The 68,311-nt window shown below is 47.3% G+C and overlaps 6 protein-coding genes across 11 annotated transcripts in view; all 6 read left to right on the plus strand.

Annotated features, from left to right (window-relative positions):
* Positions 1-228: 228 nt before the first annotated feature.
* On the plus strand, positions 229-7,228 carry LOC112903732 (cinnamoyl-CoA reductase 1-like). Of its 2 annotated transcripts, XM_025972956.1 has the most exons (6): positions 229-533; positions 5,862-5,967; positions 6,065-6,219; positions 6,314-6,496; positions 6,589-6,941; positions 7,054-7,228. In XM_025972956.1, exons 1-6 carry the CDS (start codon positions 420-422, stop codon positions 7,226-7,228), a joined length of 1,086 nt encoding a protein of 361 aa, XP_025828741.1. In that variant the 5' UTR covers positions 229-419. The 2 variants fall into 2 exon arrangements, with proteins under 2 accessions (XP_025828741.1, XP_025828737.1); XM_025972952.1 differs by lacking the exons at positions 5,862-5,967; positions 6,065-6,219; positions 6,314-6,496; positions 6,589-6,941; positions 7,054-7,228 and having other exon boundaries at positions 278-2,708.
* Positions 7,229-9,445: 2,217 nt separating this feature from the next.
* Positions 9,446-10,826, plus strand: LOC112872776 (cinnamoyl-CoA reductase 1-like). Its single transcript, XM_025935831.1, has 5 exons — positions 9,446-9,590; positions 9,679-9,833; positions 9,925-10,107; positions 10,194-10,546; positions 10,652-10,826. Exons 1-5 carry the CDS (start codon positions 9,446-9,448, stop codon positions 10,824-10,826), a joined length of 1,011 nt encoding a protein of 336 aa, XP_025791616.1.
* Positions 10,827-16,107: 5,281 nt separating this feature from the next.
* LOC112903037 (translation initiation factor eIF-2B subunit epsilon) lies at positions 16,108-24,039 on the plus strand. Of its 4 annotated transcripts, XR_003230717.1 has the most exons (16): positions 16,198-16,353; positions 16,451-16,690; positions 17,325-17,639; positions 17,773-17,880; positions 17,976-18,168; positions 18,847-19,109; positions 19,225-19,354; positions 19,468-19,538; positions 19,683-19,919; positions 20,000-20,076; positions 20,621-20,712; positions 21,551-21,633; positions 22,294-22,365; positions 22,510-22,635; positions 23,127-23,224; positions 23,721-24,039. XR_003230717.1 is itself a non-coding variant. In XM_025972246.1 (15 exons), the coding sequence occupies exons 1-15, from the start codon at positions 16,198-16,200 to the stop codon at positions 23,169-23,171; spliced, it is 2,208 nt and encodes a 735-aa protein (XP_025828031.1). In that variant the 5' UTR covers positions 16,108-16,197; the 3' UTR covers positions 23,172-23,366. The 4 variants fall into 4 exon arrangements, 3 of the variants coding, with proteins under 3 accessions (XP_025828031.1, XP_025828040.1, XP_025828047.1); XM_025972246.1 differs by lacking the exon at positions 23,721-24,039 and having other exon boundaries at positions 16,108-16,353; positions 23,127-23,366; XM_025972255.1 differs by lacking the exons at positions 16,198-16,353; positions 23,721-24,039 and having other exon boundaries at positions 16,564-16,690; positions 17,289-17,639; positions 23,127-23,366.
* Positions 24,040-24,735: 696 nt separating this feature from the next.
* On the plus strand, positions 24,736-27,246 carry LOC112903567 (putative F-box protein PP2-B12). The gene is made up of 3 exons (XM_025972823.1): positions 24,736-25,092; positions 25,259-25,380; positions 26,181-27,246. The coding sequence occupies exons 1-3, from the start codon at positions 24,814-24,816 to the stop codon at positions 26,707-26,709; spliced, it is 930 nt and encodes a 309-aa protein (XP_025828608.1). The 5' UTR covers positions 24,736-24,813; the 3' UTR covers positions 26,710-27,246.
* Positions 27,247-28,164: 918 nt separating this feature from the next.
* Positions 28,165-30,976, plus strand: LOC112901372 (putative F-box protein PP2-B12). 2 transcript variants are annotated; one of them, XM_025970275.1, is made up of 5 exons: positions 28,165-28,566; positions 28,678-28,800; positions 29,336-30,130; positions 30,212-30,333; positions 30,431-30,617. In XM_025970275.1, exons 1-5 carry the CDS (start codon positions 28,285-28,287, stop codon positions 30,477-30,479), a joined length of 1,371 nt encoding a protein of 456 aa, XP_025826060.1. In that variant the 5' UTR covers positions 28,165-28,284; the 3' UTR covers positions 30,480-30,617. The 2 variants fall into 2 exon arrangements, with proteins under 2 accessions (XP_025826060.1, XP_025826055.1); XM_025970270.1 differs by having other exon boundaries at positions 28,178-28,566; positions 30,417-30,976.
* A 35,496-nt stretch (positions 30,977-66,472) lies between these two features.
* Positions 66,473-68,311, plus strand: part of LOC112875766 (F-box protein PP2-B11-like) — a 1,857-nt gene continuing 18 nt past the window's right edge. Inside the window, exons 1-3 of the mRNA XM_025939773.1 lie at positions 66,473-66,866; positions 66,970-67,088; positions 67,706-68,311. The exon at positions 67,706-68,311 is cut by the window's right edge and continues 18 nt beyond it. Coding sequence (XP_025795558.1) covers positions 66,588-66,866; positions 66,970-67,088; positions 67,706-68,159 — 852 coding nt within the window. The 5' untranslated portion in view covers positions 66,473-66,587 and the 3' untranslated portion in view covers positions 68,160-68,311. The remainder of the gene's footprint in view (positions 66,867-66,969; positions 67,089-67,705) is intronic.

The following is a 68,311-nucleotide window of genomic DNA, read 5'->3' on the forward strand; positions in this document are numbered from 1 at the left end:
AGTCCCAGCCAGGTTGTTGGGGTAAAGATCCTCCCACAAAAAGGAGGGCAGGTTAATAGAGAGAAAATGGAAAAGCGAAAAGAAAAGCCTGGCCCACCTCACCAACACACACAATTGACACGGACACCTCAATCCCAACTGTCCCCACACGCCTCCCGACGCAAGCAAGGAAGGGGTGGCGCAGCCGAGCCCGGCCCGCCAAAATCCCGGCGCCCCACGCCACCCCCACCCAGTCAAGAAACCCCTCGTCCGAAACCGCCACCCTTCCAGAATCCCAGCGACGGCCGCTAATCACATCGCCCCCACCCTAACCCGCCGCTAATCACATTCCCCACCTACCTTATAACACCCTCCTTCTCCCCCACCCCGCGCCCCCTTCCAATCTGAAATTCTCCACCCAACCCTAGCCGCCCGCCGCCATGGCCGAATCCGGCGACTCGTCCCCGCACTCCGCCGCGGCCACGGACGACACGCACCACGACGGCTCGGAGTCCGCGGCGGCGGCGGCGGCGACGGCGGCGGCGGCAGGGCACGCGCCGCCTCTGCCGCCGGCGAAGGTGCGGCTGATGGTGAGCTACGGGGGGCGCATCCAGCCGCGACCCCACGACAACCAGCTCGCGTACGTCAACGGCGAGACCAAGATCCTGTCGCTCGAGAGGCCGCTCCGCTTCACCGACTTCGCCGCGCGCCTCGCCGCGCTCGCCGGAAACCTGGGGGACATCTGCGTCAAGTACCAGCTGCCCGGGGAGGACCTGGACGCGCTCGTCTCCGTCACCAACGACGAGGATCTGGAGCACCTCGTCCTCGAGTACGACCGCCTCCACCTGCTCCGCCCCGCGCCGGGCTCCGGCGGCGGCTCCAACCGCGGATCCACGCTCCGGCTGAGGGTCTTCCTCTTCCCCGTCCAGTCGCCCCCGCCGCCGCCGCAGCCGGCTGGCCTCCTCGAGCCCAAGCCGGAGCGCCACTGGTTCGTCGAGGCGCTCAACAACATCCCGCAGCCGAAGCAGGAGACGTCGCCGTCGCCGTCGCCCGTTCCCGCGCAGCAGTCGCCGCCGCAGCAGAAGCAGGAATCGGTGTTCGCGCAGCAGTCGTCGCCGCCGCAGGCGAAGCAGGAGACGGTGTTCGTTCAGCAGCCTCCACCGCAGACGGTGGTGCACATGCCGCCGCCTCAGCCGCACATGGTGATTGCGGCGACGAGCCCCGACTACCTGTTCGGCCTCGACAACGGCTTCGTGCCTCCCCCGGCGGTGAAGGTGAAGGACCCGGCCGGCGAGCCTCCGACGATGAGGGAGAACGTCCCCGTCGAGTTACCCGCCAAAAACGACGACCGCCATCCCAACCCCGCGGGTGAGCATGTCGCGGTCTCCCCTGTCGTCTCACCTGCCGAGTTCCAGCGCCAGATCCAGGAGCTCGAGAAGCTGCAGGTCGCCGAAAACGGCACCCACCAACCACCTCCAGCGCCAGCGCCCGCACCTGCTCCGGCCGCCGCCCCCACTCCCGCTCCCGCTCCAGCCCCGGTGCCCGCACCCGCCGCCCTTCCGAGGAACGGGAGCGACGACTCCCTGACCCGTGCGTACCCTCCCGCGACAGCCACCCCACCCGCCAACGCGGAGTACTACCTTCCCAAGTTCCCGGAGAAGCCCCCAGTTCCACAGCCGTCATCCGCTCCTCCTGCGACGGCGTACCTGCAGGTGCCGGGCAGGTATACATCCGTTGCCCCTGGCTCCGGCTCGGAGCATGCCCCCGTGTTCTTCATCCCGGCGCCCCATGGCTACTTCGCCGCCACCGCCTCCCCAGGTGCGACCTCCTTCCCCGCCGTGTACGCCGTTGCGCCACCCAATGCCAACGCCAACGCGAACGGCTCCGCCCCTTCGCCCGCGGTGTCGAATGCGACGGCCTACGCTCCAGCCCCGCAGGTCGCGTACGACAGCAACGGCCGCGCCATCTACTACACCAGCATGCTCCCCCAGTATCCTTCTGCTGTCAATGGCATGTCGGCGGCCGGTGCAGTACTGGGCACAGAGCCCGCGAAGCCGGTGGCTGTGAAGCCGACCGTCTCCTGATCACCACAGCTTACCTCACCTTATCTATCGCCCATGGATCAAAGGAGTTTTCCAATTTTTCTTTCATCCTCCGCCCGTCAATATCCGTTAATACCGTGTCAGTTGGATTCGTTATTGTCTCTAGTATTCACCTATATTTTTTCCTCTCCTTTTTAATTGTCTAGAGTTTTGGTTTGGCATTCTGGGTCCATGATATGATGCAAAAATTATTAGTAGTTCTTTGGTGTGCTTAGATGTATATACAGAGTCTGTGGACATAATGGATAAGTATTATATTAGCTTATTGGAGAGTTGTCCAGTCGAGTTGTTTAACAATCTTGAGGTGTCAACTGCTATTTGTTAATTCTTTGGGGGTTGCTGTATCGATTAATGCCAGAAGTTGAATGCGGGCTAATTGGCCATGTGACCTCTCGGTATTCCTGCACTCTCTGTGATGAGCGTGTATCTTGTTTCTTCGTCAATGGCTGCTCCCTCATGGGCAGCTACAGTGATTTCCTGCGCTGATCACGGGAGATCAGCTCGGTGCATTTATGTATGTGTGTACTGTGGCAAATGTTGGTTGTGTTGCTGCTGTAAAAGTTCAGTCATTGTAGTGATACGGTTGTTGTGCGTATGTTGAATGCATGAAACCAAATCTTTCGTCCAGATGAGCAGTTACGAGTTCTGTTTTAACTTGCATCCCAGATGTTGTCATTGTGCTGCATTTTTATCATTGTTCTCTTTAGTTAATTTGGATGAAATGGTGATGCAGCAGCTTCTGGTCTGACATGTCAGTGAGCGCTTGTCGCTGAATAATCGTCCTCACATTTTGATTATGTCCTATCTTTGTTAATAAGTTAACTAGTCTCTCCATCAAATTAGTTGAGCCAGATCTGGTGCTGGACTGGGATAAATGAGCTGCATGAAGCTCCATAAATGTGTATAAATTCCGTCCTCAGAAATGACGCTCTGTTGCAACTTCTCCCCTTGAAAGGCGACAGTGTGCATCGCCTGGTTCCCGCCCATTGTCACCTCCACCGCATTCCCCGCCCCATGCCTGCTTCTGCTTTGACACAAGCGTGCTGTGCTTCCTTCCTCGGAGACGCGCGAGCGTGCTGCTGCCTGCATCCCATCGTTGAGCTTGGATGCCGATTCCCAGCATCGGCGAGAGGATCTTTCATTCTTTCGATGTCCATCTATGTATCATGCCTATGCCCCTTTTCGGCAAAGATGTTTAGCTTCTGCAGCGACATGGCTTTTGACCAAAGCCATCGTCGCGCCCTTTCCCTGTGCGGATTATCGCCGCCTTTTACCACCTGATGACGCCCTGGGGTTGGGCCATGATATCTTCCTCTTGGTCTGGGATCGGCACTCGATAGAGCCCCAGCAGGAACCGCGCCAGAACTTGGATCAGAATCCTAGCCATGTGCAGGCCTGGCTTGGCAGCAGCTGAACTGGAACTGGAACTGGAAGACGAGCGCTGTTCCTCTTCAGCTGCTGTTGAGTTGAGTCACCTGAGGTCTGGAGCTGTCGCGTCCAGCAGCATTCAGCAGGCATGGCGCTGCTTGAACCCGGGAAGGCAGCGACGGGCACATGGAAAGGCATGGCTCTCTATCCCTCTTCACGCCGATCGGCCTGTTGGGGGCGCAGCGAGAGCTCGCTCGGTAGCTTAGCTTTGAATGCGGACTCGTTTAGTTGGCAGGTTACCGGGGCATTAATCCTGTTTGGTGATGTTGCTCATGTGCCTGATGTGAGATACTGAGATGGCAGATGGCGTCGTGCGTTGGGGATGGTGGTGGATGCAACTGCCGAGAAGCATGGGGGTGCCATTAAAGGGCTCCTTGATCTGAAGCCCTCCCTGGCTGTGCGTATCTTCTGCAGCTCGGTGACGCCGACGCTCGCTCGCTTCGTCAGAAAGCGACGGTGCTGTGTTTCTGCAGGGCTGGTGGATGGGAGATCGCCGATCGATCCCCGTTGATTGCTCGGAGATCGTTGTGTGCTCAGGTTGTTGTCTGCAGCAGGCTGCGTGAGGTGTCGAGAGGGAGAACGCCGTGCGCGAGGATACCGTCGACGAGGCGGGGCCAGGACAGGGGAAGAGGAAGAAGGAAAGGCAAGCGGGTTGCTTTCGAGCTGTGCCCGTCGTTCCCCTCCGCATGATTGTTGTCCCGCGAGCTGTCACGGGATCATGATACCTGGCGCCCGGCGGTGCATGCACTGGTGTCTGAAAGTGCAAGCATGTCTAGCCTGGAGTGGATGATTCCAACGATCTTTTAATGCGAAAGCATCACTGTTCTTTTGAACTGTTAGGGTTGATCGAAGAGGTCCCTGAAAGTTCATGAAAGTAATTAGTGCTCTACATGCAGGTGGAGGGTACGGGCAGAGCAATGCTTTCAGAAAAAAGCAGCAGCACAAACCAGTTGGCAGTGGATGTCCTTCACTGCATTATAGCGCCTGGCTCTCTCTGTTGCACGCCAATGCAAACAGGGGCTGTCACGGTAGAATAAGTACGCCTGTGCTGAGAGCCTTGAAGAAGAACGATGGATTCGAATCATTTGCTCATGTGAAGATTGCCGGTGTTCAGCGTTCTCTGAAGAGGGCTTTTGCCATCCTCACCAGTGCTTGTAGGTCACAGATGGGCCTATTTCTTTCCTGGGTGGAGCTGCTGAAGTCAGAACTGGGCCTCCAAATGCCGCCGTCGTAGCCCTCCCTCTTCTCTTGTATTTGCTGTCGTGTGTCGAGCCCAGAGAGAGAAGCCATGAGGGCCCACCGTGCGTGCCGGGCCTTGGAGAAATTGTAAAGACATTGGGCCGGCAAGAGAAACTGGTCCACCGTGTGCGTGCGTGCAGCTTTACCCACTCCACTCCACTGCCGACTTGGCGCGCCCACAAGAAACTGCGCGGGCCGGTTGCGCAGCCCACCGGTGGCGGTGGGTGGCCCTCCTGTCTTCGCCAGAGGAGAAGCACGAGTTGCTTCTCGCCTCATCCTCCGCCACTCTCCAGCCGCCGTCAGGCTGGCCGGCGCCCACTGACCGCAGCAAGACAAGAAAGACGTCAAAGGGTCCACGGCTCTCGAATTTCTCAAACATGGGGCACAATACCTTACCGTACAATACAACCCTGGCAACGGCAACGACTTTCCGGCTGTTCCAGGAAAAGCAGTCCCGCCGTCAACGCCCAGCCATTCCTGGCCCCCCTTCTCGTCAGCTCTGGCCAGGTCTTGCCATTTTGGGAATACAGAATATCCCTGATTACCTGTGCCGGTTTACTGGTTCCGGCCGGCGGCAGGGGGTCGGGTCGGCCTCGCCGTATGTGGAGTGAGAAGATTCTCAAGGTTTTGGACTCGAAGGTGCCAAAGTTGCCTTGGCGATTCCCTCTCCCAAGGACGGAATCTTGGCATCTGCGCGCGCTCTCCACGCGGCCGCGCCGCCCCTGAATTCGCCCAAACCCACCGGCGGCGCGGCCTGGCCTCGTGCTACCGCTACCCCCCGCTGCTGAATGAACAGAGAGTGAGTGCACCGGAAACCTCTGGTCTGGTCGGCGCCATGCCAATGCCATGGTTCGCGCGAAGGAACTCGCAGTTGCGCCTCCCCCAACCAAGACCTCTCCTCCTCTCTCTCTCTGCCAGCACTGCCTGGTGGCTGGTGGTATAAATACGGGCAGCTACCATACAGGCCAAGGTCACACAAGAAAACAAGATCGAACGAAGAGCAACAGAGAGACCGAGGCTGGTCCATCCCAACCAAACTCCACATTCTACTAGCAATTCAGAGGGTGGCAGATCACCATGTCGTCCTATTCCAAGGCCAACAATGGTGGTGAGGGGCAGCTGGTCTGCGTGACCGGCGCAGGCGGCTTCATCGGGTCGTGGGTGGTGAAGGAGCTCCTCCTGCGCGGCTACCGTGTCAGGGGAACTGCAAGGGACCCTGGTGAGTACTCCTACTGAGTAGACTCTCTTTCTACTGTCACGGATTCAGAATAATGTTGCTAAATTGTTCTCCTTGGTCTGGATGCTTGCGGGCCCAGCTGACAGCAAGAATGCGCACTTGCTTGCGCTGGAGGGGGCCAAGGAGAGGCTCACCCTCTGCCGCGCCGACGTCCTGGGCTACGAGTCCCTCCGCGCCGCGTTCACCGGCTGCCATGGCGTCTTCCACGTCGCCTCCCCGGTGTCCAACGACCCTGTGAGTCCGGCTCCTAGCCTACGACACATTTTCACGCGCAACCCGGATGAAGAAGCCATTTGTGCTCATGGTGCTCTGTGCGATCATGTTGCAGGAGCTCGTGCCGGTGGCCGTGGAGGGCACCAGGAACGTGATCAACGCCGCGGCGGACGAGGGCGCGCGCCGGGTGGTCTTCACCTCCTCGTACGGCGCCGTGCACATGGATCCCAACCGGAGCCCTGACGCCGTCCTCGACGAGACCTGCTGGAGCGACTACGAATTCTGCAAGCAGACAGATGTAAGCTGCCATTGCCAACCTCTCTTCCTCTGATTTCTGTCGTCGAGGCGAATCCATATTCATCCGTGCCTGCATCGAAATACGACGCGCAGAATCTGTACTGCTGCGCCAAGATGATGGCGGAGATCACGGCGACGGAGGAGGCGGCGGCGCGCGGGCTGCAGCTATCGGTGGTGGTTCCCTGCATGACCATGGGCCCGATGCTGCAGCAGACGCTCAACTTCAGCAGCAACCACGTGGCGCGGTACCTCATGGGCACCAAGAGGTCCTACCCCAACGCCGTCGCCGCGTACGTCGACGTCCGCGACGTCGCGCGCGCGCACGTTCTGGCGTACGAGCGCCCCGGCGCGCGCGGCCGCTACCTCTGCATCGGCACCGTGCTCCACCGCACCCAGCTCATCGCCATGCTCAGGGAGCTCTTCCCGCAGTACCCCGTCACGGCCAAGTGAGTTCATTCGCGCCATGGCGAACACCTCCCTGTTTACGTCGTCTCTCCGTTGTGTTGTAACTTGTGTTCACGTGTTGCTGACTCCGGGAACCTCGCGCGTGTTTTCTAGGTGTGAGGACGACGGCAAGCCAATGGCGAAGCCGTACAAGTTCTCCAACCAGAGGCTCAGGGACCTGGGCTTGGAATTCACTCCGCTGAAGAAAAGCTTGTATGAAGCAGTGGTGTGCATGCAGCAGAAGGGGCACCTGCCAGTCATCAGAGAGCAGCAGCGTGCATACTTGTAAAATCCAGGCCGGCGCAGATTTCCCAGATGAAATAAACATAAGGACGTTGCAAATTTAGTATATATTTTTCAGTTATTCAGATGTATTACGTTCTTGAAAAAAAATTCTACAAGTGTGTATAAGCATTCTTGTTTTTTTTTTCTTTTGAAACAGGAGGGTTATTCCCCTACTGGAAGCATTCTTGTTTGATATCATACTAGTACATGTAAAACTGTTAATGTGATGGGTATAAGGTGCTTAATTATGGATCAATGGAGAGAAATTAAAGGAACTGAAAAAGATACTGGATCTGTTGGCAGTTGAATTCAGGATGTCTCCCGTTACTCAAAGCTTAAATCTACCATGCATATGAAGACAACCGGAAGAGCAAAGCTATATAAACGCCCTTCGTTCTTGGGGATATTATAGAAATTAAAATCCCATGTGCATTATATAGTATAAAAAAGATTATGAAATCCTCTCATTAACTAATGGAAAAGGAGAAGCTTCTTAGGTAGATGAAATTTTCAGCCGTATCATAAAAAAAAAAGATTCTTGCTTTTTGCATGCTTTCTCTGTGCTCGTGCACCCCCAACAAAATACAATAAATCCCACATCAAATGCTGTAAAAAAAACTTTACTGAAAAATAGAAATCAGCCAAGAAATAACAAGAGAACTGGTGTAGGTGTTAAGAGTCTACATTTTTACTCATGTCGTGCTTACATGACCAAATTACACTCCAAGTATTGCAAAAGTACTATTAAAAAAAGTTGGGGCACGGGAAACTACTCTACATCACAACATGATACCATTAGTCGCAAACATAACCTGCAAATTTGTTTAGCAAATATTGAAGAAATATGCATCTATATAGCAAACACAACCATGTGTTAATAGATGTTGTATGTATCATACTCTTGGAAATTTTATGATATCTCAAACACCTAAAGGTATGCATTAAAATTTTAAGGTTCGAGGTGTGTCATGGCTATGTGTTCAGCAACTACGATAGTAAAAATAAGTTTAATGACAACTATAGTGAAATAACAACATTTATTCTTTAAAAAAAACATTTATTGTATTAATTTAGGAGAATAAGACAATAGACATTATACAGAGACCACAGTAATAAGAAAACATGAGAATGAGACATGAAGCATGGTCACGAGAGGATCAAGTACAGCACAATAATTTAGGATTAAGAATTCAGGGAATAGCTTCAACCTTGGCCAACTTAGCCCAGCCCAGCGTGTGTGAAGCCCGGCCCAAAAAGGTCCGCCCAAAGAGTTAATGATGCAACTAAGTTGCAGATTAGCCGAATAATTATAAGCTCAACCCATGTAACTAATCAACATATTTGCTATCAAAGCATTCCACATGAGGAGGATTATATTATATAAAATTGCTTGAAGACAATACATCGTCGTCGCCGTTAGGCCTCCTCCCATGGTACGATCTAGTACATACCTCTAAGTATTCCAGAAGATAACCTTTCTAATTATCTGACTTTTGGAACATAGCTCATAATATAAATAACCCCACACGCTATCCCCACATAATCTTGAAGTATATGTACGAGGTATCTCTTGAGCTCTTCTCTCTTCTATTAAAATATGAGAAAATATTATATGAACTAGCTCCTATGCAACCATTGGAGGAGGTCTTAGATGATCGCTAACCGCTGATCAAAGAGGTAAGTGTCATAAATGAAAAAAAAACTAAAGCTTGAATTGTATTTGATTCGGTTCAATGTTTCGGCATTTCTATTATGACCTTTTTTTTGTCAGTCTCGAGGACGTCTGGCGCCAAGCTCCACCAACCACCATTCCGTGGCCTCATGGCCGCCATATTCTGTAATTGTCTGAAGGTTTTGGACTCCAAGACGTGCCGAAATTGCCTTTCGTGTTTCCGTCTCGAGGGAACGGAAGATCAGCGCGCTCTTGCGCGGCTGTTACGCCCCCAATTTTGCCGAAACCCACCGGCGGCGCCCCACCCCCCCCCCCCCCCACCCCCCCGCCGCTGAATTTAGCACACTGTCGGCGGCGCCGTGCTACGCCTCGCGGCGGCACGTAGCTCTAGCGATCCATTCCCCTGCCCGTATAAATACGGGGCACCATCCATACAGGCCGAGATCACACGAGCTCGATCAGAGACTCGAAGCAACAGAGTGACAGATACTGATCCGATTCCAGACACTCATTCCACTAGCAAGCTTAGAATCGTTCGCCGACAGAGCCATGTCGTCGTCGTCCTATTCCAAGGCCAGCAATGGTGGTGAGCAGATGGTCTGCGTCACCGGAGCAGGCGGCTTCATCGGGTCGTGGGTGGTGAAGGAGCTCCTGCTGCGAGGGTACCGTGTCAGGGGAACTGCAAGGGACCCTGGTGAGTGAAGTCTCTTTCTAGCTAGTTCTACCATCACAAATTCAGAATAACGCTGCTCATTTCTGTCCCTGAACGTTTGCATCTACAGCTGACAGCAAGAACGCGCACTTGCTTTCTCTGGAGGGGGCCAGGGAGAGGCTCACCCTCTGCCGCGCCGACGTCCTGGACTACGAGTCCCTCCGCGCCGCGTTCACCGGCTGCCATGGCGTCCTCCACGTCGCCTCCCCGGTGTCCAACGACCCTGTTAGTTTTCACTTCTCACAAACCCTCTAGTACTCATGGACATCGATCGTTCACGCCCGTGTATGCTTACGTGCGGTCTGATGACTTGCAGGAGCTCGTGCCGGTGGCCGTGGAGGGCACCAGGAACGTGATCAACGCCGCCGCGGACGAGGGCGTTCGCCGGGTGGTCTTCACCTCCTCGTACGGCGCCGTGCACATGGACCCCAACCGGAGCCCCGACGCCGTCCTCGATGAGACCTGCTGGAGCGACTACGAATTCTGCGAACGGACAAACGTACCTCTCTCTTCCTCTGATTTGTCTCATCCATTGTTTCAGTCGCAGATCTTATTCATCCGTGCTTGCGTCGAAATCGGATGCAGAACCTCTACTGCTGCGCCAAGATGATGGCGGAGATCACGGCGACGGAGGCGGCGGCAGCGCGCGGGCTGCCGCTGGCGGTGGTGGTGCCGTGCGTCACGACGGGCCCGTTGCTGCAGCAGACGCTCAACTTCAGTAGCAACCACGTGGCGCGCTACCTCATGGGCACCAAGAGGTCCTACCCCAACGCCGTCGCCGCCTACGTCGACGTCCGCGACGTCGCGCGCGCGCACGTCCTGGCCTACGAGCGCCCCGGCGCCAGCGGCCGCTACCTCTGCATCGGCACCGTGCTCCACCGCGCCCAGCTCGTGGCCATGCTCAGGGAGCTCTTCCCGCAGTACCCCGTCACGGCCAAGTAAGCTTCGATTCTGTGATGTCGCCAAGCAATCGATCCGTGCTAGCTGTGTGGATGCGTTGCTGACTCGTGAAGATCTCGTGCGTCTCTTGGTGTATAATATAGGTGTGAGGACGACGGCAAGCCGATGGCGAAGCCGTACAAGTTCTCCAACCAGAGGGCCAGGGAGTTGGGCTTGGAGTTCACGCCGCTGAAGAAGAGCTTGTACGAGGCAGTGGTGTGCATGCAGCAGAATGGGCACCTGCCAGTCATCAGCCAGCAGCAGCGCTCGTACTTGTAAACCAAGGCACGCGCTGGATTTGCCACCAATAAAATAAAACAGCGCGAACAGAAACTAAAGGGAAGCAAAGAGAGGTCATATGAGGACTTTGGAGATGTAGTATATTATATATATGTCTTTTTCCCCATTTCTACTAGTGTATTTACCTTATGAAAAAAGTTTTACGAGTGCATTATTAAGCATCTCTTTTCATATCATATTACATGTAAAGCTGTTAATGTGATGAATAATAAGCCTTTTCTTAAGCTAAGCCTGCAGCATATTTAGGGGATGTTTGGTTCTCCTAGGATTTATTTTAAGCCCCGTCACATCGGATGCTTAGATGCTAATTAGGAGTATCAATCATAGACTAATGACAAAACAAATTCCAAAACTCTAGTCTTATTTGCGAGACGAATCTATTAATCCTAATTAATCCGTGATTAGCCCACATGATGCTACAATAAACAAGTGCTAATTATGGATTAATTAGACTTAATATATTCGTCTCGTGAATAAGCCTAGGATTATGCAGTTAGTTTTATAATTAGCTTTATTTAATCTTTCTAGTTGGCATCGTAACATTTGATATGATATGGTTTAAAAATAAACCTAGCAACCGAACACCCACCTTAGACATCTCATTTTGGCGCACGCACCCAACACTAATCTCATTTGCACGAGACATCAGTGCATGCCAAACTTTAAAATAGGCTTGTGTGGATCTGTCCCTAGCAGTTGTAACATCGGGAAGATGAGACACGGCCAAGTGCGCCCAACCTCACTGCTCTGTGGTCTGGGCTCGTGCTCGGCTGCTCCCGTTCGGTGTACCTAGGGATGCAAGCGGGGCGGGTTGCGGCTGCCCGCCCCGCGTCCACGCGAGTGCCGTCGCGGGCATAAGCGGCTGCCCGCATAGCGTCACTTGCGTTTTGCGGACTTTGCGGCCGCCCGCATGTGTCCGCCGCCAGCCCCACAGCGTGCGGCAGCCGTCGTGCGTGGAGACCGCGAAGGAAGGTCGAGAACGTCATCTTCAGCCTCATATCCGCGCAACTGCAAGCTCCAGCACTGCACCGTGTGGCGACATCCTGGTTGCACGCAGCAATCGGCACGCCGCCGCACCTGCTCGTCGATGATACAGGCGCCTGCTAGGATCTGCATGCCAATACCACACTCATGTGGTCACGCCGCGCTGCTGCTGTCGCCGCCGCCTGGACGCTGATTGGACACCGGACTTAGCGCAGGGGCGGGCACGAGGGCAGAGGAGCTCGCACCTCGCGGTGTCTTGCCAGCGAGGACGAGATTGCTCTTGGTATCCGGATCGAAGAGGTTGATGCGAAGGGACGAGACGTGGGTTTGCGGCGTCGCTGGGCACCTCGAGCCGAGCCGCGTGGTCCGCTTCAGCGACGCGGGTTCGCGGCACGGGATATACGGTTTTGCGGTCCGGCGGGTTCGCGGCAAAGCCCACTCCGCTTGCATCCTACGATCCTACAGGTACCTTCTGGGTGGTGGCGGCCGACGCGCCCGCTCCCCGCTGCAATGCCCTCCCAGCGTGCCCGCGCCTCGCGGCTCCTCCGTTCGCATAACGCTGCAGCCTCCGGCGTACGGCTGCGCCCTCCGGTCCGCCGCCCTAGCACGCGCATCGCCCTCCACCGTGCTTCCTGATCACGGCCGGCGGCCGGGACCTGTCACAGCGCGGCTCCTCCGCAGTTCGCAGCCTCCGGTGGCCGGCGGGCAGCTCTCCACCCGCAGTACAGCTCGTGAAGCGAAGCGAGGCGGTGAGAGGGAGGGAGAGTTTTTTTAAAAAAGGTAAAAAAATAAAATTTAAAAAAGAGAGTTGAATGGAATAAATTCGAGAAATGGGTACCTCCCGCCCGTTGATCGGGCGGGAGGCTCCAAAAATATTTGCAGGCCCCTCCCGAGGGTCTCTTTGCGAATAACAAAAGTTTAATTCGTGAAGAGGTCAGTGAGACATCCCGCCCGACCAACGGGCGGGAGGTGCCCGCCTACTTAATTTTTGTTATTCTTTGTTGAAATTTATGTTTTACAAGCTATTTAAAATTCAGATTTTTTTGAAATACAAGATTTATTCGCCATATTCTTTTGTATACATAAAAAAAATTTAGTTTAATTTTACGAAGAAGATTACGGTATATAAAACTCGTATGAAGATGGTTAAGCGACAACGTTTTGCAACGTAGAATACAAATATTAAGATAATACGATACATCAAGTTATTAAAAATAAAATAGTATGATAACAAACAAGTTTAAATATACAAATACACATAATGGTCTATTAAAATTACAAATACACATCCAGGTCTGATACAAACTCAACGTGCCAAATATTACACATGAGCAAACAACGTTCAAATAAAATTACAACTAAACTATGCCTGATGTCGTAGTAGCACTCGATCGGCGACGTCTCCCACTCCTTGATGCAACCGGAGGTTTTTCATCTGTAGCATCACCTGTAGGGCCAGCTTCAGCAGAACTGGGCCCAGCATCATTGTTTGGACAATGTTTATACGTGTGTCCACTCTGATTACATGCACTGCAGCGTTGTATCCTCGGACGTAATTCTGACTCATCCATATCATTACGAATACGCCGTGTCTGACGGCGCCCTCTCTTAACCCGAGCTGATTTCGGGTCTAGAATATATATGACATGATTCGCTCTCTCAGTGAACGATCCAACCATACGGAACCCATAGATCTCATACTGCCAGGTGCTGGCAATTGTCTCCTTTCTGAAGTAATGGGAAACGATCCAACCATACGGAACCCTTGCTTCTTTTCTTCCCGGTCAGTTCATCAAGTTTCTGCCACTGCTTGTTAAATTTTTGCTGATTTGTTTCCTTGCATAGTCTCTTGAACATATCCATAAGGTGCTTGTTCTTGAATTGTCTGAAAAAATTTGCACCGATGTATCTCATGCACCACCTACTGCGAACATCACGCCACTTGAGCGACTCTCCGGTCTCCACACACCCCTCCTGCAAATCTAGTATTGCCCTCGGTATGCCGGCGTGACGATCATAAATCAGGCAAACATCTTCCCTATCCCGAACGACTGCAAGCTTAACCCGTTTCAGGAACTAGTACCAACTGTCTGTGTCCTCACTCTCAACAAAAGCAAAAGCAACAGAAAGCAATTGATTATTTCCATCTACTCCAATAGCTGTCAGCATTTGCAATCTATACTTTCCTGTGAGAAAAGTCCCATCGATGCATAGGAGAGGCCGCCAGTGTTGGAATGCGTTAATGCATGAACCCAAGCTGAAAAAGACCCGCTGCAATATGTAGGGCGGACCTTCTCCTCTGTCTAGACTTTTCAGGTCATAATACGTTTCAGAATTTTTCTTACATAGGACGGCCAGCAATCGAGAAATATTATCATATGCAGCCTCGAACATCCCAAACCTCATCTCCAACACCTTCTGTTTTGCACTGCACGCCTTACTGTACGAGATGGTATACTTGTACTTTTCCTGAATATGCCTGATAATAGACTTTTGGTTCAAATGACATGTTCTCTACTATCATCCCGTACATCTCATTTGCGATGTATTGCGATTTAAGGTTGCGATGGGTCTTCTGCACCCCCGGCAAATGACAAGTGTGCTGAGTGACAATTGAGCATTCCCAATAATCTTTCCATTTACCCTTACAGGCATGCACCCGCCACGGACAGCCCTCCTTCACACATACCACATCGTACTTACGAGATTTGCACTCGACTGTTTTGAACTCTCGCATAAGAGAGAGACCAACACTTAACAGCTGCCTTCACCTTTTTCAATTGAGTGGTACCTCGTACCCTGGATAATTTCGTTCTCCCTGCAATCCTAAGGCACGCTAGATCCCTCATCTACGACAAGATGACTGAAGTCGCTGCTTACCCATTCTTCAGGCACATCATCGTCATCATCAGACGAATCGGCATTCATTGCTTCATCCAATTCACGTTTTTTTGTCTTGCAGCTGTTCAACAATAAACGGTATGTTCTCCCCCCATCAGCCACGCATTGAGGTGCTGCGGTGCCACCTGCCTCAATGTTTGCCTCCTCAACTTTTTCATCAATATTTTCATCCCCTGGAGCAGCTTCAATGTTTATTAAAGGATTCTGGTGCACACTGACAAGGAGTACCAGTGGCCATTGCCAATGACTTGCATTTTGCAGATAGGTTAACTAGTCCTCGTTGCTTGCAAGTGGCATCAGCTCCCAGATCAAAGCGTGAGTGGTAGGATTTATGACGCACTGAACACTCACAGTGTGTGTCTCCTGATTAATCCTTAATCCCCTTATTAACCAGTTGCATAGTGATTCAAATATCCTCTCGTGCGGTTTGGTAATTCCTCTGACCGCACAGTTGAATTCACTTAAATCTACCCCATTCGGTCCATAAATCACATTTCCTTCTCCGTAATATATACTGAAAATACCCTTCTCGGAAGACATATGTGTCAATCATTTAAAAACTAGTTATACTACATATTAATACACAACAACACTAAATTTCAGCGATTCGCAGATTATATTTTCCAGAATCTAAACTATTCAGAATATAAATTATACTAAAAACAATTGAAAATACTAAAAACTATTCAAAACATAACTACCCTAAGAAATATTTCCTAGATTATAATTATTTTCAAGTAATTATACGACTAGAATAAGAATATACCTCTAAATTGACGTGTGAACAGGGCTTCGCCGCTTCCTCTTCTCTCTTCCTCTCCTCCCTTTCCTTTTTTTCTGGTTTTTGCTGAATAAAATGGAAATTTAGGGGCAGGTGGGGGCTTACATAGCCCGGGGGACCTCCCGCCCGCCTACGGGCGGGATGCCCCTCGGCACACCTCCCGCCCGTTGGATGGGCGGGACGCCCCCGCAGGGACCTCTTCGTGAATAAGAAAACTTTCTTATTGCGAAGAGGCTCTCGGGGAACCTCCCGCCCGCTGGATGGGCGGGGGGTCCCCGGCCCCACGCCTCCCGCCCGATCAACGGGCGGTAGGTACCCATTTCTCGAATTTATCCCATCCCGCTCTCTTTTTCGAATTTTATTTTTTTATCCATTTTTTAAAAAAAGTCGAGGGAGGGAGGGAGGGCCGCGATTGGAGTGGCCCAGCGGGGAACTGAGGAATTAGAGCTCGCGCACGTGGGCGCTGCTGCTCGTGTAATTGGGCCGGTGGTAAATGGAGGCGATTTTAATGGGCCTGATGAAACAAGTAAGTAAAAGTGCCACCAGAAAGCCCAAAGAGCAAGAGAGCCCATCTACCATCCAGAGTCCAGACTCGCCGAGCACGGCGACGCCGACGACGCAAGCGAGCGAGCAGACCTAAACCTCCGAATCCGAACCCTCTCCGCCGCCGCATCCGCAGCAATCATGTCGAAGAAATCCCGCAGCCGAGGCGGGGGAGGCGCCGGCGCCGCCGCCGGCGACGACCATGAGGACCTCGCGCGCCCGCCTCCCCTGCAGGCCGTCCTTCTCGCCGACAGCTTCACGCTCAAATTCCGCCCCATCACCCTCGAGCGCCCCAAGGTACTACCGGCCTCCCGAATCCTGCATCAGGACCACCTCGAGACCCCGTGCTCGCTTCGAGGGTCCCTGAACGAGCTTTGCTGCTGCCTCTTCGCAGGTGTTGCTGCCACTGGTGCACATGCCGATGATCGAGTACACGCTCACATGGCTGGAGTCCGCGGGGGTGGACGAGGCCTTCGTCTTCTGCTGCGCGCACTCCCACCAGGTAAAGGAATACCTGGAGAAGTCCGGGTGGGCTGAGAAGGCTGGGGCCGGGAGCATGGCCGTCACGGCCGTCGAGTCGCACGACGCCATTAGCGCGGGCGACGCGCTCCGCGTCATCTACGAACGCGGCGTGGTGAGGTTTATTCTGCTTCCTGATTGTGGATTTTGAAGGCTTTCTAGTGTTCGGCGTGATTATGGATTTTAATTTCAGTGTTTTGCATGGATGGCACATTGGATGATTGGATCGTTTGGTTGAGTTTAGTATTGACTCCAGCTGATTGATAGGAGGTTTGGGACTGAACCCTAGGCACATATTGGGGGGGGGATGCTATTTTAGTATATTTAAGTAAATTAAGCAACAAAGGACTGCTCCCTTGTCGAATACAGTGAATGATCTTGCGTGTTTGTTGCCTCAGTAGAGGGGGCTCAAGAATGTGTTGCGGTATGACACTAATAAGGAGTAATATGTAGCATTTCTCCTAACCGCTGACAGGCATAGTAATATTTGTTTCTGAAGCCACTAAAAAGAACCTAAAGTCATTTGTTTCGTTTCAGTTTGTTTTGCTAGTTTGTTAACATCTGTAAAAAACTTCAGATTAGTCCTGCTCAACTTAGGAAACCTAGCACTAAACTATGTGATTACATTACAATGGTTACGTAGTAATACTACGTGGATTTCGTGACACTCAGTGAACTACCATGCTTATGATTTCATTTAACTCCCCTTGCAGTTTCAGTTGTTTCATGAACCCATACTTCTATTGTAGATACATGGAGATTTCATTCTCATCAGTGGTGATACAATCAGCAATATGAGCTTGAAGGATGCTCTCCAGGAACATATGGACAGGAAGAAAAAGGACCCACTTGCTGTTATGACTATGATTATAAAGCATTCGAAACCTTCTATCCTGACACACCAAACACGTCTGGGTAATGATGAAATTGTCATGGCGATAGATCCTGAGACAAAGGAATTACTTTATTACGAGGACAGGGCAGATAACTCTCACTTGTATGTTACAATTGATAAGGATATACTGACCAATAATCCTTCTCTCCAGCTGCATAATGACATGGAGGTTTGCTCTGAAACTCTAGAAGTCAATAGTTATATTTTTTTTCTTCTTTATCTCTTTCTGCTAATATTGTCAGCTTATGCATATCTTGTTTTTTTTATTTTTATTTTGATCATCTTCACTTCTTACCTGGCAGGACTGCTATATTGATATCTGCTCTCCAGAAGTACTAAGTCTTTTCACTGATAACTTTGATTATCAACATCTTCGGCGCCATTTCGTGAAGGGGTTACTAGTTGATGATGTAAGTTGATTCACTACTACTCGGGCATAGTAAGAAAAAGGACAAATGCTGTTTGTTTCTTTTGCAACAAACAAATGACAGACCAATTCTTTCAGATTATGGGGTACAAAATTTATACTCATGAATTACGCTCCGGATATGCTGCAAGGATTGATAATTTCAGGAGCTATGATACAGTGAGCAAAGATGTAATTCAAAGGTGGACATACCCTATGGTGCCCGATGTAATATCCAGTGGTGATTGCTCAGAAAGTAGACTTCATAGGCAGGGAATATACAAGGCATCAGGTATATGTTGCTTAGAATTTTTTACAATTGGTTTATTTCTAGACGGTTTCTATATGGACTACAGTTCCTTTTTCATGCTTCCTGAAAAGCAAGATATCTAAAAACCCTGGAGGGTTTCCTTTGTTATGGATTTTTTTTATTTTCCATATTTCAAGTAACTAGTTGCTTACTTCAACATATTTAATAATCTAAATGTTTAGTTTGATATCTGGCCTTGAGAAATAGTTTATCCTTTGAGACATTTTACTCAGCAATTACAGAATATGTTAAATTAGTTTACATGTACCTGCTTGGAAACTGTAGAAAGTTTGTTTCTAGGTACATATGTTTGTTGTCCAACTGTCCACTGTATATTTGCTTAGTTAATGTAGGCAGAATGCATGCTAATTATTTTTAGATGATAAATAGAGATATGGACGCACTGTTCAATGTCTTGTAAGCTGAGCTAATAGAGATATAGCTAGCTTCAAAAATGTTTTTGCATTCTGTTGTTAAATTGTATTCTATATTTTATGAGCAATCTTTTTGCCTATATTTTGGGGTACCTCCCATGCTTCCAGTCATGCTAAGCCCCCAATTCTTTATATTTCCAAAAAAGGAATTTATTCCCGCTATTCTTCTGGTAATTAATTTCAGTATTCTCTGTACATCTTAACTGTGCATGTTTTTTTTTAACAGATGTAACATTGTCACATTCTGCACAAATTGGTGCAAATTCTGTTGTTGGCAGTGGGACAAGGATTGGAGACCACTGCAAAGTATTAAATTCAGTTATTGGGGAGGGCTGCAAGATTGGGAAAAATGTTTTGATTAACGGCTCATATATATGGGATAATGTCATAATTGAAGATGGATGCAAAGTTAGTAACTCCTTAGTCTGTGGCGGTGTCCATTTAAAAGCAGGTGCTATTGTTGAACCTGGTTGCGTACTGTCATTTAATGTAAGTTGCTATAGTATTGACATTACCATTCCAGATGCTTTCCTCCAGTAACGAGATACAATCCTGTATTTGTGCTATGTTGAGTACGTCCTGAACTTGTTTTTGCATCATTCAGGTTGAAGTTGGAAAGAATGTTGGTGTTCCTGCCCACTCAAAAGTTTCATTACTTCCTCAGCCTTCAAATGAAGATAGTGATGAAGAACTTGAGTATGCTGACACCAACTCTGGAGTTACAGAGAGTCCACGTTAGTCTGCAGACCCTGAAACTGTATTTGCTATTCATGTTAGACTATTCATTTTGTTTTCTTGGACCTGTAACCTACATGTTCTACTCGGTGTACTGGTTTCTTCTTTGCAGCCTTTTCCAGCATGAGGAGTAATGGCGACCAAGCAACTGTTCCTTCTGAAGATGAGTCTGGAACATTTGAGGTATCCCTATATCATTATCTGACTCAGTGATTTAGTTTTGAACATTTGTGAAATATGGTGTTGATTGTAGGGAACTATCTAGGTCAATGTTTATTCATGATCTTTATAATCACTTGGGTTGTTTTTCATGACGTCATCAACTAGATTGGGACCTGTGGTGTTGTTGGTTACATATGGACAAGCGGTGATACTGGGATTCTGGAAGAATGGAGACAATCAATTGCCCCAATACCTAAAGAAAAACTTGAAGAGTTGCAGCATGCTGTGTCTGAAGATGATGGGTCAGAAGATGAATCCAACAATCCGACTCAACCAGATAAAGATGATTCTTCAGACATTGCGGTTGAGGATGATGATCCTTTTTCTAAGTTTGAGAAAGAGGTTATTTATGAATACATGATTATGAAATATATAATTACTTTTCTTGTTTCCCATTTTACCGAGTGGTTTGCCCTGTTTAGGTGGAAGAGACATTCCAACGAGCTCTGGGTGGTGGTGTTAATCGAGATAATTTGATACTAGAGATTAATGGACTCAGGTGCAAGATCTTTCCTCTCCTACCAGACACATGTAAAAACTGTCATATGCTAACGACCTGTCTGGATAGGTGGCATTAGAAGTTTGGTTTGAACTTAGTCCAAAGTATGCCTTGAACAATCTTCCCTGTCCATGCCCTAAGTATTGAAAATTATATGAACATGGCTGAGAAGTCCCTTCAATATGCTTTGTCCTGGTAGTTAATTTAGCTTAGTGGCAATGTAAGAAGAGGAAAAGGGGCTTTAATAGCAGAAACTAACTTAGTTTATTTGAAACTTACAATGTTAGATTAACAATCTGTTGCCCACCTGTGAGATTGCTCTTGTTGACTTGGAAATTTTAAGCTCCACTTTATTGGAATGAACTAGTTTTGTTTATTTATGGCGTGCAGGTTCTCTTTAATTTCATTTCAGATGACTTTACTATTTTCTTGTACTGGTTACATACTTACATTGATAGATGCAGTTTTTCTCATCCAAATCTTTTGCAATTTTTGTTAATTGACAATTAACGATAGGTTGCTTTGATACCATGCTTATTTTCAGGTTGGCTTATAGCCTTCAACATGCAGATTGTGCTGGAGCTGTGTTCTATTCTGTCATGAAGAGTGCATTAGTGGCTGCACAATCTACTAATGGTAAGCTTTTTACAGATGTTAGGAATATTATGAATCCATGTTGAGTGGTAAAGTTGGGAATGGTGTGAATCTAGGAGATTTGGCTGTTTTTCCTATGAGAATAGGTCCAGCTTACAGAAGATATTCTCCTCTTATCCACCTTGAAATCTTCATAGGAAAATTCATGTATTATTGAGGTACATTGATTACCAAGCAGAAGTCAATTTGTTTGGTTCTTTCACTTATTTTATGGCATAGTGAGCTGGCTGTGCTTCATGCACGCATTAATGGCAACAAATCACAACATAAAGGCATGGTAGCTATCCTATCTGTCCTCTTTCGTGCATATACAAGTGTGCAACACCACTCACAAGTGCACAAATTGTAACTTGGTTCCTCATGACCTAAACCAAGCAAACTCCATAAGTATGCCCACCCAGGACTCCAGACTATGGGTCCATATTTGCATGATCCATGTCAAACTTTTTAGTTCCCTGAGGCATGCTCCTTGTCCAGTGCAGCCCATTTTGCAAACTCGCACTATTAGGTCATCCATGTACAGCGTTTGCATCAATAGAGAACTTTTTCCTCTGTATGTTATTACTTTCTGTGTTGAATCGAGGCTGAGCTCAAAGTGCTCTGTTGGGTGAAGAATCCAGTCTTTTAAACTTTTAGCTAGTTTAAACCCTATTCCTAGTAATTTTTTCTTCATATCTAGTTTCTTATTCATTCAATATCCAGTCACCAGAATAATGGTTCTGTTCAATGAATTTTCTGTGGTGGTCTTATATATGGTTTTTTTTTTCTGATGGTGAATATCCAAAGCTTATTTTTCCCTGCTTTCCTACTCCTTTTTCAGATACTCTTCTAAAGACAACAGCCGAAGCACTTGGCAAGTGGAAGGATCTTTTGCGCAATTATACTAAAACAGTTGATGAAGAGGTATGATCCAGTTTATTACTAAATACCTTGAACTATAAATGAGTAAGATTTACTGAACATTTTCTGCACTGTTGTTAGGCTGAAAGACTGACACGATTAATAATTTAATGATGTTTTGTACCGTGTGCTTGTTTATTAGCATGATAGTAATAAGCTAATGCAATGCTTCTGTTCATTCTTTGAGGTTGTCATATAACATGGAAAATAAATCCACTATCATCTTTTCCAATTATTCTGCGTTGCATTGCTGCTAGAGTTGTTTGGCTCATGTCTCTAGTGGCACATGGGTTTTTAATTATGTATGCAGTTCTTAGCTTTAATATAGTTGATAAATGAGCTTTTTTTTAGAGGACTAGAGTCAATGCAGGCTCGCTTAATCATCCATTTTTAAGAACTCACAACTTTGATCTGACCATGTGCCCCTGCTTGATCTGTGACCATGTTGATTTGCATAGTTTGTGTCTTGGTCGTTGTCATTAGGATACACAACTGTGACGTTGCATGTTGACTCTTGGAAAGGCCTCTTCTGCAATTGTAAAATTCCATGGGCCTGGTTGAAAGAAATTCCTTTCTAATTTAATGTGTAACTTATTGGGGGTATGTTTCTTCTTTTGATTCTTGCTGTGGGCTAAATGTTTTGTTTCTTGTGTACTGCTATAGATGGAGATACTATTAAAGTTTGAGGAAATGTGTCAAGAGACCACAAAAGAATTTTCTCCACTGTTTTCAAAGGTAACACCTATTTCACTGCAGGCGGGTCCTTAACGTTTTTGTACACCATGAATAGAAATCATTTTGTTTGAGTGCTGAGCAAACACTGTACTTGAATCTTTTAATTAATTTTTAATTCTGTTTATAATCTGCTATTGAACACAGATCTTGCCATTTCTCTATGACACGGAGGTGGTAAGTGAAGATGCAATTATGAGATGGGCGGAAGAGAAAGAACATGCTGATGAATCTGATAAAGTCTTTGTTAAACAGTCAGAGGCTTTTATACAGGTATATATATGCTCTGCACTTAAGTAGGTTCTCCCACCTAAAGCACTTGGTTTCACAGAACCAGCTGAATCTCAGATATTCACTTATAGTCTCTTTTGATCAGTGCCTTAGTTTTTTTTTATCACTTGTTACACAACCTCAGTCCTAGCCTAGGAACGGTTATACTGTCACTCTAGAATAATTTCACCTCACCATGTGCATACAATTGATTCAAATTATTGTTACTTTTGTCTATGGAATCGTCTGGCCTTGGTGGCATTAGTAATCTCTCTGCCGAACTTGTCTCATCCATGGCGCAGACATGTGTGTGTTGCTGATTTAGTTTTAGCTCAAGTTCATGGAATCATCTGACTTGGTGTTAGTGGCACACATATTTTTGTCTGTTGGGTTTGTCTTCCTTGGTTCAGACTTCACCAAAATCCAAACATGTCAATGTTTTGTTGTGCCCTCGCTGTAACTGATTTTCCGTAATTTGTTGTTACTCTACTCAGTGGCTCAAGGAAGCTGAAGAGGAGGATGATGAAGAAGAGGAATAACCCTGGATATACTACACATGGTGAATGCAGAATCCAATTTGAGTGGTCACCCGGTGAGTTTGCAACCGGCAAGTTTTGGAACATGTAATTGTTTGTACATCAACACAACACAATTTTGTTTCTAACCGATGGGAGAAGAAGAGGAAAAATTTGCGTATGAGGCATGAATCAAATGATTCCAGCGTCAATGACCTACTAGAATTGTATCATGTTTGCTTGGTCGATGCTTCGGTGAAGTTTTTGACATATTTGTTTAACTGCCCATCATCTGTTTCTTTGCACCCAGCCAGCACTCGCACAAATCTTTAATAAAAGCTTGGTTAGATATGGCTCCTTTTCTCCTCTTTCTGCTCGCCAATGTAGTGGGGAAGAAAGCAATGGAGGCTTCTTGCCCAAAAGGCCCCAGTGGATCATGTGGGTTGCGTAGATCCGGCACTAATCTTACCTCAAAAGGGGCACAGTTTGCCTAAAGTACGCTCTTTTCCCCTGGAAACCTTTCATGTTTTTTCCCCTAAGATCCCTGATTGCCTACTCTGCTTTGTGAAACAGCCGAACGAGGGGCAGCAAAATCAAAGTCCCATAGAAAAGAGTAAAAAAATCAGAGCGGCCTTGGGGCCAAAAGAGGAAAAGCCGGCAACGAATGACAGGGGTTGCACTGCTGGACTAAGCAATCTCTCCGTGCCTTCGCCCATGCTCGTTCGTCAGCATGTGCCTGATTTAATCTACTAGTTCTTTCATACGGATTCCTTTTCTCCATTGTGTGTATGTTGTGAGTAGGTCATCATAGTATCCATTGTTTAATGTCTCAGATGATTTTACTTTGACCGTGAGAAAAGTTGGGATGATATGGAAGCCGTCTTTGTTAGGTTTTATCGCCGGGCATAATATTGTTTGACCCTTTTTCTGTTCCGGTGGTCATATGAGTTACCGCGGAATCAGCTGGGTGGTAAGATTCAGTTAACCTAGCTGGACTCAAATCGCATTTTGGACTTCTTTTCTGTTTTGCGGGAATCACATTTGGACTTGGGAGCACAAAATATTCTTTCCGGATAAGATGAATCCAGCTTTCGTTCTGACGGAACACCACGCGGGCCGCGAAAAGATTGGACGCACGGATGACCACTTGTGCAGCTCTTTCGTCCTCTCCTCTGGGGTCACAAGGCAATTTGTTTTACAGCAGAAAGCCGAGCTTCCATTTTCCTTTCCTTTTTCTGGCGAGTAGAATTTCCATTTCTTTTCCTGAATGAACAATCGGTTGATCTGGTTACGTACGTGGTTGCATCATACTATCGGGATAATGTTAATGAACGAGCAGGCGACCGGATTACCACGTGTCACCAACCCATGCACCAAAAAGTCGCCACCCCCGAAAAAGAAGGTCGCATTTACGTTTTAACAAACGGCCGTCCGAGTCAGCAGAGCGGAAGCCAGCGAAGGAACGTTCCGCTGCTGCGGCTGGTGAGCCTTAGCCCTTAAGCTTCTCGCCGCCCCGTCTGCCGGCCCCCTCCTCCACCCTATAAAAGTCGCGCAGCCGTCACCCCCGACGTGATCGATCGCCACGGTCTACGTACGTGCTCGGCTGCTGCCTGCACGACCAGACAGCGCAAGGGAGGAGACAGCGTGCGTGCGTGTGCGTGGATATATGGAAGCGGCGGCGGGCGGCGCGGAGATCTACCGGCTGCCGGAGGAGTGCGTGGCGTACGCCATCTCGCTGACGACGCCCGGCGACGCGTGCCACTCGTCCGCGGTGTCGCCGGCGTTCCGGGCCGCCGCGGACTCCGACGCCGTCTGGGACCGGTTCCTGCCGCCCGACCACGCCGCCGTGCTGGCGCGCGCCGACGAGCCCGTGGAGTGCGAGTCCAAGAAGGAGCTCTTCTCGCGCCTCTGCGGCAGCCCCGTCCTCCTCGACGGCGCCACCATGGTACGTACGACGACGGCACCTGCTGGCAGCGCCGCCGCAAAAGCTAGCTTTAATTTATTTATATCTGGCAACTAATGGCATTCCACATTGTCTCGATCAAGCGATCGATCACGGAAGAAGCTAGTAGTTTAATTTGCTAATTACTATTCCGACGATGTGCATGCAGAGCTTTGGTCTGGAGAGACGGAGCGGGGCGAAATGCTTGATGTTGTCGGCGAGGGCGCTGAGCATTGTGTGGGGAGATGATCCGACGTGCTGGATATGGACCGCTAGCCTTCCGGGATCCAGGTGGGTGCCACATGCTTCAATTCCTTTCTCGATCGCAATTCTTATATTACTTGCCACATAAGTTATTGCTTACCCGCGGCGTGGCACCAACCATGCAGTCTCTCATCTATGACACTCCGATGCTGCGTATACATAGCAGTAATAGAAGTATGAGAGTATTTTTTTTAGAAAAAAATCAACATTATAGAACGTTAATTATTAATTAATTAAATTATATGCTCACTGTATATTGTTATAATAATGGATTTGATTTCAAAGATATTTCAATGTGACGATACATTGTAAGAAAATTTTGTGACCAAAGCTAGTATACATCTAAAGACTTTTAAAATCTCAATACGGCTACTTTAAAAAACAAAAATAGAGACAGAGTAGTTTTCTTATCAAACATTATGTTGACCGATCGAATAATCTAGCTAGAGAGTCCTTCTCGACCCAATTCAATTCTAGACGGCTTATTATCCTTCGTAATTGGTCGTTTAATCAGATAGCTAGGGACATCTTCCCTCAGTTGTTAATTATAAGATCGAGGTACGGCGTCTAATTTGCCACATGCGGTTTTCCGCATACCACACGCACGTGTCACCATGCATGCCGCACGCACGTGCTTGAAAGCTCCTGGCAAGTGCAACACACGTCATTGGCGTCGCAAAAGCCTAGCTCGTCAACCAACGACGACAGGGGATAGCTTACGCTCCCACGCCCTGCTGCATGCTTAGCTTTCATTTCACCAATCACCACACAGGTCATCACATCACGGGCTCGATTACTAAACTTTCGATGCCTACCATGATGGCCAGGTTTCCGGAGGTCGCCGAGCTCGTCGACGTGTGCTGGCTGGAGATCAGCGGGAAGCTGAGCCTCTCGCTGCTCTCCCCGGGGACAACCTACGCCGCCTACCTCGTCTTCGCCATCGCCGACGAGTCCTACGGCCTCGAGTGCCACGTGGGCATGCTGCCACCCAAGGCCACAGTCACCGTCATCTCCGGGAGCAGCAGCAAGCCGGCGACCTCGACCGAGCACGCCATCTGCCTGCAGCACATGCAGGGCGAGGAGGAGGCCGCCATGCACCGGCAGAAGCAGCAGTACATGCGCCTCCGCAAGGGCTACGGCCGCAAGATGGTGACGAGGGAAGCCGACCCGGACATCAGGTGCCCGCGGCGGAGGGGCGACGGGTGGGCGGAGGTCGAGCTGGGCGAGTTCGCCGTGGCCGGCGACGGCGAGGACGATGGGGTGGTGGAGGTGAGGCTGGAGGAGGTGGATAGCCGGCGGTGGAAGAGGGGGCTCATCGTGCAAGGCATTGAGATAAGGCCCAAACACGATAGCTAGCGCAGTTGATTGCTTGACTTTGATCAACAGCTAGCTGTGGCTGCTAGAGGATTAAATTTCTAATCTAGGGGAGGATTAATTAATTAAGAAGTGCCGATGAATTAGGTCCAGACAGTAACGCGCCGATCGAACAGGTAGCTCTCAACCAGATCCTTTTCTGGACTGACGCAACAGCTTAAAAAATTCAGCTGCTGATCAAGAATGGTCTGTTGCGTCAGTGCTTGCATGGAGCCTGCTATACGTCGTACGTGCTGCTGCAATTGAAGCCTACGGGACATGCATGCAGTTGGAACGGCTTGGGCCACAAGCTTCCCTGTTCGATAGCCACAATGCATGCATGGCTTATCCGCTGATAGATAGAAGATGATGATCAGGGCGACAGCAGAATATATAGCAAATCCTGCCGTGGAGTACGTAACGTACGTACGTGGCCCAGTTGGTGATGCTGCAGGGACCAAAATGAGATTCATTATTGCAAATGTACTATTTGTTGTAATGTTAACTCCACATGTTTTAACGTGGTTGGTCGTTGTTCCATCACTCTGCAACTGCTCGTGCATGTCAATTTATCGATTTCTAGAAAGGAGCCGTAAATTAGCCCTGCCGCACATCCTCCTGTTTTGGAAAAGCAGGAGTGCGTGCATGCAGTGGGTGTATGCATGCATGTGAGGGGACAAGGAGAGATAGAAGAAAGAGAAATGACCTAAGCGCATGCATGCACATAATTTCAAAATAAAACGATTATAGTTTTAAAATCGAGAACTGAAATTAAAATCCGATTACACAATTATATTGCTTCAATAAAAGTTTCAAAACAAGATCTCACACCACTGTATTTTAATGATATTTTTTCAAGAGAAAATATTTTTAGTGTCTTCTAATTCGCTCATGATGTTTGCAAAAACTGCTTATGGCTTTACAGAATGTTGCTTCATATGTTTGAGTTCAGTTAAGTGGATATTGGTGTTCATGTTTTGAAGATAGATTGTTTGGTGTTATCAGTGGATGAGAGTAAACAACTTTGTTGGCTAGGTGAATGTTTATTGCATGATCAATAATAGGCAACTTTAACCGATCAGTTGAGCATTTTAACTAATTTATTTTGGTATTTTTTTATTATACATAAAGTAATTTATATATCTTTAGAAAATATTGTCGAAACATATACACGTGGATCTTGTTTGTTTTGAAGGTCTCTTCGAGAGAGATATAATTGTGCAATCAGAATTTGAATTTGATTGATGGTTTAAGAACTATAATTTTTTTAAGTTTTGAAATTACTTGCATGTATCACTTAGCGTGGGCGTGGATGGTAAATTTAGGCTGCGGTGCAACAGTAGAAACCTATGGCCGGCCGTAGCAAAGTTATTACCTTCTAGTAATTATTTGGACAAGCCTCCTGATTCCTGTTGTGTGGGGCCTCTTGGGCCGCCGATCCAAGACGGCAAGGGTCGGTTCGGAATTTCTTATATTTTTTAAACCTAAAAAACTAAATAAAACACCCGTCAAATCTGTTGAAACCACCACCTAATTCCTGTTCCTGCGTAGCAATCCCCAATTCTCGCGGTGGAACCGATGGAAGCGGCGGGCACCTGCGAGATCACGCGCCTGCCGGAGGAGCTCCTCTCGGCGGCGCTTGCCCTCACCACGCCGCGGGACGCCTGCAGCGCCGCCGTGGTATCCCGGGACTTGCGAGCCGCGGCAGACTCCGACGCCGTCTGGTCCCGCTTCGTGCCGCACGACCTCCCGTCGCTCGCCGATGGGGAGTTCTGCGACCCCGCGCCGGCGTCCGCGAAGGGGAGGTTCCTCCGCCTCTCCGACTCCCACCGCCCTCTTCTCCTCGCCGACGGCCTCATGGTACGTCCCCAATAAGACCATCTGCAACCCAACAAAAGCAAACCTGCTTCTTCTTCTCTTGATGCGCATGCAGGTTTCTCGATTGATCGGCTAACCGGTTCTTGTGTTCAGAGCATGTGGTTGGACAGGGAGACCGGAGCCAAGTGCTACATGCTCTCGGCAAGGTCGCTGCACATCTCCTGGGGAGACACGCCCGAGTACTGGCGCTGGATTCCTCTCCCCGACTCCTGCAGGGTGGCTTAACAATTTCCTCGTCCTCGCTTCCAATTACGATGCAAATCATACGAGCATACTAATATATTAATTCTGTGGTGCTTTAGAACAAGAACTAACTTTATTATATAGCTCATGATTAGTTTGGGAATTGGAACACCCTTGATACGGACTAACATGATCACAGTTGTGCTGGGGCAACAAGTGCCTGGTTAATTTAAGAGGTGCTTGGTTCCGAAGGGCTAAACTTTAGTTCTATCGTATCAAAATAAAATATATCATTTAGAAGTATTAAATAAAATCTAACTACAAAACTAATTGTAGAACCTCTGGGCTAATTCGCGAGACGAATCTAATGAGATATATTAATCTATAATTAGCGGATGGTTAATATAGCATCACTGCTGCAAATTATGGATTAATTAAGCTCATTAAATTCGTCTCGCGAATTAGCGCCCATCCGTGGAAAAATTTTATTACTCATATCTATAGCCGTTTTGTATTGATTTCTCTTTTGGTTTACTTTTAAAGTTCACCCTTTTCCTCTCTGTGGCAGGTTTCAGAAGGTGCTGAACTCCGTTTTGTTTGCTGGTTGGAGATACGTGGCAGGATACACAGCAAAATGCTCTCTCAGGACACAACTTACGCTGCTTACATTGTATTCAGATTAGGTGATAAAACATACGGGCTTGATTACCCAGCCCAAGAGGCATCCATCACCGTTGCAGAAAGCACATCAACTCGCAAAGTCTGCCTCCAAAGCAGCGTTAATGAGGATGAGGATTGGGCAGGGTTCGGGGATCCATTGAGTAGAAGATACCATCGTGCTTGTTGCGGACACTTGGTGTTCCCTGGAAAAAGAAGTGATGGTTGGATGGAACTGAAGCTGGGTGAGTTGTACGTCAAGGACTGTGACACTGGTGAGGTCTGCATGAACCTCATGGAGACAAAAGTATGCGGTCCGAAAGGAGGACTTCTTGTCCAGGGCATCGAGATTCGACCAAAGAAAGGCCTGCTTGCTAGCAGTAGTGCCATGTCCAAGTCGAAACACCAAGCCGGGGGCGAGGAACAAGCAGCAACGACGACGTCGACGGTTGCCTGTGAGATTGTGCGCCTGCCGCAGGAGCTCCTCATGAAGGTGCTCTCCCACATCACGCCACAGGACGCTGCCCGCGCCGCTGCGGTTTCTCAGGCTTTCCGTGCCATCTTGGACTCTGACGCATTCTGGACCCGCTTCGTGACCAGCGTTCACAACCTCCTCCTGTTCCACTACAACGGGCAGACACTGTCCCAGAAGGAGATGTTCCTCTGCCTCTCTGATCGCCCCATCCTAAGTGTTACCCGCCGCATGGTATGGTCCTCCCCAACCATGGAAATACGCGCGTGTTTCTTGTTTGACGCTTTGCTGTTGCTGATTGATTGTTGTGTTCAGAGCATGTGGTTGGACAGGCAGACCGGCGCCAAGTGCTACATGCTATCCGCTAGGGCGCTCAACATTGCATGGAGCAGGAAACCACAGCACTGGCGCTGGATCATCCATTGCACGGACCGCAGGTTTGCTTCCGTATTTCCACTGCGTTAGTGGCTTTCCAATTTGGAAGCCGCTGAAATTTTAACACTCCGTTTATTTGCAACAGCTTTTCCCAAGCAGCCGAGCTCCTGAGCGTTTGCTGGTTCGAAATACGTGGCAAGATAGATAGCGAAATGCTGTCCCTGAACTCGACCTATGCCGCTTTTCTTGTGTTCAAGCTGGATGATGAATCAGCACACAGGCGGGATTTCCCCGTCCTGAAAGCATCAGTTAGTATTGGAGGATGCAAATCAACCCGCCAAGTCAGCCTGCATGGATCAGACGGGGATGAGGATGGCCTGCCATCGCACCCTCAGCAAAGGGCTGACGGTTGGATGGAACTGGAGTTGGGCGAGTTTTACAATAAACAAGGTAACGACGGCGAGGTGTGCATCCGTCTATCAGAGACAGCAGAATTGAATAATAAGAAAGGCCTCATTGTGTATGGGATGGAGATTAGACCCAAAAAATAAGACTTGACGGCTTATAGGAAATTGATCAATTGTTTGTCTCACAAGCAGATTTTTTTTTTCTTACTGTATTGCTTCATTACAATATCCGACGACTTGTCAAAATCACGGCTTCTCAGAAGCTGCTGCCGTTTCAGAAAAAAAAAGCTGCTGAACTCTTTTTTGGTGGTTGAATTGGATATACGTTGAGCTTGTCCAATGGATCGTTGCCGCAGCGGGTTGGATACTGGCGGCAGGCGCGGACGTGTGAATATTGGGCCTGAACTTGTACGCGCTGTCGTGAACTAGATCTATTCTGGGCCTGTAGTACATACGGCGGCGAGAGCGGGACGGCCCAACTTCTCGTCGGTTCACAAATTTTCTTGTTTTCGTTCGTTCCGAGTCCGACTGTGGTGTGGGTAAGGTTGCTTTTGGTTCAGCTGTGAGCTATGGAAAAACTGCTGTGAGAAAGTTGTTGTGAAAAAGCTGAACGCCATTTGGTTCAACCTGCTGTGAAATTGTGAATTGATGTAAAATATCCGTAATGCCCCTGAGACCCTGACATATTGTTTATATGTAAAATATCGGGCAATCTCCAGCGGCAAAAACACATGCGGAAGAGAGAAGAGGGAGAAAGAACGGGATGGAGAGAAAAGAGCGAACCGGTACGCGGTCTTTACCGATGGTAGGCGGGTAAATTGTTGCAAGTTCGCTCGCCCCTAACGCTGGAAAAGTAGGTACCATGTCGCTGTGAGATTTGCATGTCGGAACACTGCTGCGTTTGAAAAAGCAGCGGTGGCGTGGCGGTCCTTTGGTTCGGCTTCTGCGTTGAAAACACAAACGCAGGCTGGAAACGCCGAACCAAACGTAGCATAAGTCACTTCGGGTGACAGATTTGTTAAGCTGTAGGTGTTGTTGTGAATCTCTGGATCTGCGTTTCCTTCCCGACAGCAGATGAGGCGTGAAGAAGATGGTAGATCACCTATCTCCCTTCCGGATCCTAAGAACAGCACATGAGGAACACACACCAGAGATAAAAAACGTAGATGGAACTGATCTCTTATTGAACTATCTCTTATTGTTCAATAGATGAGTATGGATTCCATTATATAGAGTAAAGAGTTAAACCCTTTAGGGACATATTCGGTATAAGCTCATAATTATCGGTGATGAAAAGGGATATCTTAACACTTCCCCTTGGCGAATAACGCGACTCATTAAAAACTCCCTTCAAAAAATCCAATGGAAAAAAATAAATGAAGAAAAGAGTACATCCTTACCGACTATTGTATTACACTTGTTGCCTCATTAAAAATCTCGTGTGAGAAATTTCAGGAAAACTCATTAGAGGAAAAAAGAGTACAACGTATGTCTTTAGGAAATAATATAATCTTCTGGATTATACTATTTAGGATCTTCAGGATTCAAGAACACGAGCAAATATTTAGGGGTGTTCTCCCCCTAAATGCCGCAAGTCTTTCGAAAATCTCATGCCGATTCCTTGGATGAATTTTTTAAATTTAGTAGCAGGAAGAGATTAAGTGAACAAATCCGCTAGATTATCACATGACCTAACTTGCAATATTTTTATCTCACCTTGCTTCTGGACATCGTGAGGATAAAAGAATTTAGGAGTTATATCCTTCATTAAATTGCTCTTCACATAACCTGTTTGCATTTGTGTAACACATGTTGCATTATCTTCATAAATAATTGTGGGAGTATTGGCTGTATTAAGACCACATGACTTCTGGATGTGACTAATCATACGTCGTAGCCAAATACACACACGTGTGGCTTCATATAGTGCTATTCCCTCCGAATGATTTTGAAGATGTTGCTACCAAGGTATGTTTATATGACCGCCATAAGATAGCTGTACCACCATGAGAAACACAAAACCAGTTTGAGATCTAGCATTACGGGGATCCGATGTATATCTAGCATCTGCAAAGCCCACCATGGTCATATCCTTTTTCTTCGGGAAAAACAAACCAGAATCTAGAGTGCCTTTGAGGTATCTTAAAATTGTTTTGATGCCAACCCAATGCCTCCTAGTAGGGGCCGCACTATATCTTGCTAGCAAATTTACCGCGAAAGCGACATCTGGTCTTGTGCAATTCGCAAGGTACATCAGTGCTCCAATAGCGTTTAAATATGGAACTTCAGATCCCAACATGTCCTCATCATCACTCTTTGGTCTAAATGGTCTAAATGAGTCTTTATCTTTATCGAGTGATCTAACGACAAGGGGTGGTCACGGGATGTACTTTCATCATGTTAAATCTCTCAAGGACCTTTTTTTAATAGATCGACTGGTGTATTAAAATTTCTTCAGGGAGATGCTCGATTTGCGGGCCTAAGCAAAATTGAGCTTTACCCATATTTTTCATCTCAAACTCCGCCTTAAGATAGGCACCCGCCTCCTCGATATCCTTTGCATGGCCAATGATATTTAAATCATCGATGAGATGATACAGAATCCACTCTGGAATTTTCTAATAAATACACAAGGACAATCCTCATTATTCACATAACCTCTCTTCAGAAGAAATTCACTTAGCCGGTTGTGCCACATCCGACCAGATTGTTTTAGCCTGTACAACGTCCTCTGCAATTTAACATGTACATGTTGCGGTTTTCCTTAGGATCCAAAATCTTTAGTAAGTTATATATATATATATATGATCCGTATAAATACGCAGTTACTACATCCATTAGTTGCATATTTAGATTTAAACCTGCTATCACTGAAAGTAAATATCAGAACATTATACCACTCATTACAGGAGAATATGTCTGAAAGGACCTTAAGATGCCTAGAGCGAGGTGAATAGGCTAATATGCAACTTTAAAATACTTTTTAAACAGTTAGTAACCCAAATATCTGAATACTCTAGATATATGTCCGGATACTCCGGACTTGAGGTCCGGAATTTTTGGATATTATATCCAGAATGTCCGGGGTATGAAAGTTCAAAGAAAAAAACTAAAGTACAAGTGCAGGAAATTTAGATGGAGTAAATTTGCAAGTACTAGGGGTTCCTTCTAAGCGTTTCTCATAAGTTGGTTCAAGTTAGAAACTTGTAAATAAGTAGATCAAGCTCAAACCCTAGAAAGTTAGTTTCAGAAGCAAATAAACAAAAGCTTAAGTAAAAAGCATACAAAGAGACAGAGATTTATTTTCCGAAGTTCACTCTCAAAGGAGCTACGTCTCCATTGAGGAAGAGTTCAAGAGACGGTGTCGGTGTTTAACCGGCTGCCCACCGAGAGATATACCCAAGGTGGTAGGTTTTGGGTAAGGAGACGCCGAGATCAAGAACTCGAAGGTGCAAGGAACACAAGACTTAGACAGGTTCGGGCCGCACAGAGCGTAACGCCCTACGTCCTGTACGATGGTTTGTATTCCTTTAGGTGTAGGATGACCTAATGGTCTTCTGTTTTGAGAGGGGTCCCTGACCTCCCTTATATATCCGAGAGGCCAGAGTTACAAAGATGCTAACCAACCTCCGCTGAGGGATCATACCAGAACATATCTCGGGTAGATCCCCTCCGTGTTGGTTAGCTCTATCTCCTATTTAAATGGGATAAACAAGAGATGAACAAAATGAATAAGAGATAAGACGGACTTAATCTCTTAGACCTCTTTAAACTACGTTATGTGCCCAGCCCGGTGACCCCGGGTCTGACAAGCCCCCGAGCTCTTCGTAGCCGAGTACTGCAGGCTTATCGAGTACTTTTGAAGCAGTCTTCGACTTCTTCTGGAACTTCGTCTTGAAGCCCTTCTTCGAGTACTTGCTTGGCTGCATCGAAGCTATGAGGTGCTCATGCCTTGAATTTTTGTTATGGTGTGCGATTTAAAAATCGCACTCCATATGGAGTAGCCCCCGAGCCTTAGGTTGAATAGGAGAATCAGGCTGAGGGTCCCATTTGTCTGTAATCCTGTTTATCCTTCAAAAAATTTGATAAATAAGTAGTCGACGCCACGTATCCTCCTATGCTCCTCACCAAAGGACGAGACCAACGCTCAAGTCCAAGCTCAAGAACTCCTATGCTCCTCACCAAAGGACGAGACCAACGCTCAGGTCCAAGATCACTTACTATAGGTTCCTCCAAGAGGAAAGATGATTACAAACTTCCCGTGATGCTCACAACTTCAGCTGAGCATTCGCGAGCACGCCTAGCCGTCTAGGAGCTCAAAGCTCCTAGAATAACAAACTGGAATCCACCGACTTGACGAAGACTAAGTGCTCAAAGGATGGAAAGACAGCTCAGTAGCACGGATTTTTTTTCTTGCAACACTCTCACTTGAATCCCTTAAGAAAATCTCTCAAGAAAGCAAGAGAGGGAGTGAGAGAGCTCTCGAAAGGCTTCTGAAACTGTTCAGTTTGAAAAAATAGGCAAGAGCCCCCTAGCTGAAGAGATATTGGGGGTATTTATACCCTCACTCGCAGAAAGTAGCCGTTGGCGAAAGAGTACCCGGATACTCCGGGTATATGTCCGGATACTTCGGGCACTATTCCCGAACATTCCGTACAGAGACCCGAAGACTCCAGTTTTGGTAGAGACACTCTCAAAATATCATTTTGAAGTGATTTTTGTGGCTCACAAGTATTTGTATGGGTTCTCTTAAGCACTAGTTCTAAACCAAAATCTGTAGATCAAAGTCCATCTTGATAGTATAGGGTTCCTATACTTAAAAATAAAATAAAAGTCTACTCTTCGAGTAAATTTCAACCACTTTCCTTTTGAGGGGTCGTACTTCATCATATGTTTTGCTTGTTCAACTTTAGCACCTGCACACATGCTAGATAATGAAATTAAACGTACATGTGTTTTGTCATCTAAACACCAAAACCCACTTAGGGGACTAGATATCTTTTAATATCTCATCATAATCGATGTCGGATCCCAACGAGAACCCTTGTGCTACAAGCCTCGCTTTGTATCTCACTACCATATTATTTTCATCCCTTTGCGGATGAATACCCATTTATAACCAACAGGGTTTACTTTGGGGGGGGGGGGGGGCGCGGGCGACATGCCCGAATACTTGCCTCTTTCTAAGTGAGTGCAATTCCGTCTCTATTGCTTCTTTCCATTTGACCTAGTCTGAGCTCTTCTGGCACTCTGCCATGGACTTTGGTTCAGGATCCTCATTGATTACAATAGCAATCTTAGAGATGAAATTTATATCAATAACTGTAGTATTTCTATATAGCTCTCTCGACTCAGTATAGTCTATGACAATTTCTTCATTTGGATCGTCCAGCTCGTTTTGATTTCCCATATTACTCGAGTCTGGTTGTTCCGAAGCCCTTGTGCTATTTATCATATTTGTGTGCACTGGTGCACTAGGGCCTTCGCCTTCAGGGCGTGTCACTTCCGGGACTACTGATTGGGAGCGTAATGCTTGTACTCTAGTGTTTTGCTTTTGCGGATGTCTCCGCGGTGCATCAACCAAGTCATCCGGTTCTCTCCCCCTTTTCCTAGGATTAGGGGCTTGAGTAGAGTTCATAACCTCCATGGGTGTCTCCACTCTCTCCGGTGCATTAGCCGAAGGAATATGTGATCTTGACACTCCTCTTATTATATCAGTAAAAGCATATGGTAAACTGTTTGCCAATTGTTGCAGGTGTATTATTCTTTGAACTTCGAGTTCAACATCTCTTGTGCGTGGATCAATTGAATGGAAGCTTGTGCCATTCCACTCTATTTCCCGACATTTATTAGTTTTAAGGTACAATCCTCCCCCTAATGCCAGAAAATGATCTTCATCAAAGATACTATCAGCGTACCGAGCCGTAAATAGATCCCCAGTTTTTAGCTCTAAATATTTAATTATGGATGGAGTTCCATAACCAATGTAAACCCCAACTTCCGGTGAGGTCCCATAGATGGACGCAGTGGTGGTAATATCGGCACATACACAGCACAGCCGAATTTTTGCAGATGGGAAATTATTGGTGGTTGTCCATGCACTAGTTGATGAGGGGAAGCAGAGTGATATTGCAAGATATCTAGACCTCTTCGTGGGTTTTGATTTTAGATGACAAAACACATGTACGTTTAATCGCGTTTATCTAGCATGTGTGCAGATGCTGAAGTTGAGAAAGCAAAATATATGGTGAAGCACGACATCTCAAAAAGGAAATAAAAAGTGGTGGTTGAAATTTACTCCAAGAGTAGACTTTTGTTTTATTTTTTAAGTATAGGAACCCCGTACAATCAAGAGAGACTTTGATCTGCAGATTTTGACTTAGAACTAGTGCTCAAGAGAACCCATACAAATTCTTGTGAGTCAAACTTACACCACAAAGTCTTGAGACTGTCCTTGGTGAGTCCGGAGACTCCGGGTCCGGAATATCCGGACACAAAGTCCGGAGTATCCGAACATATACCCGGAGTCTCCGGGTACCTGTTCCCCGTCAGTTGATTTCTCTGAGTTCAGAGTGGCCGGACCCCAGTGTCCGGAGTATCCGGACATTTGCCCGGAGTTTCTGGGCACCTCTTGCTCCAACAACTAGTTTTTGGAGTGGGGGTATAAATACTCCCCTATACCCTCAACAGTGATCTCTCTTGCCCAATTTCATGTTGCACAGTTTAAAACACCTTGAAGGAGCCATTTCACACCTCTCCTTCCATCTTTGAGTGATTTCCATTAGGGATTCAAGTGAGAGTGTTGCAAGAGAAGAGATTTGTGTTGAAAGTGCATCTAGACCCCTAATTGATTTTGGTGATTCTTGACAATTACAATTTGGGATATGATGCTTTGATGAAGTTGTGTGTAGGAATAAAATGAAAGAATTGAGAAGAAGATAAAAAGAAGGTCCCCAATTCAAATATGTATGGTCGTGGAGTTCACTGGTGATTTAATTCAGATTTTCGTTTTGAATTTGAGTATAGGACCACCGTACTATAAAAGGGGGATGCTGTCGCTTGATCCAGGTTGTCAAAGTGCTTCAGGTTGAGATGAAATTCTTTCTTGAGAAAATCTACCTTCTAAATTCATCTGGGTCGGATGATCCGGCCCTAGGCCGGATGATCCGGCCTGCCAGCAAATTTTCCTCTGCCCCAGGCCGGATGATTCGGTCTGCCTGGCTGTTCCCCTCTGTACTGGGTCGGATGATCCGGCCATGGGAGTTGCGTAGTGTATTTTGACCTATTCTGTTGCTTGCTCTTTATGAGCATCTCAACGGAGATGTAGCTCCTTTGTGGAGTGAACTTCGGATTAAATCTTGTATCTCTATTTAATTATTGTTGTTCATATCGTTCTTGAGCTTGTTTCGACCCGATCTATTAGATAAGTATAGATTTCGTATTTTGGATTCTTGCATAGGCTTTGCAATACCTTTTACCAACTTTGTATTCAAAGGGAATCGTCAAAAGTTAAGTATATCTTGAATTTAGTTGTTGGTTATTTTCTTCCGGCCGCTGATGTTTTTCTGCCAAGATTTTCAGGAAAAATTTGAACAAGACCTATTCACCCCCCCTCTAGGCCTAGTGTTGGTCCTTTCAATTGGTATCAGAGCTTCATCCCTTAATTAAGGCTTAACCGCTAAGGGAAACACACTATGGCCGGAATCGGTAATAACTTCGGTATTGGTGCATCCTCCGAGAAAGAACATGTGGTTGTGGAATCATGCTCAGATGATGATGATGACTTTACCATAAGCGATGTTGATGAGAGCTCGGAGGAAGCAGAGAAGAAGAAGAAACGAAGTGAGAAGATAAGAAAGAAGATTGCCGAACAAGCCGAGAAGAAAGCATAAAAGCTTCTCAAGAAGAAGTTGAAGGAGAAAGAAATCCTTGCAGGACTTCATGCGGTGTCTCATTCATATGAGACTTCTTCCTCTCATAAAACTCTTGATCCCGCTAACCTTGCTTTTACATCAGTTCCAATGGGAAAAGTTCCTCACTTTGATGGGAGTGACTATTGAAGCGTCCCCCCATCAGGGAAGACTTAAAAGTGTCGATTTATCAGTCTCAGGAGGCTGATAACACTTTTATTGCATCAGATGGTACATCACCGTACAACTCTACGCGGTAATGGGCAGTGAAGCGCCACTATCGCGATGATTACAACCAGAACCCACACTACTACACTAGCTGCGAAAAGAGAATCATCAGAGTCTTGCGCCATGCGGAATCCAACGGTGGCCTCAACCACAGGCAAGACTGGGTGCAGGACGAAACCCTACTCGTTGTCTTCGGGGAAGTAGTCTGGGTCTCCCACTGTAAAAACAGGAGTGGGGTGAGTACAAACGTACTCAGCAAATCCAATCACACCCGCGGAGGGGGTATAACAGAAATTAATGCAAAGGACAATCCAAGGGTACGGTTAGGGTTTGTTTGCGGAAAACTCGGTTATATGCAAGGGTTCATTTTGAAAACATTTTCAAAACAAGTTTTCCAATACCAAGGAGCACACGATGTTGATCCACACAGGATCTAAGTTTTAAACTGCTACCGGACTCCCCGTCCGCCGTAGCACACGGCACAACTGCCGGACACTTTCCAAACAACTCACACCAGCCCATCCGTTCCCAGAGAGAAACACTAGTTATGTGACCACACCATAACTTGCCCAGTACCGTGGGCACGGCTATTCGAATAGATTTTTAACTCTGCAGAGGTGTGCAACTTTACCCACAGGTGGGGTACCACAGCACGAACACCTTAGTGCCGGTGCAGATCCCATCAAAGCCCTTACCCACCTTAGCTAGACCTGACTAGCCACCACGGGATCTATCAAGGGGTCATTCGACCTACCACCGAGGTTTAACCGGGGCATAAGTCACACAGAGCTTATCCCGTCTCCTTGATCACCCGTTGCTCCCAGCTCTCCTGATGGCTATCAGACTAACCAGTGGGGTTAGGCCAAGCCGTTGCCCATACAACGGTCAAGTGGTTTGCACGACAGGAAGCTAGGTGAGACGACACATCAACTCGGTCCTTAGGGGTGACAAGATGGATATCTCCCCTCCACGCTCAACCACACAGGTACGAGCACACCAACGGCAATTCACACAGAAATGCCATCCATCCCGTCCGACTCGTTTCTCAAATCCACATTTTACCCTTTCCCACACACACGCATTTTCTTTATAAAATCAGGTGGTCAAGGTATGGTTGTCACAACAAGGGTGGCTATCCTACCATGGTTACGGCACGCAAAACCATGCAATTTTATAAAACAGGCCATCGGGTTGTGTTTATAAAAACTAGGACAAAAGCATGCATCAAAGGGCGGAATTGAACTTGCCATCGTCAAACCCTTGCGGGAGGTCCTGATCGTAGCACTGTCCCTCGGGCTCGGAGTCGCGGAACTGGTCCTCGTTTGCTTGGTCACAGTCAAGACCTTCCTCGTTCACTCCGTGTCCTACGACACAAACAAACAGACACACAATCAAGCGCAAGAACTAAAAGCTTTCGTTGTGGGGCTTGAATCGGAAATAATTTAGTTACGGGGGTCGGGGCAATATCTCGGGGTGGTTTCCTAATGGCGTGGTTAGAACTATACTAGAAAGGGCGTGGTAAAGTTTCGGGTCGATCGGAGTTCGTTTCGCACATAAAATGACGCGCTAAAGGTGGTTTCAGGGCTTAAACGGGGGTCCAGGGGCCTATTCACAATTATCTAAAAAGGGTAGGGAATTATTTGCGAATGCTAGGGGTATTTAGGGCATGCTAACGGGTGTTGAGTGTAATTAAGTTTACGTGGTGGGGGGGGGACTTGGTTTGAAATATTAAAAGGGCAAGGTCTCTTTAGCGAAAAGAAGTAATTAAGGGGAGGGGTTCCTTTTGGAGGAATACAGGAAGGGGGAGGGGGTTTTGGGTAAAAATGCTTTCTTCCTCCTCTCCTCCCCCATGACTGAAACAGAGGAGGGGTTGGGGGGGGGGGCGCCGGCGGCCAAATCCCGGCCGGCCAGGGCACGGCGGCGGTCCGGGGTGGGGGAAAAGAAGGAGGAGGGCACGGGGAACCCATCCCCGGCCTCACCTTGAGCCGAGGTGGAGCGAGGGGGCCGGGCGACGGTGGCCTGCGGCGGCGGGTGGTGCAGCTCGGGCGGCCGGCGATGGGGGCGCGGGGAGAGGCAGGAGGCGGCGGTGGGAGCTGTGGGGGAGACGAGGGGTGGCGCGGGGCCGATTTATAGGCCGGGGAAAGCAACGGAGAGGCCGGGGGTAGGTGGAAGCCGGCGAGCGGCGCGGGGCGGCACTAATGGCGCTCGGCCGCGGGCTTTCGTCGCGACGCGGCGTGCAGCGGGGGTGCCAAGGTGCCGTACGCAAGACTGTGCCGTCACAGGAGCAAGGAAACGACGGCGCGCGCGGCGGGGCGGAACGCGGCAGCGGCGGACGGCGCGGCGGCCGTGCGGGCGGCGCGTGCGCGAGCGCGTCGCGGCTCGGCCGTGCGCGTGCGCCTGAAGCGCGTGCGCGCGAGGGTCGGCGGCGCGCGCGCGTACGGCGGCGTGCGCGCGAGGGCGGGGTGGCGTGCGCGCAAGGCAGGGGCGCCAGGGGCCGGAGCGGTGTGCGGGGTGGCGCTCGGGAGCAGAGGAGCAGGGAGGAAGAAACAGGAAGGAGAAAGGAAGAAGGGAGGGAAGAAAAAGGAAAAAGGGAAAAGGAAAATGGGAAAAAGGAAAAAGAGAAAAGAGAGAAAAGGAAAAAGGGAAAAGAAATAATGGAAAAAGGGGAGAAGTGACGCGCGCCGGCGGGATTCGCGGCGGCGACCGCGCGGCGAATTTCACGGCGGTGACCGCGGGTGGTCGGTCACGCGCGCTCGGCGTTCGCGCGCTGCACGAGGGGGAAAAGATGGCGTGACTGCGATTGGATTCGGGTGCCGGGAAATTTAGGGTTTCGGTGGAACGGTTCTCGTAAACGAAAATCTTAGCGCGTGATTTCTGGGTAAAATTTTCAGGATGTTACAAACCTACCCCACTTAAAATGAATCTCGTCCCCGAGATTCGGCTAGCTCCTAAACAAATGGGGAAACTCCTTCTTCAGAGCATCTTCGCGTTCCCATGTCGCTTCCTCTACTCCATGCCTGCTCCACTGAACTCTGCAAATCCGCACTTCGGAGTTCCTTGTCCTTCTGGTGATAGTGTCTAGAATCCTGACCGGCACTTCCTGGTATCGCAAATCCGGCTGTAGGTCTATTGTTTCCACTGGCACATATTCTCTCTCGGGTACTCTTAAACACTTTCTCAATTGCGAAACATGGAACACTGGGTGTATATCTGACATTTCTTCTGGTAACTCTAGTCGGTATGCCACGGCTCCGACTCTCTTCAAAACTCGATACGGTCCAATGTATCGAGGGGCCAATTTTCCTTGTACTTGAAACCTTCGTGTTCCTCGAATGGGTGAGACCTTGAGATAAACAAAATCGCCTGTGTCGAAACTTATTTCCCGCCTCTTCTTGTCTGCATGGCTCTTTTGTCGGGACTGGGCTGCTTTCAGTTTCTCGCGGATCTCCGCTACTTTTTCTTCTGCCTCTTTTATAAGTGCGGGTCCTACTAGGGCACGTTCTCCAACTTCTGACCACATCAGGGGAGTTTTGCACTTCCTTCCATAGAGAGCTTCGAATGGCGACATGCCCAAGCTGGCTTGGTAACTATTGTTATACGAGAATTCTGCATAGGGCAGACTGTGTTCCCAATCATTTCCATAGGTCAGGCCACATGCTCTCAGCATACCTTCCATGATCTGATTCACCCTTTCGGTTTGACCATCCGTCTGTGGGTGGTATGCGGAGCTAAAATCTAACTTAGTGCCCATGGCTTTATGCAGGCTTTTCCAAAACCTAGATGTAAATTGGGTCCCTCTATCCGAGACAATTCTGCTAGGCACTCCATGTAACTTTACTATGTTTTCCACGTAAAGTTTTGCCAGCTTTTCTCCACCATAAGTGGTCCTTACGGGTATGAAATGTGCCGATTTAGTGAGTCGATCCACAATTACCCATATGGAATCGTGTCCCTTCTGTGTTCGGGGCAGTCCCACTACAAAGTCCATCCCTATCTCATCCCACTTCCAGACCGGAATGGGCAAGGGTTGCAGTAATCCGGCTGGTTTTTGATGTTCGGCCTTGATCCGTTGGCAAGTATCACAATGAGCCACAAATCGTGCAATATCCGCCTTCATTCCATTCCACCAATATTTTTGCCTTATGTCCTTATACATTTTGGTGGATCCTGGGTGAATGGAGTAGGCCGAGTTATGGGCTTCGTCCATGATTATCTGCTGGAAGTCTCCATTCTGGGGCACACAAATCCTATCCTCGTACCATAATGTCCCCTTATCGTCTACTCTGAAGCCCGGTGCTTTGTTTTCTCCAGTTTGTTTGCGGATCTTCATTAACTCCTGATCCGAGCTCTGGGCTTCTCTAATTCTATCCTCTAGTGTTGATTGGACGCTTAGCACATGGCTGGAACCTCGAGGCACAATGTGCACGTTTAATCGTGCCATTTCCTCGCGCAGATTGTCATCCTTGGGTCCATAGGATTTCCGGCTTAAGGCGTCGGCTACCATGTTCGCCCTTCCGGGGTGGTAATGGATCTCTAAATTATAGTCCTTAACCAACTCCAACCATCTCCTCTGTCTTAGGTTCAAATCCGGTTGGGTGAAGATATATTTCAAACTCTTATGGTCGGTGTAAATCTCACACTTATTTCCAATCAAATAATGTCTCCAAATCTTAAGGGCATGCACTACGGCTGCAAGTTCCAAATCATGGGTCGGATAGTTCTACTCATGGGTCCGGAGTTGGCGGGAAGCATATGCAATGACTTTCCCGTCTTGCATCAACACACACCCTAATCCTTGTCGGGACGCGTCGCAATAGATGACAAAGTCCCGGTGAATGTCCGGTAGGGTCAGCACTGGGGCGGTTGTCAGCCTTTGTTTCAACTCTTGAAAACTTCTTTCACAAGGTTCCGTCCAGGCGAACTTCTTCTCCTTCTTGAGAAGTTCCGTCATGGGTCGGGCTATGTTGGAGAATCCCTCAATAAACCTCCGATAGTACCCAGCTAATCCAAGAAAACTTCTGATTTCACTAACATTAGTCGGTCGCTGCCAGTTGGAAACTGCTTCGACCTTCTCTGGGTCCACTGCTACGCCTTCCGCGGTCAGAATGTGACCAAGGAAAGCTACTCTCTCCAGCCAGAATTCGCACTTGCTGAACTTGGCATATAACCTATGTATTCTCAGCTTTTCCAATACTACCCGCAGATGTTGCTCATGTTCCTGAATACTCTTGGAGTAGATAAGTATGTCGTCGATAAAGACTACGACAAACTTATCCAGCTCGTCCATAAATACTTTGTTCATGAGGTTCATAAAATAGGCAGGGGCATTGGTTAGTCCGAAGGACATTACGGTGAACTCAAACTGCCCGTAGCGGGTGACAAAAGCTGTCTTAGGGATGTCACTTTCTCTAATCTTGAGTTGGAAGTACCCTGACCTTAAATTGATCTTGGAAAAGTACTTGGCTCCCTTAAGCTGATCGAACAGGTCATCAATCCTGGGGAGGGGGTACTTATTTTTAATGGTAACTTCATTCAGTGCCCGGTAATCTACACACAACCTCATACTCCCATCTTTCTTCTTGACAAACAGCACTGGGGCTCCCCATGGCGACGAGTTTGGTCTGATAAAACCAATTCATTGCAATTCTTCTAGTTGCTTCTTTAACTCCGTCAATTCCGAGGCTGCCATCCTATAGGGTCTCTTGGCTATAGGGGAGGTTCCGGGGATAAGGTCGATGACGAATTCTATATCCCTGTCTGGTGGCATACCGGGGAGTTCCTCGGGAAAAACATCTGGGTATTCATTTACTACCGGGACTCCTTCTAAGGGCTTGGCTTCCATGCTAAACATCATTGGGTCAAACTTACTATCCCGGGTATGGCAGATCACTTGTATTCCTTCGGGGTTTGTTAGGTGCACCACTTTGTCAGTGCAGCCTATGAGACCATTGTGTCGGCTTAACCAATCCATCCCAAGGATCACATCTATTCCCCCAGGCTTAAGTACTACCAAATCTGCTAGAAAGTCTACCCCACTTAAATTGATCCTTACCCGTGGACAACCTAATTGACAATTGATGTCGCCTCCAGGCGTCCGGGTTAATAGGGGTGTTTTTAGTAGTACTGTAGGTATTTTGTGTTTCTCCACATAGCTCGAGGATATAAACGAGTGTGATGCTCCAGAATCAAATAATACTGTCGCCAGAGCCGAGTTGACTAGGTACTCACCGAGCACTACGCCTTGGGCTTCTTGAGCCTCCTGCGCGTTGATGTGGTTGACGCGGGCTCGTCCAAATGATTGCTGCTTCACCTGCTGGCTGCCATCGTTGTTGCGGACGGGCACTCGGTTGGCACCGGTCAGGGCTGGTCTGGGCCCATTCACCGTGTTGGAGAAGGTCGATGTAGCCGGCTTGCTCTTGGCATAAGGGCAATTGGCGATGAAATGCCCTGTCTCACGGCAGTTGAAGCAGGCCCTAACATTGTTGTTGTCGGAGGCGACCAGGCTTGTGTTGCTCTGCGGGGCCCTCATGGTATTCTGACTCTTAGGCTGTGCTTCAGGGGCTCGTGATCCTGTCACTTGGGACTGAGTCCTATACTGCATTGGGGCCTGGGATCTTGGTGCAGTATAGTTGGAGTTCCTCGGCTTTTGGAAGCGGTCCTGTTGGCGGGCCTTACTTTCCAGAAATTTGCGTTTATTATCCTTTCTCTCTTCAGCTTTGGCCCTTTCTGTGAGGATAGCCTTGTTCATCAAGGTGTTAAAGTCCGGATAGATCTGGGGAGTAAGCAAGGTCCGGAGTTCTGGGCTTAACCCCTTCTTGAACATGTCTTGCTTCTTATCGTCGTCGTTCACTTCTTCTGGCGCGTACCGGGCCAATTCTATGAACCGGTGGGTGTATTCTTCCACCGTCATGCTTCCTTGTTGTAGTGCGCGGAATTCATCCGCCTTGCGTTTCATGGTGGCCGAGGGGATGTGGTAGCGGCGGAACTCCCTTACGAATTCTCCCTAGGTGATAGTAGAGGCATCTTCGGCTGCAGCGCAATAGTTTTCCCACCAGGATAATGCTGTTCCGGTGAGCTGGTGGGCTGTTAGAAGGACTTTGTCCCGGTCCTGGCATTCGAATGGTTCGAGCTTCCTCTGAATCACTCGCAACCAGTCGTCAGCATCCAACGGGTTGCAGGACCCGGCAAAGGTGGGTGGCTTGGTTCTTAGAAAGGCCGTCAGCTTGTCGTTCATATTCTGCCCTCGTGGCTGCCGGTTAATGAGGGCATTCGCCAGAGTCTCCAGTATGAGGGTCTGGTTATGGATGATCTGCGCCAGGTCTCCGAGGGGTGGGGGTGGTGGTAGTTGTTCTCCTTCTCGACTTCCCCCTCGGTTCTGTCTTACTTCTTGTTCTCCTTGGGGAAGATCTGGTTCAACGGGATGTGCTCCGACACTAGCGGCTACGGGGTTCTGGCCACGGGAGGCCCTCGCGACGTTCCGGGGGGTCACCTGTTGATTGGGTAAACTAGGGTTACAATTATGTGATGTTTAAGTTGTTTAATTCGTATATAGGGCAGAATCCACCTTCTGCCTATATTCATATAAATAATCAGCACAAAACAAACCAGCACACAACATCACAAACAACAAGCACAAACCATTTTATTACTGCAAGGGGGTACAACTTAGGGTAAGGCTAGGCCTCGTACTACTCGTCCAGGATCAGGCACGATTTAACAAAAGCGGCTAGGGATACATCACTAGGGTAGCGACGGTCATTCTACTCGCGGGGCGTGCCTTCTTCTGGGGTGGGGAGCGTGAGTGATTCTTGCTCGCCGTCCTCTGGGTCTCCATTGGTAGAGGGTTGCGCTGCAGCATCTCCTTCGGCGGCAGCAGCGGAACTTTCAGGGTTCTCGGGTGGGGCTTGTGTGTTTCTGAAGAGTGTCCCCCATCCTATGATGGGCGTCCCGAGTAAAACATGGTCCTCCCCAATTGCCGGGACTGGTATCCCACTTCGGGTCCAATCTTGCATGCGCCGGTCTCGGGCTTGCCTGAGGCTTTCTTGGGCGACCGCTTCGCTACTGACCGCGGCTGCGGCTCTTGCCTCGGCGTGGGCGGCTCGGATCTGCTGTAATCTTACTGCGAGCTCCGCTTGCTCGGCTCGATGGGTCTGCTCCCTTACAAGGTTCGCTTGCTCATCAAAGAGTTGGTCCAGGGCGGCTAGGTAAGTAGCCACTTGGTACAGGGGGCCTTCTTCGTGGCGACGTCGTTCTAGGTTTCTCATGCGCGCCTCCCAGACTGGGGTTCTGATGGCCGGCGGGAAGAACTTCGCTGGCGTGGGGGCGAGGTGTTCTTCAAAAATCCGGCACAAATAACGGAGTGCTTTTCTGATGGCCAAGGGGTAGGTGTCTTGGTGCCTAAACCCTGTGGCAGTCGCTCGCCAGGGCTGGATGTTGGGGTAGCGGTTGCTCCTGGCGATGACCAGGATCACCCTGCAGCGGAGGGTACCATGGTGCTCGTACTCTCGGCTGTAGTACCTTGGGCGCTCTGTAACGCCAAGGTCCTCCAGGGTGTTGATTAAGAGGCTGGGGAATCCAGGTGCTGCTTGGCAATCGCCCTGGGTCCATCCTTCCTCAGCCATCTGAAACAGAAACGGGGTAAACAACCTGGTACAGGTGCAAAAGGGAGTAGATGATATTTATTATTACAACAAGGGTGGTACAGTTTTCATGGATACGTGGTCATTAGGGTAGGGTTTTTGCTAGGGGTGCTAATCCTATCATGGGGATTCCTCTTCGGTCCTGATAGAGCGCTTCTTTATTGGGAGGAACCCATCCATCTCGTTTTCGGTCTGAGTACCCTTATCCCAATGGGTTTCCATGGGTTCTTCTTCTTCTTCCTCGATCCATCCACCTATTCCGTTGCGGTTCTCGTATTCTTGCATCTGGGCTTGGAGGGCGGCTAAAGAATACTCGGCGTTTGCGGCTCTTGTCCGTTGTTCCTCTAACTCCTGGGTTAACTTTTCAACCCCATGGATTAGCTGCTTCAGTTGTGCCGCCTGCTCACGGTAGAGTGCATCCAAGCCAGTGAGGTAGATGGACAGGTGGGAAACCGTGTCTTCCAGGTCTTCTTCTTCTCGTCCAAGTCCCCGCATTCGGGCAATCCAAGTGCGCCCTCTTCCCTCAGCGGGTGGGAAAAATCCCATAGGAGTCCGCTGAAGGTGGTGCCTGTAGAGCACACGCAGTCGTCGCAGGGCTTTACGAGCGGCCTTTCGATAGGTGTCGGGGAAGCGGAAACCAGTGGTGGAGATGAACCAAGGGTCCACATCAGGGTAGCGGGTGCTTTTCTCCACAAAAACCATTATGTCGCACCGAAGGGTGCCTCCGGCGATGTACTCACGGTAGGCATACTCCGGTGGTTCCATAACCCCAACGCGTTCCAGGCTGAGCAATAGTAACTTGGGGAGGCCGGGCTCTGCGTGGCAGATTCCGCTAACCCATCCATTGCCAGCCATCTGGAACAAGGCAAAGACCAGTGGTGAGTGTTTGTGCAGAAAATTTCTAAATCGGGACAAGTTCTAGGGCTTGAAAAGGGGTCTCGCTCCTAGGGTCACGTCCTACGGCCAGCCTACGGCTCTGATACCACCTGAAGCGTCCCCCCATCAGGGAAGACTTAAAAGTGTCGATTTATCAGTCCCAGGAGGCTGATAACACTTTTATTGCATCAGATGGTACATCACCGTACAACTCTACGCGGTAATGGGCAGTGAAGCGCCACTATCGCGAGGATTACAACCAGAACCCACACTACTACACTAGCTGCGAAAAGAGAATCATCAGAGTCTTGCGCCATGCGGAATCCAACGGTGGCCTCAACCACAGGCAAGACAGGGTGCAGGACGAAACCCTACTCGTTGTCTTCGGGGAAGTAGTCTGGGTCTCCCACTGTAAAAACAGGAATGGGGTGAGTACAAACGTACTCAGCAAATCCAATCACACCCGCGGAGGGGGTATAACAGAAATTAATGCAAAGGACAATCCAAGGGTACGGTTAGGGTTTGTTTGCAGAAAACTCGGTTATATGCAAGGGTTCATTTTGAAAACATTTTCAAAACAAGTTTTCCAATACCAAGGAGCACACGATGTTGATCCACACAGGATCTAAGTTTTAAACTGCTACCGGACTCCCCGTCCGCCGTAGCACACGGCACAACTGCCGGACACTTTCCAAACAACTCACACCAGCCCATCCGTTCCCAGAGAGAAACACTAGTTATGTGACCACACCATAACTTGCCCAGTACCGTGGGCACGGCTATTCGAATAGATTTTTAACTCTGCAGAGGTGTGCAACTTTACCCACAGGTGGGGTACCACAGCACGAACACCTTAGTGCCGGTGCAGATCCCATCAAAGCCCTTACCCACCTTAGCTAGACCTGACTAGCCACCACGGGATCTATCAAGGGGTCATTCGACCTACCACCGAGGTTTAACCGGGGCATAAGTTACACAGAGCTTATCCCGTCTCCTTGATCACCCGTTGCTCCCAGCTCTCCTGATGGCTATCAGACTAACCAGTGGGGTTAGGCCAAGCCGTTGCCCATACAACGGTCAAGTGGTTTGCACGACAGGAAGCTAGGTGAGACGACACATCAACTCGGTCCTTAGGGGTGACAAGATGGATATCTCCCCTCCACGCTCAACCACACAGGTACGAGCACACCAACGGCAATTCACACAGAAATGCCATCCATCCCGTCCGACTCGTTTCTCAAATCCACATTTTACCCTTTCCCACACACACGCATTTTCTTTATAAAATCAGGTGGTCAAGGTATGGTTGTCACAACAAGGGTGGCTATCCTACCATGGTTACGGCACGCAAAACCATGCAATTTTATAAAACAGGCCATCGGGTTGTGTTTATAAAAATTAGGACAAAAGCATGCATCAAAGGGCGGAATTGAACTTGCCATCGTCAAACCCTTGCGGGAGGTCCTGATCGTAGCACTGTCCCTCGGGCTTGGAGTCGCGGAACTGGTCCTCGTTTGCTTGGTCACAGTCAAGACCTTCCTCGTTCACTCCGTGTCCTACGACACAAACAAACAGACACACAATCAAGCGCAAGAACTAAAAGCTTTCGTTGTGGGGCTTGAATCGGAAATAATTTAGTTACGGGGGTCGGGGCAATATCTCGGGGTGGTTTCCTAATGGCGTGGTTAGAACTATACTAGAAAGGGCGTGGTAAAGTTTCGGGTCGATCGGAGTTCGTTTCGCACATAAAATGACGCGCTAAAGGTGGTTTCAGGGCTTAAACGGGGGTCCAGGGGCCTATTCACAATTATCTAAAAAGGGTAGGGACTTATTTGCGAATGCTAGGGGTATTTAGGGCATGCTAACGGGTGTCGAGTGTAATTAAGTTTACGTGGTGGGGGGGGGACTTGGTTTGAAATATTAAAAGGGCAAGGTCTCTTTAGCGAAAAGAAGTAATTAAGGGGAGGGGTTCCTTTTGGAGGAATACAGGAAGGGGGAGGGGGTTTTGGGTAAAAACGCTTTCTTCCTCCTCTCCTCCCCCGTGACTGAAACAGAGGAGGGGTTGGGGGGGGGGGCGCCGGCGGCCAAATCCCGGCCGGCCAGGGCACGGCGGCGGTCCGGGGTGGGGGAAAAGAAGGAGGAGGGCACGGGGAACCCATCCCCGGCCTCACCTTGAGCCGAGGTGGAGCGAGGGGGCCGGGCGACGGTGGCCTGCGGCGGCGGGTGGTGCGGCTCGGGCGGCCGGCGATGGGGGCGCGGGGAGAGGCAGGAGGCGGCGGTGGGAGCTGTGGGGGAGACGAGGGGTGGCGCAGGGCCGATTTATAGGCCGGGTAAAGCAACGGAGAGGCCGGGGGTAGGTGGAAGCCGGCGAGCGGCGCGGGGCGGCACTAATGGCGCTCGGCCGTAGGCTTTCGTCGCGACGCGGCGTGCAGCGGGGGTGCCAAGGTGCCGTACGCAAGACTGTGCCGTCACAGGAGCAAGGAAACGACGGCGCGCGCGGCGGGGCGGAACGCGGCAGCGGCGGACGGCGCGGCGGCCGTGCGGGCGGCGCGTGCGCGAGCGCGTCGCGGCTCGGCCGTGCGCGTGCGCGTGAAGCGCGTGCGCGCGAGGGTCGGCGGCACGCGCGCGTACGGCGGCGTGCGCGCGAGGGCGGGGTGGCGTGCGCGCAAGGTAGGGGCGCCAGGGGCCGGAGCGGTGTGCGGGGTGGCGCTCGGGAGCAGAGGAGCAGGGAGGAAGAAACAGGAAGGAGAAAGGAAGAAGGGAGGGAAGAAAAAGGAAAAAGGGAAAAGGAAAATGGGAAAAAGGAAAAAGAGAAAAGAGAGAAAAGGAAAAAGGGAAAAGAAATAATGGAAAAAGGGGAGAAGTGACGCGCGCCGGCGGGATTCGCGGCGGCGACCGCGCGGCGAATTTTACGGCGGTGACCGCGGGTGGTCGGCGTTCGCGCGCTGCACGAGGAGGAAAAGATGGCGTGACTGCGATTGGATTCGGGTGCCGGGAAATTTAGGGTTTCGGTGGAACGGTTCTCGTAAACGAAAATCTTAGCGCGTGATTTCTGGGTAAAATTTTCAGGATGTTACAACTATGCTCGTTGGAGAGATGATATGAAAATGTACTTATATGGTCTTCATCCCTCTCTTTGGACTATTGTGGTTGTAGGTGTGGATATTAACGCCAACCCCCTTCATACAAAAGAGCAAGAACATGACTTCTTCCGAAATGCTCAAGCCGTGATGGTTCTTCGAAGCTCTCTAAGCTCATTTGAATACAACAAGATAAGAGGGCTTGAAATTGCAAAGGACATTTGGGATACACTCCAATTATCTCATGAAGGAACGGATGTGGTCAAGGAGGGAAAGATGGATGTTCTTCAAGGGAAACTTGAATCTTTTGTCATGAAGAAGGATGAAAGTCTTAAAGAAATGCATGATCGCTTGAAGTTTCTTATGACCGAGATAAGGATGCTTGGTAGTAAGGATTGGGATGAGCACAAAGTCACCAAGAAAATACTTAGAGCATATGCTCCGAAGAATCCAATGCTTGCAACCATGATTAGAGACAAAAGAAAATTTAAGCATATGCTACCCATGGAGTTGTTCAACAAGTTGCAATTCCATGAGATGAACAACTTGGATGTGTTCAAGTCAATTGAACAAAGTGAAGTCAAGGCAATTGCTCTAAAGGCCGAACCAAGCAAGAAGAATGAGTTAAAAGAGAAGACCTCAAATTCAAAAAAGAAGGAAGATTCAAGTGACAATGATAGCACCGATGAAGAGACCGCCATGATGGTGAAGAACTTCAAGAAGTTTATGAAGAGAAGAGGTGACAAGAACCCGGTTCACCAAAGAAGATGTTATGAGTGCGGTGAGAAAGGTCACTATATCGCCGATGGTCCTCACAAGAAAAATGACAAGGAGGACAATAAGTCACAAGACAAGTACCATGATAAAGAGAAGAAGTACAAGGAGAAGAGCAAGGAATACAAGAAGAAACATGGCAATGCTCATGTTGGTGAAGGTTGGAAGTTAAGTGATGACTCCGACAAAGAAGAAGTAGCAACTCTTGCCCCGTACACCAACTCAAAGACTCTTCAACAACTACTCCGAAAGTGATGATGAATTTCCCATTTACCTTATGGCTCAAGGGACCAAGGTATTAAATGCTTCTGCTCCTCCATCATCTACTCCCTCAACATCTAGTGACATAGAAAATAACTTAGATGAAGAGGAGGCCGAACTAGAAAGAAACATGATAAATGAGTTTAGCAAAAAGGACTATAAACAAATTAAAAAACTAATGAAAAAATTGGAAAATAGAAAAGAGACTCTCGAGAGGCAAGAAGACTTGCTTATCCTTAAAAAGGAAAGAAATCTAGCCCTTAAGAAAACTATAGTTGAGGAAAAGGTGAAGGTTGATAAATTGACACTTGATTTGTCAAGTGCCAATAACTCACTTAAGAGGATATCTAAGGAATCATCTTTGATTAATGACTCTTTTGTTAATCTTAAGAATGCACATAGTGAGCTTCTAGAAAGTCATTCAAGCTTAGAGGTCAAATATAAAGATTTTGAAGCTAATCTTGATACTCTTTTGAAAAATACCAAAACCAACTCCAAAACAACTCATGATCCAAATGTCTCCACTAGTGAAGGTTGCTCAAGATGTTATTCAATTGATATCAAATCTTGTGTAACTAACCTTGTTAAGCTAGAAGAAAAAGTCAAAGCGAAAGATCCTCAAATTAGAGATTTGAACAAATTGGTTGACATGAGTAAAGCCAAAGGTAAGAGTGTATTCGAGTCACATCCGGCATATAAGGCTGAGAGATATCCTAGTATTAATGGACTCAGATTCACACGAGGTGGAAGGTCAAATGGCACAAGAAAAATAAATGGATATGAGGTGCCCTTGTTCAAGAGAGGCACTAATCTTGGAGAGTTGATAAACATTGCTCATGGTGCGTCAAGGGTGAATAACATTGAAGCAAAGCCCTTTGTTAAGATTCTTAGCAAGTTTGCCAAGAACTCAACCAATCTCAAGAAAAAAGAGAAGATCATTGAGCGCAAACCATCTTCCAACTACACAATTGATTACACGGTCATGTGGGATCAAAATAGAAAGATGGTGGTCAAGTATGTTGATGCTCATGCCAAGAAAATGATGAGAAGTGTTTGGGTGCCCAAGATATCTCGGTCCAACCCTCAAGGACCCAACCTCATTTGGGTACCTAAAATCAAGATTTGATTTGTTTTGTAGGCATATTCCTCTGATGGTCCTACATGGTTGCTAGATAGTGGTTGTTCAAATCATATGACCGGAGAGAAGAAAATATTTACTAATCTTGAAGAATATGACTCGTCTATTGAGAGAATCATGTTTGACGATAATAATTATGGTGATGTTGCTGGTCAAGGTGATATCCCTATCTCAAAAGATTCATCACTTTCTAATGTTTATTTAGTGGATACTTTAGGGTACAATTTGTTATCCGTTTCACAACTTTGTGAGAAAGGATACAATTATCTCTTTACTAACGAGGGTGTGACCATCTTGAGAAGGGAGGATTCCTCTATTGCTTTTACAGGTCGTTTAAAGGGAAAACTTTATTTAGTTAATTTCACAACTACTAAAGTGGAACCTAAGACATGTTTAGTGGCAAAATCTAGCTTGGGTTGGCTTTGGCATCGCCGGCTTGTCCATGTTGGCATGAGAAACTTGGCCAAACTTCAAAAGGGTGAGCACATCCTAGGACTAACAAATGTTACTTTTGAGAAAGACAGGTTATGTAGTGCTTGCCAGGCCGGGAAACAAGTTGGTGCTCCTCATCCACTCAAGAACATATTGACTAGCTCAAGATCTTTGAAACTACTTCATATAGATTTATTTGGTCCAATTGCTTATGTTAGTATTGGTGGGAATAAATATGGTCTTGTGATTATGGATGACTTCTCTAGATACACTTGGGTATACATCTTGTAAGATAAAAGTGAAGCTCAAAGGGTTATCAAAAAGTTCATTAGAAGAGCACAAAATGAGTTTGAATTGAAGATTAAGAATATTAGAAGTGATAATGGTTCGGAGTTTCGGAATCTCAATGTGGAGGAATATCATGATGAAGAAGGGATCAAGCATGAGCTCTTAGCTCCTTATACTCCTCAACAAAATGGCATTGTTGAAAGAAAGAATAGAACTCTTATTGAGATGACTAGAACTATGCTTGATGAATAGAAGCCTCCGGATTCATTTTGGGCCGAAGCAATTAATACGGCTTGTCATGCCGTGAATCGTCTCTATCTTCAAAAGTACTTGGGCAAGACTCCATATGAGATCCTCACCGGTAACAAGCCAAAGGTGCATTACTTTAGAGTCTTTGGTTGCAAGTGTTATATTCTTAATAAGAAAACCAAAAGTTCTAAGTTTGCACCTAAGGCCGATAAAGATTTTCTACTTGGTTATGATACTAACGAACATACCTATCGTGTCTTCAACAAAACCTCCGGGTGTGTTGAGGTCACGGTAGATGTGAAATTTGATGAATCAAACAGCTCTCAAGTAGAGCAAGTTGAAAATGACCTTGTAGGTAATGAAGAGCCTCTAAACCAATCCATCTTAAAGATGGGTCTAGGAGAAGTAAGACCTCATGAAGATCAAGAAGAAGAGCAAGCGGAAACCCAAGCTCCGAATGTTTATCCTAATCTTAATTCATCATCATCAACAAGAGTGGAACCACCAAATTCTTCTCAAGATCAATATCAAGCTCATGGTGACGATCATGATCGTGGTAATGATCAAGGGGGAGCTAGTGGTGAAAAGGCTCAAGTTGATGGTTCTCATGATGAGGACGATGATGATGAGCCTATTCAACGCCAATCAATATTCCCTCACCTAAGAGTTCATCAAAGTATTCAACGGGATCATCCCGTTGATAATATCCTTGGGAGTATTCGAAGAGGGGTAACTACTCGTTCACGTTTAGTAAATTTTTGTGCATGTTACTCGTTTGTTTCCTCTTTGGAACCTTTTAAGGTAGAAGATGCTTTTGGTGATGCGGATTGCGTCATTGCAATGCAAGAAGAGCTGAATAACTTTACAAGAAATGAAGTTTGCGAGTTGGTTCCAAGGCCCAAGCAAAATGTAATTGGTACAAAGTGGGTTTTCCGGAACAAGCAAGATGAGCATGGCATTGTCACAAGAAACAAGGCTAGATTGGTTGCTAAAAGTTTTACTCAAATTGAAGGTCTAGACTTTGGTGAGACTTATGCTCCGGTGGCTAGGCTTGAGTCCATTCGTATTCTTCTAGCCTATGCGGCCCATCATGACTTCAAGCTATATCAATTGGATGTAAAGAGTGCATTCTTAAATGGACCTCTCTCCGAGTTGGTATATGTAGAGCAACCTCCGGCCTTTGAAGATCCTTAATTTCCCGATTATGTGTACAAGCTCCATAAGGCGCTCTATGAGCTCAAGCAAGCTCCAAGAGCATGGTATGAATGCCTTAAGGAATTTCTTCTTAAGAATGGCTTTGAAATGGGCAAAGCTGATTCTACTCTCTTCATTCAAAAAGTAGACAAGGACTTATTTGTTTACCAAATTTATGTTGATGATATTATCTTTGGTTGTACTAATAAGAAGTTTTGTGAAAAATTTAATACGATCATGACAAAGAGATTTGAGATGTCTATGATGGGTGAGTTGAAGATCTTTCTTAATTTTCAAATCAAGCAATTGAAGAACGGAACTTTCTTATATCAAACCAAATATACAAGTGATATGCTCAAGAAGTTAGACATGGCAAATGCTAAGCCCATAAACACTCCTATGGCTGTTAATGGGCATCTTGATCTCAATGAAGATGGAAAACCGGTCGATCAAAAGGTATATCGCTCCATGATTGGATCTCTTCTTTACCTTTGTGCATCTAGGCCGGATATTATGCTTAGTGTGTGCATGTGTGTAAAATTTCAAGCCAATCCTAAGGAATGTCATTTAGTATCTGTTAAAAGAATCTTTAGATATTTAGTGCATACTCCAAACCTTGCTTATGGTATCCCAAGGGCTCCACTTTTGACCTACTTGGCTACTCCGATTCGGATTATGCCGGTTGCAAGGTAGATCGAAAGAGTACAACAGGGACTTGCCAATTTCTTGGTCGGTCCTTGGTGTCTTGGAGTTCTAAGAAACAAAATTCTGTTGTGCTATCCACCGCCGAGGCCGAGTATGTTGCAGCCGGTGCTTGTTGTGCTCAACTGCTTGGATGAGGCAAATCTTGAGTGATTTCGGTTGTGAGTACAAAATGATTCCTCTCTTGTGTGACAATAAGAGTGCCATTAAACTAGCCAACAATCCGGTCCAACACTCAAGAACCAAGCATATTGATATAAAACACCATTTCCTTAGAGACCACGAAGCCAAAGGAGATATCGCACTAAGTCATGTACGAACCGAAAAATAACTAACTGATATCTTCACAAAGCCTCTCGATGAGCACATGTTTTGTTCTTTGAGGAGTGAGCTAAATATTTTAGATTCTCGTAACTTGGCTTGACTTGTTGTATACATCTTGTATTGATGCTTAGACTAAGAAAAATTCTTTTGTGTGAGTTTTTCAAAAATCTTTGGTATTGAGATCTTTGGATCTTTCCTTGGCTCAAATGATCATAGTTATGTAATGATGAATGTGGCTGATCATTTTTAGTCAAGGGTCTTATATGTCCATACTTCCAATCATCTTCTCCGGATCAAATTCCTCAAATCAACATCACCTAGGCTTTTATCTCTGGTGGAAGTCGGATGATCCGGCCCTACACCAGATCATCCGACTCTCTATTATGTTATCTTCTGTCGACCGTCGGATCATCCGACCCTATACCGGATGATCCGGCTCCTTCGTCCGGGTTGCCTCTGTTACATACCGGATCATCCGGCTCTACACCGGATGATCCGGCCGGATGATCCGACCCTAGCACTTCACCTATATAAGGAACCGACCGTTTGGAACCCTAGACGTCATCTTTATTTCATTCGCCGGCCCCTTTTCTCTCCAAAATTTGCCGCAGCGATTTTTTGACCCAACCAAGATTTCTTCGTGCCCTCTTGTGCCTTGCTTCCTTTGCATCAGAAGATCTGGAATTACTCCGGAACTTTGTTTCAAATCGTGCGGGAAACTCGAAGGTATTTCTTTCAAAATCCTCTCGCCCCGATCTCTCAATGTAGGATGTCTTAGGCGATTTCCTCCGATGAATCATCTTCTTTACCCATCTAGAGATCATGCCTAAAGTTTCATACGTTTTGGTGGGCTAGTTTCTCGGATTCACGAATTTGAAGTTCATCCCCGGCAGGGTTGGATGACCCGATGGTGGGCCGGATGATCCGGCTCCCGGATCATCCGAGCTAGGGCCGGAACATCCGTCCTGCCCTGAGATGCACAACGAGCTCATGAATTCATATCATTCTCTCGATCCATATACTTAATTCTTGTTAATCTTTTGATCTAGATGGTGAGGGAAAAGGTAACCAAGAAGAAGGGTCCTCCCACCGACTCCGAATCAACGGAGTATGAAACCGGTTCCGATGGAGAGGTGTACGTTAAAGAAAAGACAAGAAAGAATATCGCCCCTCGGAGGAATGTAAGAGGATGTGGTGCACAAATTCCTCAAGGGAGAGGCTCGATGGCTGCAGGAAGTTCTGGTGGTCGTCCCAGAATGAAGCAAGCAAGTATTAGCCGTCCAACAGATGAGTATGATGATGATATTGATCTTTCATATCTAGAAACAATGGTTGTTAGTATCATGCGTCCAACTCGTGGCTCCCATGATCCCTCAATGGTGAATTACAAGAGGGATGGCAACTCTATCTCAATGCTTCGATATAGTGAAGATCCTGGACATGTTGAGCGCAGTTTCTTTGGAGATATTCGCTTTTGGTTTCCTCATCAAGCTGATTGGTATGAATCAGTTATCATGACCCAGAAGCACGTTACCACTGAGATGAGGTGGATTGATTGGGATCACTTGAAGAGGTTGTCGTCACCGGTTAAGGAAGTGGTTGAGGCTATGTATGATCACTGCAGTGAGATGGATCTTGTGGAGATCATGAGTTTCAGATGTGATTGGAATAAAAAGATTGTGGCTCAATTTTATGCCACACTATTTGTTGAACAAGATGAGCGAACTATTCATTGGTCAATCGGAGGAAAGCGATTCAGATACAACATGGCTCAGTTTAGCATCTTATTTGGTCACACTGGAGACTCTACAGTCTATGGGGGTGGCTATATTGTGGGTCGTGACAACTCTAAGGTTGACTTGCATGAAGGCAATGAACTTGAGCCCTCTAAGATGCACTTCATGTATGATAGAGCTTATGGAGATATAGTGTATGGGCAAATCAAGGGGCTCACTCCTTATTACAAGATGCTCAACACTCTCTTTAGATTCACTCTCACTCCTAGAGGTGGTGACTCAGATAAAATATTCTCTAGAGCCAAGAACCTACTAGCTCAAATGGCCCCCGATCGTCCCAAGTTTGCTGTCATGGAGTTTATTTGGCATGAGATCATTGCTTGTTCATCTGATTCATCTAGTGCATGCCGTTATGCTCCGTACATCTTTCACATGATTAAGGCGGCAACTCAGCTCAACATAGTGCACAACACCATTCACATGGCCTAACGGTCAAACAAAGGAAAAATCGAACAGACTCTTCATATTACCGGTCATGGCATAGGGATTCCTGCTTCTGGACCCTTTCCGGGTGCTTATGCTTCGAACTTCACTTCCGATGTATCATCTTCGTGAGCTCCTCCTCCTTCTCCTACGGCACCATCTACTTCTCGCGGGCGCAAGGCTTCCAAGTCCAAGCAAGGCAAGTTATCCTTTATTGCTCAAGGCATCTTTGCTTGCTTCAATATGTGTCGCCAAAATGCACATGAAATGCGAGAACATAGAAGATATATAGATGAGGAACTCCTCAAGTTAGAAAGGAGGCAAAAGGAGCTAATGGCCAAAGTTGATATTCCTTATTCTCCCGTTCGTGAGCCTCGAGACTTTCCTTCTCCACTACCCATCTACAATCCTTGGGATGATTATGTTTCTCAAGAGTATCAATTTGGTGAAGATGTTGAGGTTGACTATGGAGGACAAGAGATGCCCTTCCAAGGGGGTCAAGCCAATAGTGATGAAGAGAAAGAGAAAGAAGGCGGTGATGACGAGACTGAGTCCGAGTGAGCTGATGAACAGCTTCCTTTTTGGTGCTTGCTGCCAAAGGGGAGTGATATTTGGATGCCATTGTCATTCTATCTTAATCTATATCTTATCGAACTTTATCTTTGGATATGTAAGAACTATGTATTGGCTTCATGTTTGGTGATCGTGAAATTTATTAACTTATTTGATAATTTGTAAGACTTATTTGCTAGTGTGATGATGAACTTGATTTTTATTAGCTTGATGCGTGTGGATAATGTAATGTTATTTGTCACTTTTTTTATTTGGATATCTTGTCATATGCATCACGGTTATTTTCATCAAACTTGAGCACTTCTATGCAAAGTCTTGGGGGGAGTTCACCTAAACATGTGCATTGGTATTTGAGATCACTTTGAGTTGTTCATGCACATATTTAGGGGGAGCTCTTCCATTTTGTCGTTTACAATTTATGAATTTTATTCCTTCCTTGTGACCCCAAATTGGTATTGTCATCAATCACCAAAAAGGGGAGATTGAAAGTGCATCTAGGCCCCTAATTAATTTTGGTGATTCTTGACAATCACAATTTGGGATATGATGCTTTGATGAAGTTGTGTGCAGGAATAAAATGAAAGAATTGAGGAGAAGATAAAAAGAAGGTCCCCAATTCAAATATGTATGGTCATGGAGTTCACTGGTGATTTAATTCAGATTTTCGTTTTGAATTTGAGTATAGGACCACCGTACTATAAAGGGGGATGTTGTCGATTGATCCAGGTTGTCAAAGTGCTTCAGGTTGAGATAAAATTCTTTCTTGAGAAAATCTACCTTCTAAATTCATCTGGGTCGAATGATCCGGCCCTAGGCCGGATGATCCGGCCTGCCAGCAAATTTTCCTCTGCCCCAGGCCGGATGATCCGGTCTGCCTGGCTGTTCCCCTCTGTGCTGGGTCGGATGATCCGGCCATGGAAGTTGCGCAGTGTATTTTGATCTATTCTGTTGCTTGCTCGGATGATCCGGACTAACACCGGATGATCCGGTACCCCTCAGAAATACACATAACGGTCACTTGAGGTGGGTGGGGTATTTATACCCTTTCACCTTCCTAATTCATTGCTGCTGCTTCCCATGACCTAACACACCTCCACAGCATTCATTTCAACCCTCCGCTCCATCCAAGAGCTCGATTCTTGCAAGGATTCACTTAGGGATTGAGAGGGGGTGAGATTTGGGGTGTGGGAAGAGAGCACTTCGTGGGCTTTCACTTGTTCATCTCAAGAAGCACTTGAAGCATCTTTGATTCATCGATTTGCGTTTGTTACTCTTCGAGTCCAGCTCCTAGATGGTTAGAGGTGCCAGTAAGCTCCCATTCCTTTATGGTTTGAGCTCCCAGAAGTTTGTATTACCCCTCTCTTTGTAAGATCAATAGTAAGTAAGTCAATCCTCCTTTGTGGTTGATTGTGAGAGACTTGGGGCTAGTGACAGCCCGGCTCTTTGTGAGCATCTCAACGGAGACGTAGCTCCTTTGTGAAGTGAATTTCGGATTAAATCTTATGTCTCCATTTACTTATTGTTGTTCATATCGTTCTTGAGCTTGTTTCGACCCGATCTACTAGATAAGTGTAGATCTCGTATATTGGATTCCTGCATAGACTTTGCAATACCTTTTACCAACTTTGTATTCAAAGGGAATCGTCAAAAGTTAAGTATATCTTGAATTTAGTTATTGGTTATTTTCTCCTGGCTGGAAGATCCGACCTTAGGCCGGAACCCGGAAGATCCGACCTTGTGCCGGATCATCCGGCCGCTGACGTTTTTCTGCCAAGATTTTCAGAAAAAAAAATTGAACAAGGCCTATTCACCCCCCCCTCTAGGCCTAGTGTTGGTCCTTTCATGTGCTTAGTGAGGTGCCATTCAAATTTCTTGAGCACTAGGTTCTTGTCAAGCCGGTGATTGAAGTTTGTTAGTCTTGGAGCTAAGTGCTCCTAGACGGCTAGGTGTGCTTGTGAGTGCTTAGCCATATCTGAGCTCCATAAGAAGTTTGTACTCGCCATTCTCTCGGAGGATTTTATAGTAAATGACCTTGAGCTTGAGCGTCGGTTCGCCCTTGGGGAGGAGCATAAGGGTTCTTGAGCATCGTCTTTTGAACTCTTTCTCAACGGAGACGTAGCTCTTTTAAAGTGAACTCCGGGAAACAAATCCTTGTCTCTCCGTGTCACCTTACTTTGAACTATTGGTTATTTGCTTGTGAGACTAATATTTTAGGGTTTATGACCGATCTACTATTATACAAGTCTCTAGAGTAAGATAACCGGTAACAAACACTCCAAATGTTCCAGTAGCTCTTCTAAATTTACTCGATCTAAATTACAGTATCAGTATCTTTATTTTTGTGTAGATCGTTTCATACTCGAACTCTCCGGACAATATCTCCGGAAACTCCGGAGTATCCGGACATATATCCAGTGTATCCGGATATCTGTGTTACTGATATTTTTTAAAGTATTTTAAATTTTAGATTAGTCTATTCACCCTCCCCCTCTGGGCATCTTGAGATCCTTCTAGATGCAGAAGGTCTATATTGGATTAAGGCAGCAGCATGCAAGACTGCGTGACCCTAACGACTGGTCGGGAGTCTGCTGTTTAGTAAAAGTGGTCAGGCAATTAATTTAATTATTTTAATTAGGGACTCGGCAAGCCCATTTTGAGTGTGAACATGGGGTACAGAATGCTCTGCATCAATGCCCAATGCAAGACAATAGTCATTAAATGCTTTTGAGGTGAATTCACCAGCATTATCCATCCGAATTGACTTAATGCAGTTCTTCGGGAAACTAGCACGCAAACGAATTATTTGGGCAATGAACTTGGGAAAGCGTGGTTTCGCGTAGACAACAGGCATGCATGGCTCCACTTTGTAGAAGCTTCTATAAGGACCATGAAATATCTAAACGGTCCCTACAAAGGATTTATTGGACCGCAAATATCACCTTGGATTCTCTCTAGGAGACCAACGACTCAAATTTGACTTTTAGATAAGAAGGTTTAGTAATTAGTTTTCCTTGTGCGCAAGCAGTGCAAAAAAAATCTTCTGGTTTAGGAAATTGGGTAGTCTTAATGCCATGATCAATAGTACTATTAATGATATTGCGCATCTTTCTTATTTCAGGGTGACCAAGCCTTTTGTGCCAGATTCTAAAAGATTCTGGATTTTTAAAAAATATGGACATCGCAACATATTCTGGATGGGGCTTAATTTTTATGTAGTACAGTCCGGAGGAGGCGCCAGGCGCTTTCTCAACCACTTTAATTTAGGTGTCTTGAGACTCCGTTATATTGAGGTATTCAGTACCGCTTTCACATACAGTGGTAATATGATAGCCACTACTACGGATGTCTTTAAACGTAAGAAGATTACGCTCAGCTCCCGGATACAGGAAACTTCATCTATAAAAATCCTAGTATCATTTGGGAGGACCACAACAGCTGGACTGGAGCCAACGATGCGGGCATTGCTTCCGGCAATCGTGAGAACATTTTCAGTTCGTTTATGTAATGTCTGAAAATATTTCGTGTCTCTCAATATGAGTTTGTGGCAGCGTCATCGGCTAGGCAATAATCCTCTTCTTCAGGCTCCATAGGACAGCACGTACGTCACCTCTCTTATTCTATTAAAATAATTGGTTTAATTCACCCGTAATGACCAGAGCACTTGGTAATGCATACGGAGAGAGAGAGAGAGAGAGAGAGAGAGAGAAATAGAATGCATAATAATAAACAAGTCCATGCATGTATCGAACAAGATAAGGCCACAAATTTAATACCAACCGAGATATAGTATTTAAATGCTAATGGTTCGATCAAAGCAAATAATTCGGTTTGCTCAACTGAAGCATTATTACATCACGCCAAAGTTCTTCAGGAAATAAATCAAACTGACTAATGAAACCAAATAAAGTAATCTAAGCAAATGACTCATGACTCAGGAACTACTCCGTGTCCCTAAAATCGTCGTCGAGGGTGTCCTCTTCATCGAGGTCGTAATCATCGTCGCCATCCTGGGTTGGCTGTGGCAGAGGCATCAGTTGGATCAACATCCATAGCAGTGGAAGCAACCTCTATCTTCTGGACAGATTAGGGTAGCACCACAACGTGTTCTCCAGTCACGGCATCAACAGGTGCCTGAACAAAATGCGCCTCTGGATTTTGACGCTTCTCCCAGTTCTGATATATTTAGATCAGGTGTGGTTTAGCTCTATATTGGCGGGACCAATGGATCATCGATCCACAGCGGAAACAACCTGCATCACCTTTCTGGCCTCTGGGCCTTACTTTTTCCTTGACCATGAGGCTTTTGGCCTTTGTTAAATTGCTTCTTAAACTTCCTCTTATTATATCCTTGCTTCTCGTTGTACGTGCCTTTCTTGAAAAAGGTCTGAGGCTTCTTGTGAAAGCTTGCTTGTGCTTCAGGCAATGCATTTGAGCCAACAGGGCGCATATTATAATTTTTCATCAAGAGCTCATTTTGAGTCTTAGCAGCAAGAAGGGCATTCATAAGTTCAGAATACTGTCTGTACTTATTGTTACGGTACTGTTGCTGGAGTACCATATTTGTAGGGTGGAAGGTCTCGAGAGTTCTCGATCATCTCAGAATCTGTGACTTTCTTACCACAGAAGCGAAGCTGGCCAACAATACGGTGAAGTGCAGAGTTGTAGGTCTTGATTGATTTGAAGTCGAGGAAGCGTAAACTGAACCCCATCACGCCTAGCCTGAGGAAAGACCAGAGTCTTTTGCTTGCCAAAACGCTCCTCGAGCGCTAGCCACAGCGTGAGCGAGTCACGCACCTCATGGTACTCTTGTTTGAGGTCTTTGTGGATGTGGTGCCTCAAGAGTATCGAGCCTTCGCAATCTCATGCTCAGGTACAGCAGCAGCACCTTCAGCACGTGGAGTAATCGTGTGAGTCAACTGCATGGCCGCCAAGTGGAAACGACAGTCCACAACCCAGGTCTGGTAGTTCTTGCCATTCAACATGAGGCATTCAAATTGCCTTGGTGCGACATCACCCATTGCCTATGTGATCATGCAACGCACTTCAGGTAAGTATACATGAACACAACTTAGTCAGTTTAATGGGCATATGTAATTTTCTAGTTGTTCCATGCACTCAACGATCATAGCAAGGTATGAACATATGTTAAACCTTTGTAAAAAAAAGAATCTCGTTACAAATGCAAGAAAAAAGAGATAGCTTCTAGGAAAAAAAACATGCAGAAGGCCACTCACGTAACTTATCGAGCCTAAGCCAGCAAAAAAGAACAGGGAAAGGACCGGCCACAAACACCATGAGTCACCTAAACGCGCTCATCGGGGCTCTCAGATCATAGAGGTGCACGAAGGCACGCAATAGCGCATTCTTATCGGCAAAGCTGGCAACAGGCGCAGCTATCGACAGTGGTATACGGTGACACACAGGTTTATGCAGCCGGCAAGCGCGTATGACTTCGGGCAGTAGTGCGCAAGAAAAAAATACACACTGGCGTATGCATGGATTGGAATTCCAATCTATGCAATGGGGTAGCCAGTGCCGAAACCAGCTTATCAGGGGGGGAAAACTGAGTAACACTGATCATGAAATCAATCCATCGATTGTAGTTTATATACTAGTTTGTTAATCGCAAAAGCTACTTAAACATACTAGTTTGTTAGACGTAAGATCATGCTAGCAAGGTCGCCGGCATGCACGCAGGGGCCCAAAGTGCATGCATGTTGGGATGGCCGGCGCCACGAGGTTTCATGCCGCCAGCATACGCGTGTAACGCGATGGGTTCGTCGGCGGCTACCGCATGCAACGGCGCGTTCCTTGATTAAATGCATCTAGTCATCTACCGATTAAATAAAATCATACTAGATTGAATCTAGGATTGAAGCAAAAACTGCTTACGAGAACCAACAGGGTTCTAAACAGGCTAAATGAAATAAAGAATCTAGATGCTACAAACAGATGCTTAACCAACAGCGGGATCAGCAAACTAGATTTAATTTATGCAAAACCAACAACAACAGAAACAGCCTAGCTAGAACTTGCTGCAGATCAACATCTAGCGATGAACAGGAACGCATCTATTAAACAAGAATATGTTATACCGGCCACCAGAATTCATCTACTGAGAAGAATCCGACATACCTTGAGTGGCAGAGCTGCTGATAACGTGTTAACTTATAGGTGTCATTACGAATCCCCGGATCCGCGTTCCCTTCCCTACAACAGATGAGGCGTGAAGAAAATGGTAAATCACCCGTCTTCCTTCCCGATCCCAAGAACAGCACACGAGAAACACACACCAGAGACAGGAAACATAGATGGAACTGATCTCTTATTATTCTGGATTCCATTATATAGAGTAAGGAGTCAAACCCTTCAGGAACATATTCGGTATAAGCCCATAATTATTCCCGATGAAAAGGGATATCGTAACAAGATTTTCCAATCGTCAACTGGGGCGTCCTCCCGCGTGGGCCAAAGTTAATCATTGGGTCTAGCGATCTAAATTAATATTAAGACGCCCTCCAACCATCACGTGTATACGGCCACTACGGCCAATAAAAGAGGAGAGAGATCATATGCATGCAAGCATAGCATTTGTCTTTGCAGTCATAGCATTTGTCTTTGCAGTCATTGCATTGTACAATGCAATGACTGCAAAGACATATGCTCTTTATTTTTTCTGTTTACTTAACTAAATCTAGCCATAATACTATATTATTAATCGAGTTTAACTAATTCAACCCCGAGCATCCCCGGACACACTGCACGTGACCCGCTAGCACAAACCAGTAATGTTGGGCCTCTGCTTGTACGCGATGTCTCGTAGATCTATTTTAGGCCCGTACACACGGGCGAGAACGAGACGGCCCAATTTTCACATAGTTGGTTCGCACAACTGATTTTGTTCGGACTACAACTGTACAAGAATCAGCCTTGCAATTCTCCCGGTGCGATTTCCTTTCGACCCCTAGGCAATAATCCCGTTCAGCTCACAGCAGTGATCCCCAAACCCTGAGGAGGAGTCGATGGAGGCGGCGGGCACCTGCTGCGAGATCGCGCGCCTGCCGGAGGAGCTCCTCTCGGCTGTTCTTGCCCTCACCACGCCGCGGGACGCCTGCCGCGCCGCCGCGGTGTCCCGTGACTTCCTCGCCGCAGCCGACTCTGGCGCCGTCTGGTCCCGCTTCCAGCCCCACGACCTCCCGCCGCTCGCCGATGGGGAGCTCTCCGGCCCCGCGCCGCCGTCCACGAAAGGGAAATTTCTCCGCCTCTGCGATCGTCCCGTTCTACTCGCCGATGGCCTCATGGTACGTACGGTCCCCAACGCGACACATCGCACAAGTGCTGTACTGAGTTGAATTCTCTTGTTTTCTGATCGATCGGCTAATTAAGCTGTGTGGTTGTGTTCAGAGCATGTCGTTGGACAGGGAGACAGGCGCCAGGTGCTACATGCTCTCGGCGAGGGCGCTGCACATCTCGTGGGGAGACACGCCGGAGTACTGGCGCTGGATCCGTCTCCCCGAATCCAGGTTTGCTCAACCTAACTTTTCTCTACCTCTTTTCCAATTCTCATGCAAATCACTCGAGCATATATATATATATATATATATATATATATATATATATATATATATATATATATATATATATATATATATATATATATATATATATATATATATATATTCTGTGACGAATGCTATCTCACCCTATTGCTGTATTGCAGTAGGCTAGTAATGTGGAGTGGGGTGACTTGTGTGGCTCCGTGTTATTTTAGAACGTACGCATGATCAATTAAATCTGCAATAATATAATTCCGAAGTTGGAATACCTAACGTTATGCTAGTCCTAGGCGTTGAGCTAGTCCCTGACTAACTGATCGAGTTGGGTTCAGAGTTTGTGTATGCATGTATCCTCTGGATAACCGCTGCGGTATGCACTGTCTCTGCCTGTTCCCAGCGGCAGCCAGCGGGGATGGAGTGCATACTCCAGTCAACTGTAAGGTCTAAGGGTTTAGTGTTCTTGAATCCAGGGTTCAGGATTGTTGCCAAATTTTAGTTTTGAAGTTATTATATTTGATTGATAATCTTCCCTTGAGCACTCTGTTGGTTTCAGATAAATTTAGTTCTTTATTAATCTGTCACAGGTTCAGGTTCACCGAAGTTGCTAAACTTCGGTATGTTTGGTGGCTCGAAGCACGGGGCAGGATACGCAGCAAAATGCTCTCTCAAGACTCAACTTATGCAGCTTACATTGTGTTCAAGACAACTCATCGACATGGTCATGGGTTGGATTATCCACCCCATGAGGCATCAATCACCATTGCAGGAAGCACATCAACTCACACAGTCTGTCTCCAATACAATAGGAGCCACCGACATGACTTTGCCGGAAACCTGGCATTGTTCCCTAACAAAAGGACCGATGGGTGGATGGAGCTGGAGATGGGTCAGTTCTACAACAAGGATGGTGAGGTGCACATCAGCCTCATGGATACAAAAAGAGGCACTGTGAAGAGAGGTCTTATTGTGCAGGGCATTGAGATTAGACCTAAGGGAGGTCTTAATCAGCACACTTCTGCTAAAATAGGAGGCCAATGAACCAGTTGATCAGCATGCAAACTACAGGAACTTGGGTGCAAAGTGCTGTGACAGTGACACTATCCCTGGATTTTGAGAGAGATGTTATTTTGAATAGCACATGTCTCTTGGTTCTGCTAGTAGTTCATTTTTGTATAAAGTTACTTCGCATA

This window comes from Panicum hallii, chromosome 1, assembly GCF_002211085.1.
Source record: "Panicum hallii strain FIL2 chromosome 1, PHallii_v3.1, whole genome shotgun sequence".
Lineage (NCBI taxonomy): Eukaryota > Viridiplantae > Streptophyta > Magnoliopsida > Poales > Poaceae > Panicum > Panicum hallii.

Bases quoted from the DNA above. Each gene is read 5' to 3' on its own strand.
- LOC112872776 (XM_025935831.1), top strand. From the start codon at position 9,446: ATGTCGTCGTCGTCCTATTCCAAGGCCAGCAATGGTGGTGAGCAGATG. The intron at 9,591-9,678 runs GTGAGTGAAGTC...TTGCATCTACAG, and splicing joins GGGAACTGCAAGGGACCCTG to CTGACAGCAAGAACGCGCAC. The intron at 10,547-10,651 runs GTAAGCTTCGAT...TGTATAATATAG, and splicing joins CAGTACCCCGTCACGGCCAA to GTGTGAGGACGACGGCAAGC.
- LOC112903037 (XM_025972246.1), top strand. From the start codon at position 16,198: ATGTCGAAGAAATCCCGCAGCCGAGGCGGGGGAGGCGCCGGCGCCGCC. The intron at 16,691-17,324 runs GTGAGGTTTATT...CTTCTATTGTAG, and splicing joins TCATCTACGAACGCGGCGTG to ATACATGGAGATTTCATTCT. The intron at 17,881-17,975 runs GTAAGTTGATTC...CAATTCTTTCAG, and splicing joins AGGGGTTACTAGTTGATGAT to ATTATGGGGTACAAAATTTA.
- LOC112901372 (XM_025970270.1), top strand. From the start codon at position 28,285: ATGGAAGCGGCGGGCACCTGCGAGATCACGCGCCTGCCGGAGGAGCTC. The intron at 30,131-30,211 runs GTATGGTCCTCC...TGTTGTGTTCAG, and splicing joins TAAGTGTTACCCGCCGCATG to AGCATGTGGTTGGACAGGCA. The intron at 30,334-30,416 runs GTTTGCTTCCGT...TATTTGCAACAG, and splicing joins ATCCATTGCACGGACCGCAG to CTTTTCCCAAGCAGCCGAGC.
- LOC112903567 (XM_025972823.1), top strand. From the start codon at position 24,814: ATGGAAGCGGCGGCGGGCGGCGCGGAGATCTACCGGCTGCCGGAGGAG. The intron at 25,093-25,258 runs GTACGTACGACG...ATGTGCATGCAG, and splicing joins TCCTCGACGGCGCCACCATG to AGCTTTGGTCTGGAGAGACG. The intron at 25,381-26,180 runs GTGGGTGCCACA...CATGATGGCCAG, and splicing joins GCTAGCCTTCCGGGATCCAG to GTTTCCGGAGGTCGCCGAGC.
- LOC112903732 (XM_025972952.1), top strand. From the start codon at position 420: ATGGCCGAATCCGGCGACTCGTCCCCGCACTCCGCCGCGGCCACGGAC.